The 72,089-nt window shown below is 39.4% G+C and overlaps 1 long non-coding RNA gene across 2 annotated transcripts; it reads right to left on the minus strand.

The window, feature by feature from the left end:
* Positions 1 to 6,259: 6,259 nt before the first annotated feature.
* On the minus strand, positions 6,260 to 29,743 carry LOC125146943 (uncharacterized). 2 transcript variants are annotated; one of them, XR_007144936.1, is made up of 5 exons: positions 29,543 to 29,743; positions 27,788 to 27,882; positions 22,241 to 22,399; positions 8,067 to 8,299; positions 6,260 to 7,332 (listed from the first exon to the last, which is right to left on the minus strand). It is a non-coding gene; the product is annotated as an uncharacterized LOC125146943 (long non-coding RNA). The 2 variants fall into 2 exon arrangements; XR_007144935.1 differs by lacking the exon at positions 22,241 to 22,399.
* Between the last annotated feature and the right edge of the window lie 42,346 nt (positions 29,744 to 72,089).

Consider the following 72,089-nt stretch of genomic DNA (forward strand, 5'->3'; position numbering starts at 1 on the left):
AGCACTATACATTCATATATACACATGCGTGTGTACGTATGTGTGTATATGCACATGTGTATAGGTGTACATGAATACATACATGTGTGGCACACACACACACACACACACACACACGTCACTTTAACCAAGTGTTCAAGGTTAGCCTTGCCCATGATAAGTCATGTGGATATCAAGTGCCCCTGCTACGACGCGTTGGGAAAGGTACTTGATTCTTGTCTTTCTGCCAAAACGCTGACTCCCATCTATTTGTGGAAAAACATCAGACAAATCTCAGAGAGGAGCATTCTATAAAATAGTTCTTTTAATGTGTCAAGGTTCTAAAGATAACTTTAATTTTCTGTTGTAGGTTTGTAGTCATTCTGTAAATCTAAGATTTTCCAACAGATTTATACTAAAATATGCATGGTATCTTTTTTTCCCCAAAATTGAAGGTATGGGGAGGTACTATAATAATTTCTATATACAAGTTTAGATTAGTGGCTCTCATGAGGAATTTAAGATGGATTGGTCTAAACTTTGGAGATGATGAAAAAACTACAAAAATTGTGGTGGAAAATGGCGCAGAGTTAGGCTGCTTTAGAAAAACTCCCGCTGTCGTCGGTCACTTTAGAAAGAACGAAGTCTAGCGTTAAGAGCCTTGGATCCCGCTAAACAGAGTCTAGAAATGGGAGAATTTATGTTATGTATTTTACTTTCCTGATAGTAGGAAGATACTAATATGTTCACTTTATCCATGGAAACATGATGGCTGATGGTTAATAGCTTCTAAACTTCAGGCATCATACTGTGTCAGGTGCCATACCTTTGCTGCGAGTATCCGGGGTAGACAGTGGGAGATCCCATAAACCAATACGGGCAGTAGAGAAGAGTGTGAACACTCACCCAGGGACGATGTTACGTTGACTTAATTACAGGTCAACCCCGAAAAATTCCTGGGAACTTCCAAAGCAGTATCTCAATACAGATTATAGATGGATATGTAGAAACACAGAGTAGACCAAGAAGTTCTGCTAATCATTTTTCCAAGATCACATTCTCCCCTAGTTACCAAGCCCAAGAATCAACAGGAACAACAACAACAACAGAGAGTGGAAAAATGTGGAGGGGTGTGTGTGTTTGGGAGTAGCTCTGATAAATCTTCCCTAGATCCCTTTCTCTCTGTCTCACTCTCTCTGTCTCTGTCTCACACACATGCATGTTTTTTTCTTCCTTTTCTTTTTTCCTTTTTACTACCCCTTACAAGTGAGTGGAGTTGCTAATTATATTTCTTCTGGGGGTGGTAGAGAGATAGCCAGGGAGGCGTTAGGGAAGTAACACCTCAGGCGCTGGGCAGGTACATCCTGCCCAGGGGTGACCATATATATGGCTGCAACAGTAACTACTATGGCTGTTATTATGGCTGGCTCAAACCCAGCCAACTTATGTGCATTGTGTTTTTAACCCCATTTGCAAGGGACAGCTGCCATGACAGTTCTGATAAGGACCCTACTGGGCCCCAAACTCCCCCGTCCTGACCTGTAGGAGGAGACATTTAGGACATCGGAAGCAACCTCATGAAGACCACCCTGCGCCCTAGCACCACTGGCTGCCCCAGCCTGCCCGCTCTCCCACCTTGACTGTACTTGCCCATTTAGTGAAGCTGGGCTGCATAACTGCACTGTTCTGTCCTTGTATTTTCTTGCAAGGAGAACAAGAGCCTTTCGGTGACAGGGGACATCCTCTCAATGAGTGTTTGGGACAATGGAGGGACTTTGCCTTGCAGTGGATGAGTGCTTGCATCCACTACCCCTCTCTAAGCGTCTTTGATTTCAGACCCTTTAATCTAAGAAATTCTCATACTGCCTTTGGCCTGAGATCCACGAAGTTTATTTCCCCTCATTTCCCAACCCCTAACGGCCCATGCAATTAAAGCAGCAAGGACCTTACACTGGCTGGCAGAAATGGTTTTCCACACACTCCATCTGTTTTGGAAACCTCTATGAACTTCCAGACGTTTCTATGCCTTAAAGATTGATATTTGAATAATTGTAATTTTTAAGTGTTTGTGGGTGTGTGTTTGTGTTAATGATCGCAGACTCTGGCCGTGAAAATCTAATATCTTCATTTTTTAGAAAACAATTGTCCTAAATGCTTCTGAAAACATTCTTCCTTTTTGGGAAAAAAAATTTTTTTAAGAAGGATGTCCTGGGTTATATTGATTTCCCCTGCCCAGGCAAGGAGGTAGCCATCTTTCAAGGAGCCCTGGTTTCTTTTCGTGGAGAAGAGTATTAGAGACAAAAATCTTGGGGCTACAGATTTGTTGTTGAGATAGCCGTGCAGGTGGACATTGTAATGTTTTACATTAGCAGTCAAGGTAAAGTAAAGTGGTGTGCGTTAGCCTTTCCCAAGATGAAATTTTCTTTTTCTCCAACAGCCAGTTCACATTTATGTTTCCAATTTAATTCTATTTCTTTCGACCTTATTCTAATTTGAGAGCTAATTTCCTCTTTTATTCCCTCTAATATATCAAGTTACACACTGCCGTATGTTTATACTGGTGCACCGCCCCCCTATACACAGACTTCATAGTATTTATTCATTTCCTTTTTTATTGTTTTATATCTGACTCACGCATCTTAGAAAAGGTACCAAATTGTACAGGTCCAGGTGATCTTTTTCCTTTATGATTGCTCAAATACTAATTGATTAAAACTAAAAATAAGTCTCAGGGCACTGGGTGGTTTAGTTGGTTGAGCATCCAAGTCTTGATTTCAGCACAGATCATGATCCCCCAGGGTCATGGGTTCGAGCCCCATGTCGGGCTCCCCACTGAGTGTGGAGCCTACTTAAGATTCTGTCTCCCTCTCTCTCCCTTCTCTCTCTCTCCCTCTCTCTCCCTCTCCCTCTCTCTCCCTCCCTCTCTCTCTCTTTGCTACCACTCCCACTCATGCACACTCTCTCTCAAATTAAATAAATAAATAAATAAATAAATAAATAAATAAATAAAAATTAAAAATAAGCCTCAACCTCTCTCTAAGCTTTAACATAAACAGCAAACAAAAAAATCATTCACAAATAGAAACCACTTAAAATATCACACCAAATGCCACATGGTCAGGCCAAAACAATGTCTATTATAAAACAATCAAATATACGTCATTGAGATTTTGTTGAAACCAGTCCCTGAAATATTTTCATGGGCATGAGTGTCAGGATTTGCCTTTCTAGCTAGTCAGCTTGAATATTTCACTCCACTACAGTCACCTGGGTAAATATTGATACTTGTTTTTGCTGTATCCTAAGATCCAACATTTTACACTTCCATTAAGAATGGAATAATGTAAATAAAAGAAGAATGGCATAATGTAGGGGCACCTGGGTGGCTCAGTCGGTGAAGCATTCGACTTTGACTCAGGTTATGATCTCAGGGTTCATGAGTTCAAGCCCCGCGTCGGGGTCTGTGCTAACAGCTCGAAGTCTGGAACCTGCTTCAGATTTTGTGTCTCCCTCTCTGTCTGCCCCTCCCTGCTGGTGCGTGCTCTCTCTTTCTCAAAAGTGAATAAACATTATTTTTTTTAAATGGCATAATGTAAAACCGATAAGAATCAATAATAAGAAGAATTATCCAAGTGTTTCAAAGTGTACTAAAAAAATTTAAGTAGAGCAGTTCCTTTGGTCTCGGTATTCTACAAGGTCCGGCTCATGAAAGACAGCATGATACATGGGCCATGACACATCCTGATGGAGCCAGTGTGCCTTGTCCCTGGGCCGAGTGTCTGCAGGGCAAAGGTCAGCTCCCCTCCTCAACTAGCAACATGGCGCTTGGAAGTCTTTCTCACCTGGTCCTGCATTCCATCGCCCCTCCTGAGATCCAGGTTTCCCCTCCTTTCTGGAACCCAGCAGCACAATTTCTATTTTTGTGGGTGATCGTTGATGCTTTTTCCAACTTTCACATTCCTTCTTTTAGTTTGGTCGGGTCTGAGCTCTCTGTGCACCGAGTTCGGCCTGACTGAGCACCTTCAGTCTACAACCTACTTCTGTACCAGATTAAATAATCTTGATACTTCAGAAAAAAATTATGTCATGTTATGTTATGTTATGTCATGTTGTGTCATGTCATGTCATGTCATATCATGTCATGTCATGTCATGTCACCTATAAGTAAACATCCATTGTGTCATTTGAAAAATTTAGGTTTTGGCCAAACATTGGACCATATTCCTCCCACTCTGTTTAGAGATTGTCAAGTTCCCCACTCACTGAGCTAATAAAAATTAATAGCCAGAGAACTGTACTTGGGCTTTCTGGTCTCAGCTTTGCCTTTTTCACTTGTTAAGTGGGATCAAGTTGGGTAGATAGATAGCCGTGGTCAAATTTTGCAGATAGACTGATCAAATGCCTCCAGAAACATCTCTCAGGTTTTCAGGCTTCTCTCCAAATGGCTCGCTCTTGCTTTCACTGACTTCCAACACCTCTTCCAAATGAAGCCATACAGGTGGGAGCGTCTTCCTTCTGGTCTGCAGCATCCCAGACTGACGGGACAGACTGATGGAAAGACACCAAATATAGGCCCTGGATATGAGGCCCAGGAATGGGGCCAGAAGTAATGGGACATGAGGGGGTCCTCAGAGCAGTTATGAAGGAGCACACGAGCATAAAATTGCCCTGGCTCCTTGTGTCTTGTGGAGTTCCTGGTGGTTGTCTCCTGGTGGTCGTCTTCTTGTGACACCACTGCCTTTTTCTCTTCAAGCTTATGTCACCACGCGGGTGGACTTTACAGTGACACATAGGACCCTTTTGTTGTGGGGATAATATTGGTCGGTGCAGGGAAGACAGGCTTTTCGGGGAGCTACAGGCAGAACTACTGTCCAGGTCACCTGACCTTGTCCCTGCTGTCTCCTCCAGATGCAAGTTGGATTCAGGAACTAGCAGGTGCTTGTGTGGCCTTGACCACTGTCTCTTCTGACAAGATCACAGGAAGGAGGTGGGTCAGTACTGTTGGCTGCATTGTTGCACTCTTCTTTCTTGTCTATCAGTGAGTGCCCTGTTGTGTTAAGACTGCGAGGGTCATTGCAACGCACACTGAAAGCTAGGTAGCTGCAGTAAGTCCATTTAAATAAATTAGCTGAATATCTTTATTATAAATCTTTGTTTGTTTGTTTGTTGTTTTCAGGTAAGTACATTCTGGGAGGAATAGCAGGGTGATCCTGATGTCCGCCTCTGTTTTGGATGCTCCCTATGTCAGGAACCGTAAAACTTCAGGAATGTAGCCATCAATTGCTGAACAAAGGCTAATTGTGAGAAAGACACTTTCCACATAGTGTCCAGCAGTTTCCATGTTTCTGAACTTCTTCTGACATCCTGATTCACAAAATAGCATGTGTGTGTTATCCGTAGGAGCACTTCAAATGCTGTCGGTAACTGGCCTCTCCTTAAGGTCCTCTCGGTTCAGCTACCCTGCACGTGCAGGGTCTCGCGGTGAGTGAGATGTGCACTTGAAAGTAGACGCGATGGCCATCTGAGTCTTGGCCCCATGTTCTTTTCACGATCCCAGGGCTTCTCTGGGGATCTCCTAGCACCTCATGCATTTAGTAGTGTAGTAAAGAGGACCAGCTTAAAGAGCCACCATTACTTTTCAAGGAAGTCCCAGTTGGGAGGAGTTCATTGTGATCCCTCCCTCCTTGGGATGCTGAGAGCAAGAAAAGTGCCAGAGGACCGAGTCCTCGATGTGCTGGGGTCTCTGCTCTTGGTAACGGCGTTCAAGTAGCAGCAGTTGCGTGTCTTCCCTTCTTCAGACTCAACCCTGGTATGTAAATTAAACCTCAAAGTGATTGAGGAGACCGTGCTTACATTATTTGAACTTGAATTATGAATGGCCACAAAGTCCTTTAATATTCTGGGGTACAACTCAGAGGATGATCAGAATCTAGCGGTGTCTAACGAAGTTCACTCCCCGCTGGCCAGTGAGCTGGGATTGGCTGACACCCTTCATGGAGCCCTGCTAGTGTGGAAGGGAAGGAGCGAGGTCAGGATTCTGCCTACAAGGAGTGGACACCCTGTGTTAGTCAGGATACATGTTCAGCTGCTAGACAAAGTCCGCATATTAGTGGCTTCAACAGGATAGAATTGTATTTCTCTCCCAACATCTGAGCAGCCTGGACACATGAGAGCTCCAAGGCTCAGATCTTGGGGTCTTAGCGATGTGGTTTTGGGGTGAGGGTGGGGTGGTCAGGAGCCAATGCCCAAGAAAGAATTCTTGAGACATCTTTGGTGCGAAAAGGTGGTTTTATTAAAGCACAGGGACAGGACCCATGGGCAGAAAGAGCTGCACTGGGGTTGTGAGGAGAGACTGATTATATATTGTGGAGTTGGGGAGGTAAAAGAAGGGAGTTTTCCAAAAAGACTTTGATATGCTAAAGATGACTCATAAGATAATGGAGGCCTGGCTGTTGTCAAGCTAAGGTTGTTTCCCCTCTAGTTATTAACATTAGGATGGTAGGGGGTTCCTGGAGAAATGTTATACTTTGTATTTGCCTCAAGTATTTATCAGTGGGCTGCAGATTATGAAGAAATTTAATTTTACCTGCCATTTCCTCCATGTCTTTGTTCCCACATGACTATGGAGGGGAGGGTGATGTTGGGGCTCCAGGAAACTGACTCTTTGGGTTTCTGGAGGTTAGGCTATTGACAAGATTGCCTTTATCTTGTAATTTACTAAGACATTCATAAACTGACAGAGACTCGTGTCCTGCATGGCTGTCATTTCTGTCATTCAGCCATTTGTTTTCTTGCCTGCTTCCTTTGTTCTTGGGCAGCCAGGAGTGACTGAGGAATGTCACACATATCCCATGGGAGTTGGGGGGAGAGTGAGTAGGGGATGCTAGATTGCTTTGCCCTCAGCCTGCCTTTTGCTCCCTCATCATTAGGGACCCAGGCTTACTCCATCATGTCATGGTTTAAGATGAACCCTTCTTCAGTTTATCCCAACTTGTCTCATTCCACTCTGAAGGGACAGTGCACGGGAAAGGGGAAAGGACATTCCATCCCTTGTAGGCACATCGGCCAAGCTTAGCACATGTGATGTCACCAGCCTCCCTCCAGATAACATGTAGTCATTTGGCCACAGCCAGCTGCAAGAGAGGTGGTAGGAAAAATAAACTTGATGGGATACTCTTCCAATTTTACCTGAATCAAACGATTCTAAATACCATTTCCCGTTGGCAGTTTATTTTTGTCGTGAGAATCTCCCCATTACCGCAGTACCACCAAAGGTGGCCTTTGACGTCGAAGGCAGTCTGTTAACTTCATCATCCCCGAAAGGCTTTTCTTTTACAATGTTGGAGGTCAACACTGGAAAAAACAAAGAAAAAAAGAGCAAGATATATAACTGGAGACGGGAAAAGTCTGATTAATTGCCCTCTCCTCTTAGCTCTGTCTATAAAGCGACCAATGAAAAAGTTGTCATGTTTCTTTTTTCCCCTCTGGGGCTATTGAGGACTCCAAGATGAGGCCTTCAGGGTACACCCAAGATTTGGGAAAGGTGGATAAACTGGACAGGAAGTAGATGTTGACCTATAAACAGGAAATAAGGACCTAAAAGGCATGTCACAAGAGCAGGGCCAACTTGGGACAGCCTACCGCAGGATGTTGGATATAAGAACTAGACTCTGAGCTTGAGCAGTACTAAGTTTACCTGAACTACTGAATGGTCTGTGAGTTGGGCAATAGAATATGGAAAGCAGGTGTTGGGCTCCATGATATGGCCCCTGGACCATCCCACCTTTAGAAGAATAAATGGAAACTCACTTGGAGAGAGTTCTCGGCTGGCAAGACGTGGGTCTGCGGCACTGTAGTCAATAAAGCTTTGGCTGACCTGGTGCTGCTTCCCAAGTGATGGTGTCGGAGATCAAGCCAGGTCCACTGCTGTATAATTTTCACCTCCCCCTTCTCCCATCCCTTCCCGATTTAGCACTCTGCCCTCCCCAAGCCCCTGATTGTGCCCTTGCTCATGGATGCAGCAAAAAAGACCTGATCTGCCAAATGCATTAAATTACCAAAAGTCAAGAGTATGGTAGGAGACGTACCCGTTCCCTTCACGTTGTGTTTCAAGAATCCCATGAAAATGACCTGTGAGTAGTTGAATATCCCCCTTGTCTTTTATGTTCTCCTGGAGGACTCCTATTCCTTGTGTTCCAGTGCAGACAGAGCTGTACAGCTGTGTTTATACACACGGGTGCCATTCTTTTCGTTCGTCCCCCCCTGGTGAGTCACTGGATTAGTCCTTGAAAATGAGCAGCCAGCTTCCACTTGAGCGAGCCTGCAGTTGATAAGAACGAGTTGTGCCTTCCTATGGGAGCTGAAGAAATCCCCCAAGGCCTTCCTAATGAGGCCAACAGTCCATGGCCCTCTTCCCATGCAAATGAGGTGACCTCAGTCAAATGTGGCCCGTTCGGGAAATCAGAGGAGAATCTTAAAATCAGCAAAGACCCCAATCCTTCTAGATTTTGTCATTCTCTTCCAGAAGCCTGGGGGATGCTTGGCTCATCCCCCTGTCCTTCTGCACTTGCCAAGGAAAACAGAGCCTCCAGCTCGAGAAGCAAAGCAGCTCAGGCAATTTTATGATAGAGAGAGAGCTTTTCTTCCTTCGTTTCTCTGCCCCTTTTGCTTTCCCTCCTTGTTTCCAGCACTCAGGAACTTGACAAGAAGAATAAAGATTTTGAAAACACATATTATCTTTCTCAAGGATTTTTTTTTTAATTTTTTTACATTTATTTTTGAGAGACAGAGACAGAGCACAAGTGGGGGAGGAGCAGAGAGAGAAGGAGACACAGAATCCTAAGCAGGCTCCAGACTCGCAGCTGTCAGCACAGAGCCTGACACGGGGTCAAACCCACAAACTGTGAAATCATGACCCGAGCTGAAGTTGGACACCCAACCGACTGAGCCACCCAGGCACCTCTCAAGGATACTCTTAAATAGCAACCTTTTTGGATGATAAAGCCTCATCATTGTTCATGGCCACGAGCTTTTGGAAAGTAAAGGAGAAGTTAAAGAAAAGCCTGTTCACTCTTTCTTTCTTTCTTTCTTTCTTTCTTTCTTTCTTTCTTTCTTTCATCAAATTGTGTATGTATCCTTCCTGTTAATTTAGGCCTCCTGTGGGATAGACAAACACCTTCATATCCACATTCTAATTACATTCGGCACGTTCCTTCTCTTTCCTCAGGCTCAATCTTGTGGAGGATAGGATTGTCCTTTGGAAAGGACAGAACAGCTCTACACATTTGCCTATCAGAAACTTCCTTACATGCAGTTTTTCAGACTCATTTTCCCTGATATTCGTATAAGGTGGGAGAGGAAGATCACTCTCTGAATTCCAATGAGAAAGAGGGGCATGCCGAATACACAGATTCCCAGAGGCTGTGAGTGTAACCTAATTAATGAACCTGAGATATTGGGGAAAACTGAGTTGGAAAGTTGCAGAGGTGGAAAAATAATCATGTCTTTGGTTTTCATGCATACCGAAAGGTCAGGTTTGATGAAAGGTGATATTGATCGATACACCTTGGCAGATGCGTGGGCTGACTTGCCACATAATGATTAGAACTAGAAGATGAATTTAAATGGTACCTCTGAAAAATCATTTTAGTTATTGTGTGAATAACATATAGGATTAAGGAGAGGAGAAGTCTGGGAAATGAAACTTTGGAACTTCCTCTCTGCTTTGGTGGGCGAGACGTGCTACACATTAAAATTAATAAGAAAATGAAGACTTGGGGTGCCTGGGTGGCTCAGTTGGTTGAGCGTCTGACCTTGGCTTAGGTTTTGATCCCGCAATTTGTGAGTTTAAGCCCTGTGTCGGGCTCTGTGCTGATAGTTCAGAGCCGGGAGCCTGCTTCGGATTCTGTGTCTCCTCTCTCTGCCCCTCCCCTGCTCGTGCTCTGTCTCTCTCTGTCTCTCAAAAATAAATAACTGTTAAAAAAAAATTTTGTTGGAAAAAAAAAGTAAGAGAATGAAGACTTGAATATTACCCATGATTTTCAGTGTCCCCAACCGTCTTGCAGACTCTTGAATGCATCTCTAACCAACTGAGGACATAAGGATTCATGCTGTAGATGTGGGAAGCAGATTGAAGTCTGAAAGGCTATCAGACTTTCTTGAGGAAAAATTAGTTAACCCATTTGATCTCAAAGCCTGTGCTGCTGTGCTCATTTGTGTTACAAATGTGATTCGTTATTCATCTCAGTTTAACACAAATTGAGACACTGATAGATTTTTCCAAGGAAATAAATGAGTCATGACCAACCTTTTCCTGTATGAGGTTGAATGTGGGGTACATAATCATCATTTGAATAAGATGTTCCTTTAAAAAGCAGTTGGGATGGCATGTCTCAAGGCTGTTTGGATGGCAATTTAGCAGCATGTCTGGCTACAGGATTTTGTCCCTCTCTCCTTCTCAGAAATACTTTCAGAAGTCAGGAAATTAAATCCTTTGAGTCGCAAATACCTGTCCTTCCTTTCTCTACTTAAATGTAGTAAACGAACTCCTAAGTTGTCTGGTAGAATTGTATGATTTGTTGAATTTAAAAAGTGACATACAAAGAATAATATGGAGAGATTCATGGTAAAAGAAACTTATGCTAAAATTTTAGAAGTAGATATACAGTGCTTCCATATTTAAAAAAAACTGCATATTTATTTTTTGAGAGAGACAACTCAAGCAGGGGAGTGGCAAGGAGAGAGGGAGACAGAATTGCAAGCAGGTTTCGCACTGACAGTGCAGAGCCGGATGCGGGGCTTGAACCCGTGAACCGTGAGATCATGACCTGAGCCGAAACCAAGAGTCAGACACTTACCTAACTGAGCCACCCAGATGCCCCAGATATAAAGTACTTTGAAATTTTATTGTGTGTACGTGTGTGTGTATTCATTCCTAGTTATGATGATTATAATAAATCACTTCTAGTGAGAATTCTAAAAAAAAGGAAAGAATATGGTGAAACGATTTTTATTTCCTTAAAACAAGACAATTTCATGATGGGAAATTTGGACACTGTGGAAAAGTTTCAAACAAAAGAGAAATACTGTCTACATTGCCTCTCTATGCACACATTGTATCTTCTGTATTTGTGTTTGCTTCAAAAAGCACATCAAGATAAAATTGTATTTATTTATTTTGTTCTATAAAGACTGTTATACTACCTGAGCATTAGTGCAAAATACATTTGGACGGCAGGTCCGAAATCAGAAAACTTTACCAAAACACTGGAAACTTCCCAAACATGAACATGGCATCATCACACATGTACTGTTCTCGATGGTGGAGTCCGTGAGAGAATCCAACAGAACATTCAGAAAGCAGTGAATGCGTGTGCTATAAACATCAATGCATAGAATTTTTTTTAAAGAAAGAATACAAAGAGAATGGAATCACGTTTGTTACTATTTTTTCAGTGATTCTTCAAGTGGGTCAGGTTAGCTTTTAATTTCCCTGCAGTCTCCTTCCCTCGTAAGTTAAATTAGCCATCTGTCTGCCACACATTTCGTGTGAGAATCACCTAAAAATGTAAAGCTTTTGAGTCACTAAAGACAGAGGTATTAAAAAGCATTCTGATGCCTGTAAGCCGTGTTAATTTTATATTAACTGAAATTAGTGACCTAGATTTTCATGTCTCATTTATGTAGCTTGTAATCTGTTTAGAGCCTTGTATTTTATTATTTTATGAAAATTCTATGATGCTTTAAAATTTTTCTAGTTATAGAAAAAAATGGCAGCTGAAACAAACAGAAGGAACTCCAATAAGTTTCGTAAATACTTGGCAGAACTAACAAGAAGGGAAAAAAATTGACGGTCCTATAATCAGGACCCAGTGGAATGTAGCTGTCTATCTATCAACCTCTCATTTCAATTGTGTCTCCATAGCACATACGAGAAATGAATCGGTTTACATCTTATAACTATAATATAATAATAATGCAAGTGTTTGGCTTCTAGATTTGCAATGTGACCTTGGGCAAAATCCACAAGATGTGCTATAGATCACAGGGGGAGATCTTAACCCTAAAGAAAAGGAAAACATTTAAAATTAATATGCTAGCAACATATGCCACTCACTAGTGACAAATTGATAGGCATAATGTAAAACTAATTCTGAGGAGGGTTAAGAAAGATGTTAGAAGCTCAGTACTGGACAGATCAGGAAAAATATGAAGTGTTAACAGAAAAGGCATGGTCTAGAAATAGTCTCTTTTTTTTAAGCAGATAGGAAGGAAAAAAAGTAACATTCAAACATCACCTCTTTGATATTCTTACTGCTGCTACCTAGGTAAGCGATGGCATCTAGAACACTAAACTCAATGATTTAGATTTTTCCAATCTTTTCCTGTCGTATGTCCGACTAAAATCCTACAAACACATCACAGTATAATTTTAATGTAATATGGAAAAAACGTGTATCAAAATTACTTAACCTCCAAGCCATAGTGGATGCCCATGTGTGAAAGTTAAAAAACGTGTAGAAAAGACTGTGAGATAAGCTTTAGAATTGATGTTTCTTCTTTCCTTTTGAAGACCAAGGTCTCAGCATTGATTCAAGCATTGAGAAAATTACCAAAAATAAGGAAAATACTAAGTAGGACCAAGTCTCAGGCTCCTCATGCAGCCCTGTCTCTTTCAGAAATGTACTCAGCGTGGAAACAAAGATCAGGGTGTCTCACAAGCAGCCTGCTCTAGCCGGATTGGTTAAAACTGTTTACTTTTTTAAGCAAGATACACATATTCAGTCTCTAATATTCTCCTCAGTCTTCCCAATATATATACTTTTCTTTTTGTAAAACGTGGTTCTTTTTATACCAACTGCAGATTATTATGATACGAGAAGTCATCTGAGGGCAATCTTGATGGTACTGTCATTTTCATCAGCTTTGAGTTCACACTTGGCTTCATCTTTGGTTTGCCCTTAACGTTCTCTGAGCCTTTTCATTTCGTATGTAAACATAGTGAGAATCGTCTGCATGGCTCCTGCTTTGAATCTCTTAGATCATGCAGTTGAACATACTTAACGTATTGCCTGGACTGTAATATGCAGAAAACTCAATCCCATTTTCTTCCCCTTTCTTCAAATGTAGACTTCCAATATTCAGATAACCTTTTCCTCCAAATCTTAGTCTAACAGAGATTTATGTGGGGGAAGAGTCATTTACCGTAAGAATTCCTGTTCTCTCTTGATGTTTTTTTAAACTTTTTTTTTTGAGAGGGGGTGGGGAGCATGAATGGGAGAAGGGCAGAGAGAGAGGCAGACATAGAATCTGAAGCAGGCTCCAGGCTCTGAGCTGTCAGCACAGAGCCCGATGCGGGGCTTGAACCCACAAACTGTGAGATCATGACCTGAGCCAAAGTCGGATGCTTAACAGACTGAATCACCCAACCAGGCGCCCCTGTTCTCTGTTGATTCCTAATGACTACATTTTAAGTTCCTAGAACTCTAATCTTCAGATGAGGGAAATGTTCCTGTACCTCCAGATTTTCCAGGCACACCTCTTCTCCTCTCTTTGCATCATTTTCTATCCTGCCTGTCATGGATTCTTTTCTAGGGGGTCTAGAATATATATCACGGTCCTGTCTAGTGCTCAGTGGATTAAAATTTTGGAAGCAAGTTTGAGGCTAGCATGTCATTAGCACTCATGTATGTGTGTTGAATGAACCAACGTGTGACATTAATTGCTTGATGACTTGTTAATAAAAGAAATTCTTCCCTGTTAGTTTCTCCAGCTCACTTTAAGCAGATTACTTCTTCGTTCCTCCAGCTAAACGTCACAGTTTTGACTCTGCCTTTTCTCTGTAATAAAAAGTGTCTTACAGAGTAGTGCTCTGCACAGCAGCAACTCCTCCTCTAGAGATATTATTTTTAATAATAAGCTTGTAAATCTCATTAAAGTATTAAAACCACAAATGATACTTCCCACTTGAAAGCCCTAGGTGACACTCTACTTTTTGTCTTGGTCTTTACCTACTGGGTCTCTCTAGCTGTCACAGATCACAAGACAGGGGAAGTAGGCAGCATTTCTTTGCCAGAAAAAGACCGAAGTAGGCAGTTTCTGGCGGCACGTAAAGCTTTTCCTATCATCATTCTATTTCACAGGAATTAAAAAACCGAGACAAGCAAGCAGCAACTCTGTGAATGACTAATAGTTATTACTGAAAACAAGTGTTTCACATTATTGACCAAGAAGGTAACCAGATGACCAGCACTTTCCGTTGCTTGGACTCATCACGCATCGGAAATTATTGGCCACGAGTTTCACTGCAATACTGCTGCTCAGGGGCCACGGTGTGGCAAAGAAGTCAAATGGAAGGGACTCCACGGTCATTTGAATGCGAGAAGAGGAAAATGTTTTTCTCTTCTTTTAGAAAATAATCACAAAGACCTGCTTAATGTATTTAAAAATAAATTTGACTTAAAATCAATTTCAGGACGCCTGGGTGGCTCAGTCGGTTGAGCATTTGACTTTGGCTCAGGTCATGATCTCACGGTTTGTGGATTCGAGCCCCATGTCGGGCTCTGTGCTGACTGCTCAGGGCCTGGAGCCTGCTTCAGATTCTGTGCCTCCCTCTCTCTCTGCCCCTGTCTCTGTCAAAAATAAATAAACATTAAAACAAAATTAAAAAAAAATCAATTTCCATTTTGGTAAAATTAATTTTTGACATAAACGTGGTTTGGAGTAACATATATCTTATGGTGCTGAAATGCCTTTTTTTTTTTTCTCCATTCTTTTTGTTAACACAAAAGGTATTCCAAGGATGAATTCCACAAGTCAGGTGGCTCATACTTGTATTTAACATTGTCGTGAATTTATTTCTAATGAAACAGAAGATGGGTTATTTTCTTTCTGAGCTCTCTCTATATATTTATAACGTCTATGAAGGGTGGGAGGAAGAGAGGTGGGGAGAAAAAGTAGAAAGAGAAATATATAGAGAACGACTGAGTGACGTTTTCAGAAGCGGAGAGCTCACTACTTCTTCACCTTTTTTATAAACATACATTCTCTTCCCTGAGATATCGATTCATCTTTCTATTTGTTTTAATTACCTCTGCAATGCCAGGTGCTGACCTATCTCCGTCTCATTTTTTATTCCTTTTCATTAGGAGAGTTCTCAAATATATAATAGCTTGCTTGACCAGATGTCCTGATTTACTCAGAAAGGTTTAAATTTAATTCTGTTGCCCCCATGTAATTATTAAAAACAGTCTTCCTTTTGCTTGCCAAAGTGTCCCTATTTGGGCAATAAATTACATGTCACCCCAGTAACAGATGTTCTAGAAGCATATTCCTGGCTCCTTCAGACACTCCTCTAATGAAATACACAGATAAAAATAAAGATCAGACACCAATCTGTAGCCCAGTTTTGTTCTTAGATAGTAGTACCTCTGGCAAATGAGGAAGAGTGCTCCCTCAAGGCCATGACATCCAGCCTGGCAAGGACAGTGTGGCTTCAGTGTGGCTCCCCTCATCTCCTGGGCTGGACACCCTTGGGGGTCAACAACCTGCCCACAGGGTCCTACTACAAACCTTGTATCTACCAGAAATTGATCAATTAGAATACATTATCATTTTAATCTTCAAGGTTTCTGTTATTGTGTCTTATTGTCACAGGGTTGTTGAGCCATGACCAGGTTGTACTTAAGGAATCAGAAGTAGATAAGAGGGGATGATGAAACATTTCCTACATAGAAAATCATGATGGCGGGGGGTGCCTGGGTGGCTCAGTCAGTTAAGCATCTGACTCTTGGTTTCAGCTCAGGTCATGATCTCATGGTTTCATGAGTTCGAGCCCCACATTGGGCTCCAAGCTGACAGTGCGGAGCCTGCTTGGGATTCTCTGTCTCTCTCTCTGTCTCTCTGTCTCTCTGTCTCTCTGTCTCTCTGTCTCTCTCTCTCTCTCTCTCTCTGCCCCTCCCCTACTTGTGCTCTGTCTCTCTCAAAATAAATAAATAAACTCAAATAAATAAATAAAATCATGATAGGGAGAATGGTGTTAGGGGGTAACTTATTAAAGAATCTTAACTGAGAACTGACAGATGGAGGGTCTAAGGATTTGCAAACTCTGTTGTATGTGAAATTATTTAGTGGCCATTCACTAGGGGATAAATAAGAAATTATAAGGAAATGATCAAAACCTCTGAATAATTTTGTTGAACAAGTATTTTAAATACTCTCTTAGAGTATGTTGACTTAAATATTTAAAACTTATTTAAAGGCAATACGAGGAAGACATAGCAATCTGTATAGATTCCAGAAAAAAAGGAAGTGACTTTTAATAAACTTTTGATAGGAGATAATTTATTATACTGATTTAAAACATCTATTTTGAACTAGTATCCACTTACATCATTAGTTGGAAAAAAATAGTTATTGAAAAAGACAAAGTCTTTCTAATACCATAATTCTGAAGCACTTTGTTAGCACAGTGAGTTATGTAACAGAAATTGGGGTGCAGCTATTGAAAGATGACATTCTACTATTTTAGAAAATGTAAAAAGATCAAAGGAAACTACTTAGAACTTTTGTAAAAGAAGTTAACGAAATGAATATTAAACAAATAACAATTTATAGTCCACTAACAACCAGTTAAATGTATAAAAGGAAAAAATACCGTATTCACAAAAGCAACAGTCTGTATGTAATATCTAGAAAGAATATCTATAGGAATGGCATCTATAGCAGATTATTATAAAATATTGGTAAAGAACAATAAAGACCTTAATAAAAGCAGTGGGAACTTGCTGCATTACTTACTGGAAATGATCAATACTGTGTCTACAGGAGCATTGTCTGTAATACAGAAAGAAAGAGAGACAGGGAGGGAGGGAGGGAGGAAGAAAATAACCTATATATTCAACAGTAGTTGAATGGATAAGTAACTTACTTTAGATAATTGGTAAAATGAATGAATTATAGTTTTATAGGAGGACATACAGAAAAATATCCGAAATAATATTCAGGAAACAAAAAGAAAGTTTTAAAAGAACATACATAATACAACATTTAAAAAATTTTTCTAAATGTTTATTTATTTTTGAGAGAGAGACAGAATGCGAGTGGGTTAAGGGCAGAGAGAGAGGGAGGCACAGAATCTGAAGCAGGCTCCAGGCTCCAAGCTGTCAGCACAGAGCCTACGCGGGGCTTGAACTCCTGAGCCATGAGATCATGACCTGAGCCGAAGTCAGACGCTGAACCGACTGAGCCACCCAGGCACCCCCATAATATAACATGTTATATAACATTTTATAAAAGAACATACATAATAAGAACATTTAGACCATGGTACTTTGTACTCTATATAAAAACATTCCAGGACATAATAAATAGCAAATACCTCACTCTGCAGAGGAGCAAAGGTAACAATACTACATCCAGGCTCATTGAGTTCCTGTGTTTTTTGTTTTTTGTTTTTTAAAACAAGCTTTATCAGGTATAATCCACACACCATGCATGCATCATACCCATTTAAGGTGTATGACTCAGCTGTTCTCAGTATATTCACAAAGTTGAGCAACCTCACCATATCAAGTGTAGAACATTTCCATCACACCAAAACTAAAGGAAACAGTGGGACTTCGTGGCGGTCCCTTGCAATGTCCCTGAGCACCCCTGGGCCCGAGCGATGGATAATTTACTTTCTGTCTCAGAAGAATTCCTCCTTCTGGATGTTCCACATAAGTAGGATCATACAGTTTATGGTCACTGTGACAGGCTTCTTTGACTTAGCATGATGTTTTCTAGTCTCATACCTGGTATATTAGGGTGTATCATTACTCCGTTCCTCCCCCCCTCTTTTTGCTAAATAATATTATTTAATGACTGTACCACATTTTACTTATCCATTCATCTCTTGATAACATCTGGATTGTTTTGACTTTGTGACTGTATTGAGTAATACTGTGAATATGCATACATAATACTTGTGAATATGCATACATAAATTTTTGTGCGGATATTCATTTGTCTTGGGTTCCTGTGGATTTTTAAGGGGTGTGCACATGCAAGTTTCATTTCTATATAAGAGGTAGGCTTAGAGTGCCTGCCTGGGTGGTTGAGCTGGTTAGGCGTCTGACTTTTGGTTTTGGCTCAGGTTGTGATCCCGGGGTCGTGGCATTGAGGTCTGTGCCAGGCTCCACAGTGAGCGTGGAGCCTGCTTGAGATTCTCTCCCTCTCCCTCTCCCTCTCTCTGTCTCTCTCTGTCTCTGTCTCTCTCTGTCTCTCCCTCTGTCTCTCTCTCTCTCTCCCTCTGTCCCTCTTTACTGCTCCACTCTCTCTCCATATATAAAATTTTTTAAAATGTTTGAAAAGATAGGCTTATCTATAATGTTTCAAGAAACGTAAATGCAGTAAGATGTACTCCCAAATTGATGTGTAAAATTGCCACAATTATGGTGCTGTCCCACATTAATCTTAGAGTTATCAAATAAAGTGAATCTGGAGTTCACCCAGAAGAAAAAAAAATTGAAAAGTGAGAAAAAATGATGGGAGAGTTTAAATTAAACTATCAAAAAATATTAGATAACTGCAATAATCAAAGATTATCATACTACTATAAAAATTAACGGAATAGAAAATTTAGAGCAGACATACCACTTCCTACGAGTAGAAGTTTAGTGAAAAAGAAAACTAAATAGTGCTAAGATTATTGGTTTAGTATTTTCAAAATTTAAAGACAGATAGCCAAAGCCACAAAATAACTAAATTTAACTGAATATATATGATATGTGTTTCTATCTATCTATCTATCATCTATCTATCATCTATCTATCTACATATATAGAGAGAGGTGTCTTTTTTTAATAAGAGGAAAAAAGGTGAACAAGAGAGAAGGAAAAGGAATGAGCCACAGACAATGAAACACCAAGGCTTCTCATTGTTTGTTTGTTAAATGAAGTTTTTGTCTGAACCCAATATGAAAATTCCACACCATGAAATTTATAATATTTTTGTTTGACTTAGGAAGACCTCTGCTTTAAACGTTAGTCTTCCAAATTTATTTTTAATCAAGGAAATATTTATGAAAACGCATTAGTGGTTGGAGAATGAGAAGACAAGCCACAGACTGGGGGGAAATATTTGCCAAGATTATGTGATAAAGGAGTGTTATCTAAAATACAGGAAACACCGTTAAAATTCAACAGTAAGCAAATGAGCAGGCAATCCAGTTAAAAAATGGGCCGAAGACCTTAACAGGCAATTCATCAGGAAGGTAGGCACATGACACATAAGCATATGAAAAGATGCTCAACATCCTGTGTCATTAGGGAATTGCAAATTAAAACAACACCACACCTGTTAGAATGCTGAAAACAGGAAATGCAGGCTCAGATGTGGAGCAACAGAAACTTGGGTTCCCTGCTGCCGGAAATGCAAAATGATACAGCCTCTTTGGGAGACAGACTGTCAGTTTCTTACAAAAATAACGTTTTTATCACATGATCAGCAATAGCGTCCCTTGGCATTTACCCAGAGGGGTTGAAAATATGTGTAAAACTGCAGAGTTTCTATTATAGAAGATGAATAAGTACCAGAGAGCTGATATATAGTTTAGTGACCGTAAGAAACAAATACTGTTTTGTATGCTTGAAATTTACTAAGAACATAGGTCTTCGGTGTTTTTATCTCACACGCACTCACACTCACATGGTAACTGTGAAATGATGGGTACATTAGCTTCATTGTGATGATCACTTTATGGTGTATACATATCCCAAAACATCAGGTTGTATACCTTTACATGTACAAAATATTGATTTTTGGTATCAATTATACCAATAAAACTATTTTTAAAAAAGAAAACTTATGTCCATGTAAAGACCTGTGCAGAGATATTTATAGTAGCTTTAATCATGACCAAACTTAGAGCAGAGATGTCTTTCACTAGGTGAATGGTCCAACAAACAGTGGTACATTTGCACAACGGACTGTTGTTCATCACTAAAAAGAAATGAGCCACCAAGCCATAAACATACCTGAAGGAGCCTTGAATGCATATTCCTACATGAAAAAAGACAACCTGAAAGGCTATCTAATATGTGATTCCAACACTCTAACATTCTGGGAAAAGTAAATACTACCGTGACAATAAAATGATCAGTGGTTTCTAGGAGTTAGGGAATAAAGAGGGGTGGGTACACAGAGATCAGAGGATTTTAGGGCAGTGAATGATTGTTTATGGTATTCTCATGATAGATACATGTCACCCATTTGTGAAAAATCATAGCATGTGCAACACCAAGACTGTGGAGTTGGGTCAATAATGATGACTCAATGTAGGTTTATTGCAATGAATGTACCACTTCCCTGCAGGATATTCATAGATGGTAGGCTATGGGTATTTGGGGCAAGGGGTATATGGGAATCCTACTTTCTGCTCAATTATATTATGAAGCTAAAAAAATTCTGTAAAATATGGTTAATTTTTTAAATTAGGATTAAAAAATAATAATTCATATTTTCTAGAGTATTATATCTAATGGCTATATTTTCTTTATAGTGATTTTGACTTCATACCAATTCTTTAAGATATGTTTTAAAAGCATGTCCCAGTTATTAAGAGATGAGATATTTTAATTTTAGACAGTAGCTATCTTGAAATTTTAATTGTCCACAAATTTCAAGAATATTTTGACTTCAAACTTTTAAAAAAATTTTTTTTAATTTTTATTTTATTTTTGAGAGAGAGAGAGAGACAGAGTGGGAGCAGGGGAGGAGCAGAGAGAGAGAGGGAGACACAGAATCTGAAACAGGTTCCAGGCTCTGAGCTGTCAGCACAGAACCCGATGCAGGGATGAAACCCACGAACTGTGAGATCATGACCTTAGCCAAAGTCAAACGCTTAACTGACTGAGCCACCCAGGTGCCCCAACTTCAAAGTTTTATAGTAAATTTTGTAAAATTATACATGGTTATGCAGTGGAAAACTCCTTTGTATGTAAGAAAATTTTAAATTTTAAACATAGGCTTTTTGTCTCAATGGAAGCCACTGTAAACAAAGTGGCTTCGAAAACCATGGAAGAAAATCTCCTATGCTTTTTATATAGAAAATAAAAATGAGGACTCATAAGAACTAGAAATTATTTCATCACAAAATGGCAAGATAGAAAACAAATTTGTTTAGGAAGTACTGTGTATTATCAAGAATACTGCTGACCCTCACTCCCTGAAAACAGGATGACATAATTGACTGTTCTGTGGATAACTACAGCACATTTATTTATCTTTGCATGTTCTTCAAAAGCTTCTGCCATTTTCTTTTTAAGTCCGGGTTCAAAATCCTTTTAAGTGTCTCTTTTCACTTAGTGTCTGTTCTAAATTTAAGGAAAATACTTTAAAACTTTTTTTTTTCATCCTTCTCCATTCAATTCTGTTGGCTAAATGAGCAGATAATAGTATTTCTTAGGTTTGTACAATTTCCTTACACATCCTTCTAGAACCAGCTTCTGGCTACCCAGATTTTGTTCCCATCATGTGTATATACGGTATCAACCATTTTCTCCTTACAGAAGAAATGCCCCAGCTGTGTTCTTTGTTTTGTTTGTTTGTTTGTTTGTTTATTTATTTATTTAGAGAGCACACATGTGTCCTGTGTGGATGAGTGGGGAAGGGGGGCAGGGAGAGAGGGAGAGAGAACCCCAAGCAGGCTCTGTGCTGTCAGTGCAGAGCCCAACACTGGGCTCCAACTCATGAACCCTGAGATCATGACCTGAGCCAAAACCAAGAGTGGAAACTTACCTGACTGAGCTACCCAGGTGTCCCCCAAGTTGTGTTCTTTGATTTCAAATTTGGGAATGGTGAATCCCTGAGCCTGGGTGGTTCAGTCACTTAAGCATCTGACTCTTGATCTCGGCTCAGGTCATGAACTCACAGTTCGTGAGTTCCAGCCCTGAGTCAGGCTCTGTGCTGACAGTGTGGAACCTGCTTGGGACTCTCTCTCTCTTCCTCTCTCTACCCCTCCACTGCTCGAACTCTCTCTCTCTCTCAAAAAAAAAAAACAATTTAAATTACACATTTAAACATTTTTAAATTTAGGAATGGTGAAATTAATCCAATATGCTTTTACTTTACTAAACTCATTGGGAACTTTCATATACTAATATATTGTGTGATTCTTGAAGCTGAACTGCTGTATGCTGTGCTTCCTGACCACTTTTATTTTACAGAAGAAATTTAAACATTTAAAAAAAAACTTTTGATTTTGAAATAATTATGGACTCACACGAAGTTGAACAGATAGTATGGAGAGACCCCCGTACTCGTCCCCCAGTGTCTCCCCGTGGTTACGTCTGACATGATTATCGTGCAGTGTCAAGGTCAGGAGATCGACATCAGCACAGTCTGTCATTCCGTGTCAGTTCATGACATACATCGATTCCACCTGTCACAGCATTCAAGGTACAGAATGAGTCGATCACTGCACAGAGCTCCCTCAAGATACCCTTTTCAAGTTATATCTTCACCACCTTACACCCACTCTTCCTAAACCCTGACAAACACTAATCTGCCCAACATCTTTATAATTTTATCATTTCAAGGGTATTGTGTAAGTGGATACACACAGTATATGATCTTTTAACACTGGCTACTTTTCACTCCTCACAATGCTTTTGAGAGTCATCCAAATTGGTGCACATATCAATGGTCTGTCCCTTTTTATTGCTGAGGATAATTCCATGGTATGGATCTACAACTGCTCGTAAAACTTTACCTTTTGAGGAATATGTATGTGCTTTCATTTTTTTGGCTCTTACAGATAAGCTCTTAGGAACATCCAGGCACAGGTTTCTGTGTAGACATACTTTTCATTTTTCTTGAATAAATGTCCACGGGTGCAGGCTGCTGGATTCTGTGGTAAGTGTATGCTTGCTTTTTAAAGAAAATGTCAATATTTTCCAGGCTGGCTCTTCCATTTTATATTCCCAGCAGCTACGTATGACTCTGTTTTTCCACATCCTTGCTGGAAAAACTTGGTAGTTTTTGTGTTGTCCATATTTTTTAATTTTAGCAACCCTTATAGGTATGTAAGGATATCTCACGGTGGTCTTTAACTGCATTTCCCTAATGGCTAGTGACGTTGAATATTTGTATTATATGCTTAATCTGTACCTGAATATTTTCTTTATAGAAATATCTCTTTATTGTTTTTGCCGTTTTCTAATTGGATTATTTGTGGTTTTTTACTGTAGAATTTATAGAGTTTTTTATTTATTCTAGATATGGGTCCTTTGACAGATGCATGGTTTGCAACTATTTTCTCAGAATCTATAACTTATATTTTTATCCTCTTGAACAGTCTTGCAGAATACATTTTTGTTTTAATTTTGATATAGTTCTTTTTAGCATGTTCTCGCCTATGGACCATGTGTTTGAGTTTTTGTCTAAGAAACCATCACCAAACTCTTATCTCAAAAGATTTTCTCTGACGTTATAATCTAAATTTTTTTAATGTTTTATTTATTTATTTATTTATTTATTTATTTATTTATTGAGAGAGAGAGAGAGAGAGAGAGAGAGACAGGGGAGGGACAGAGAGAGAGGGGGGCACAGAATACAAAGCAGGCTCCAGGCTCTGAGCTGTCAGCACAGAGCCTGACGCAGGGCCCGAACCCACAAACTGTGAAGTCATGAACTGAGCCGAAGTCAGAAGCTCAACCGACTGAGCTACCCGGACACCCCATCCAATGTTGTAATCTAAACGTTACACAGTTCTGAATTTTACAGTTAAGCTTACAATGACTTTTGAGTGAATTTTTGTATAAGTTGTGAAGTTTGGTAAAGGTTTATTATTTGTTTGTTTGTATATTGGTTTATATGATTTTTAAAAAAATTTTTGCCTACGGATATCTAATGCTCCAGCACCATTTGGCTCAAAGGTCTTCCTTTCTCCACTGAATTGCTTTTCCACATTTGTAAGGAAATCAGTCACCTGGTTGTAGTTGTATGAGGTCTGTTTCTGAGTTGTCACCTCGATTTCATGCATCTGTGTGTCTACCCCTTGGCCAGTACTTCACACACAAGTCACTATAGCTACGTGGGATGCCTTGAAACCTCTTAGAGTTATTCCTTCCACTTGTTTCTCTTTTTTCAAAATTATTTTAGCTATTCTCGTTTATCTTCCCAAACAAATTTTGTCTACATCTATGAAAATTGTTCCTATAGTTTTCACAGGAATGGCATGAAATATGTATAATACAAAAATATAGTTTCCATGTTAATTACATATTTCCATTCATATTTATATAAAATATATGTATGTGTTTATGTTACACACACACACACACACGTTTGGTAAGAAGTAAAATCTTAAGTGTGTGAATCTTCCAATCCATGAACATGTCGTGTCTCTTCATTTATTTAGACCTTTTATTTATTTCATCGTTTACAAGTTAGCATATAGGTCCTTTACATGTTTCGATGGATTTACACCTGAGTGTTTAATTTTTGTTGACGTATTGTAAATGGTAGATGGCATTTCATTTTATATTAATTTTGGTTTTTCCCCACATTCCATATTTCGGTATTTCCTTTTTATTTTCACCACCTCTTTCAGTCATGTTTCTGCTTGCTTATTGAAGCATCATTATGGCAGGCACTTTTAACTTCTTGTCAGATGATCTAGCATCCATGTTGTCTTCATGTTGGCATCTGTTGATTGTCCTTTGTCATTTAAGTGGAGGTGTGTCTGGTTCATGGTGTGATGTGTGACTTCTGATTGAAACGCGGACACTTTGTGTACAATGTTATGAGACCATGGACCTTATCCAAATATTGTGTGTTTGCAGGCCTCCTCTGACACTTAGCAGTGGAAGAGGTGTGTTGTCTTCTTTTTGCCCAGGGGAAGTGGAAGTCTGGGTCCCCGGATGGGTCTCCAGGGACCCTGGGGGTAAGGGCTGCTTCTGAGTACTGCTCCGTGGGCATGGAGGTGCCCAACCTACCCATCAGGGGAGGGCACCTTATTTCCATCCCCAACATGGCTTTTAATGCCAGGACAACAACATGGCAGCCTTATTGCTGTTGATGGCTGGTGAAGGCCCAGTTTCAGTAGGTTTCCTGAGATACCGCCATGCAGGAAGTGATGGGAGAGGCTCACTAGACTCAGGTAGAGGTTGAGGTCAGACTTCCACCTGCTCTCCACTAACACCATCTTGGGATGGGGCTCAGCAGGCGTGACAGACCGGGCTCCTCATGCTGCCTTCCTCAACACTCTGGGGATGGAGATGCCGGTCATGACCCTGCCAGCGCATAAGTCTAGGTCATGACCCTGCCAGAGTACAAGTCTGGGTTTTCCACTTAGCCTTTGCTGGAGGAATATGGGGGTGGGGGAGCTCTACACTGTTTGTTTGAAGTAGAGTGACTGTTGTCTAAATGTTTTCTGTTTTGTCAGGCCTTTCCTTGGTGCTGGCTAGAGAGAGCAAGCTTTTCTTGGGAGTTTTCTTGGTCTGTGCCTCATGATGTTTCTGGATTGCTAGTTTCTCCTATTCCCCATCTGGAATATATATGGCCTAAATATTATCCTGAACATTACCCTGTTCATAACTATATTCCTGGAAAAATGAAGAAGTTTGTGACTCTTTCAAAAAACTTAGGTATGTCTGAATGATTCAGTTGATTAAACGTCCGACTCTTGATTTTAGCTCAGGTCATGATCCCAGGGTTTGGGGTCCAGCCCTGTGTTGCGCTCCATGCTGGTGGGTGCAGAGCCTTGTTTGAATTCTCTCTCCCTCTGCCCCTCCCCAGCTCATGCTCTCTCACTCTCTCTCTCTCAAAATAAATAAATAAATAAATAAAACAAAAAACCCACAAAAACAAAAACAAGACCTTGAAGGTTAGGAGGAAAATTCTTGTCAAAAGCAGATTACTAGGGGAAACACAGGATTTGGGAGGCAGTGAAACTAGTCTGTATGATGCTACATTAGCAGACACATGCCATTATACGTTGGCCAAAACCCTTAGAATGTACGCCCCCGAGAGGAGGACCCTAGTGGAGACGATGGACTTGGGGTGACGGTGACATGTCAGTGTAGCTTCATCAGTGTTTCCACGGAGGATGGTGCCAGCTTGCGAGGCTGCACCCGTGTTGGGGCAGGAGTGTAGGCGACATTTCTGTATCCCCCACTCCATTTGTCTGTGAACCTAAAACTGCTCGAAAAAATAAAGTCTATTAAAGGTAAGGGGGCGGGATGGGAAAGCTTATTACATAAGTTGACATTCCAGAAAAATGTAACTACAAAACCTTTATTTTCTTTCCTGCAAGTCCCTAGAGTGATCTTGGATTTGAGAGAATGAGTTAAGCATTCATTGGGCTTAATTTGTTTTTGAATGGGATTCCATTTTAAGGAAACTAAGTTTCCCAATTGCGGTAGTAATGAATCATCATCTCACGTTTATAGTTATTGGAAGAGTTACCGTGTCAGCCAAACAGAGCCATCTGGACAAGTCTTTCCTATCACATTAAGTAGCTTTTGAGGAAATGTTTATGGAAATCAAGTGTATAACTACCCCCCCCCCCGGTCTCTTTTGAGGAATATTTTCCTGGCAGAGAGGCACATCTATATGGTCTTTCAAATGACTCTGAATTGTAGTTAGCATTTGTGCAAGAAATATTTTGCTAAACTAAATCTTCAAGCTGGAAACCTCAACAGGGATGTACATTTCCCTTCGGGCTTGGTGACTTCTGTTTTCTGGCAGTGTCCCATAAAGCTCTATCACTAATTGCTCTCGACAGCGCAAATAGATGGGACTGCAAGGTAGCACCTGGAAACTGCGAGGAAGACAGTATAATAACTAGTGTGCACGTCCTGCTACAACCAGAGTAGTCACAGTTCTGTGGGGATTCGATCTTCAATTTGCTTGAAAAAGCAAAAACAGAAACAAACCAAAAACAACACATGCTAGTAGTCATAGTCACCTTTGAATATCCTGTAAATCATCTGTGAAGTTAAGCGTGCAGAAGGGAAGTGTGTGTGCCGAGGTGTGAACACCACAGCCATCTGCCATTCGGAGAACTCTCTGGGATGACAGTGAAGGCCAGAGGAATGGGTGATTTTCTTTGTTCTCTCTTACTGTTAAATGATATATAACCTAGTGAACTGTCATAACTACTTTCGGATTCAAGGATTAAGGGAGATAATGGATCAACTTCTTAGGGACTGGTTAAGTCTTGAAATCATCCTGATGATGCCATAGATATATTTTGGATTCTGGACACAGACCAGATGTCAAAATGAGAGAAAGTTCAGGGCACCTGGGTGGCTCAGTCCCTTATGTGTCTGACTCTTGATTTTGGCTCAGGCCACATTCTCATGGTTCGTGAGTTTGAGCCCCAAATGGGTCTGTGTGCTGACAGTGCCTGCTTGGGATTCTCTCTTTCTCTCTCTCTCAAAATAAATTAAGTTAAAAAAAATAAGAGAAAGTGAGAATTCCTTTCAGTGTCTCAAACATTGTCTCAGCCCTTTCTAAACTAGAGACACATATTTTAATGGAAGTGACTTCTTTATTGATGTCTCTAGTCAAGCATAAATACATTAGTTCATTAATTGGCTGATTGATTAATTAATATTTATGTATTTCCATATGCGTCTAAGGCATATTAATTTATCTCAGGAAAGTACGTCTGAATACGAGCAACATTTTCTAGTATAATCTGGTTATCTGGTCAGTATTTTCTCTGTCAATCTGTTTACCTATGTAAAACATATTTACAAGTTCTTGGCCACAAAACTTTCTACCTAGATGCATAGGTTTATAAGGATTTATAAGAACTTACTTTTAAACTTTGCATAAGACACAGATCCATTGTTTCAACCATGCTTTGACACAGGTGCATCTCAGGATATTTCTGCTCAGATCTAGCCCCAAAACCTGTAAGAAAGTTATGTAAATATCATATTACACATTACATGGCGTGACCTGTTTCAAGGTAGGAATATGACACTTTTTGAGATTTCTTTATCACTTTCAGAATTATTCTGATAATTTAATGTATCCCCTAGTCAGTTTTACAAATGCTAAACACTTAAACCCTGCTTTCTGACATTCACATAATTAATTTTAGGCCAGTGGGTCACATGCCTTCCTTTTATTCTCTGAGAAACTGGAGCTTACCTCTAGAATGATGCATTGCAAGGAACCTAATAAAATTGATGATAATGCATTCACTGGCAAGTTTCATAAAGTGTGACAGGCACATCTTTATGAACAAAATGAAACTATTGCTGAAAAGCATTTTGTATACCCCCAAAGTTGTGTGGCCTCTGTACATTCATAGGAGGAAAAATAAAGTGTAGCTTTTTAAAGTATTAATTAATATTTCAAGTTTAGGGCCATGAAACACCCCAGAAGCAGCTGATTACTTTCTCTTTTAAGTCCTTTGCCTTTGTTCAGGTAGTCTCACAAATAGTCAATTAACAGAGTACACATTTATTATATGCTAACTGTCTGCCCAGAATAACCTAATTAGAAGACAGTGGGCAGAAAAGATATGTCAAAACCACATTTGGAGAAATATTAGCAAAATGGTAGGTATTTCCTTGTTAGGTTTTGAAATAATTAGTTATTAAAGTCATTTTCACCTCACCCGGATCTGCTAGTTCTGTTCTAAAATGCCTCAACATTGTGCTTGTTTTAAAAGTCAAATAAACAATATTTATAATAAAAAGACAATAGCTGAGCCAAAGTGCTTTTTTAAAGAAGTTGCTGGCAGGATCCTTCTCACTGAACGGAAGTTTTGTGTTTATACTTGTTAGCAATTGTACCTTCATTCCTTGGTCTGTTATTATTGGTTACCTTTTTGTGACGACTGAAGAGATGTTTTCTCCAAATATTATTCTTATATGATTTATTCTTGTTGGTAGGTTTTAACAACAACATTTATGTGTGCACTGTACTACGTATTTTACCTAAGGGCTCCATAGATGTTATCTCATTTAATTGTTGAAGTAATCCTTTGAGATTTTGAACTTCCAGAGCTTAATGTTAGAAATGAAAAAATTAAGCTGTGGGCAAAGCGATAAAGGCTTATTAAAGTCACACTACTACCAATTTGGTGAAACTAGAATTTGAACTCAGGACGGTAGGAGTCCAGAGCCTGTGATCTTAACTAGTCACAAAGGTGTTTTTTTTTTTTTTAAATGTGTACTTTCCTTTAGAGAGTCGTTGAAGTAAAAGCAATGATCTTACCTAACTATTGCTTAACAGATATTCTATGAAGATACTTCATGACCTTCTATAAAGATAGGACTAAAATAAGATTCGTGGAAATTCCTCTAAATTCCTTGGCCTTGAGCCAACTCAAGTCTCAGAAAGAATGTGAATGGTTCAGTCTGTGCGTTATAACTGAGATCCAGAAATAGCTTTGAAACTTAGTAAGAATGAAGGAAGTTCATTCTCTATCAGACAATGGGAAATATTGAGATTCCAATGAGCCATATGGAAATAGAAAATCATGCAATTTTTTTTGGTTTATTTTAAGATATAAACATGTTTCCAAAAACACAAAGTATGTTTCTGCTTATTCACTTACCATTATTCGGTGATCTGGCTGAGGCTCTTCACAGAGTCGAAATATCGGGACTTATTTTTCTTGTGAAAAAGGAAAAGGACGCTCCAGTAGAAAAGCCATGCAGGGTCCCTAGTGCAGGGAAATGATATGAAGATGGCCCGAGAAAGTCACTGGGGAAGTACTCAGTATAGAAACCTACTTCTGCAACTCTTGAGCAAGAGACACTGAGGCCAACAAATAAACTCTCGTCCGCATCCTGGCATTATGGGAATTTATTCAGTCCGCTTCCTGGACATCACTTGACTTAAACATAAGCAACAGACCTTACCACTTGTGGTTTTCAGACCCTTCCGAGCAGAAAGGGAAGCGGAAGCCAAGCTGTGGTGTTATGATGCTGGTTGACTTTGAAATTACTTCTGAAATAAAACTAGCTTTTGATGAAGACCGAATCTGATGTTAGTGCACAGGAAATGAAGAAACAGCAAGTCCATTGACAAAGAAGTATGATTTAAAGTCAGAACACTTACACTTATGGTTGCAGAGATTAGGAGAGTTAATTGCCTTACAAACTTGATTAAACGCACAGAAGGGAAGAGCCTAGTGTTGAACGAAGAATTTAAGAGACAGCTAAAGTATTTACTGGAAAATTCCTGTGTTCTTTTGTTTGACATGTCGGCAAGGTGGGAGATTGCCATGACTTTAAATCAGAAAAAAGAGCGCAAGGAACAGAGAAAAAGCAAAAATGAAAAAAATATATATACATCAACCTTTGTTCTGAGCATTTCCTCCTCTCTAGAAAATGTCAACTTTTATGTACATATCATTCAAGCTCAAATAAAAAAAAATTACCTAAAGCTACATATCATTCTTTTTTGTTTGTTTTGCTTTGTTTTTTTTTTGTTTTTTGTTTTTAATTTACTTTTTTAAATTTACATCCAAGGTAGTTAGCATATAGTGCAACAATGATTTCAGGAGTAGATTCCTTAATGCCCCTTTCCCATTTAGCCCATCCCCCCTCCCACAACCCCTCCAGTAACCCTCTGTTTGTTCTCCATATTTCTGAGTCTCTTCTGTTTTGTCCCCCTCCCTGTTTTTATATTATTTTTGCTTCCCTTCCCTTATGTCCATCTGTTTTGTCTCTTAAAGTCCTCATATGAGTGAAGTCATATGATTTTTGTCTTTCTCTGACTAGTTTCGCTTAGCATAATACCCTCCAGTTCCATCCACATAGTTGCAAATGGCAAGATTTCATTCTTTTTGATTGCCGAGTAATACTCCATTGTATATATACACCACATCTTCTTTATCCATTCATCCATCGATGGACCTTTGGGCTCTTTCCATGCTTTGGCTATTGTTGATAGTGCTGCTATAAATATGGGGGTGCATGTGTCCCGTTGAAACAGCACACCTGTATCCCTTGGATAAATACCTAGTAGTGCGATTGCTGGGTCATAAGGTAGTCCTCTTTTTAATTTTTTGAGGACCCTCCATACTGTTTTCCAGAGTGACTGCACCAGTTTGCATTCCCACCAGCAGTGCGAAAGAGATCCTCTTTCTCCACATCCTTGCCAACCTCTATTGTTGCCTGAGTTGTTAAGATTAGCCATTCTGACAGGTGTGAGGTGGTATCTCATTGTGGTTTTGATTTGTATTTCCCTGATGAGTGATGTTGAGCATTTTTTCATATGTCAGTTGGCCATCTGGATGTCTTCTTTGGAGAAGTGTCTATTCATGTCTTTTGCCCATTTCTTCACAGGATTATTTGTTTCTTGGGTGTTGAGTTTGGTAAGTTTTTTATAGATTTTGGATACTAACCCTTTATCTGATACGTCGTTTGCAAATATCTTCTCCCATTCTGTTGGTTGCCTTTTAGTTTTGGTGACTGTTTCCTTCACTGTGCAGAAGCTTTTTATTTTGATGAGGTCCCAGTAGTTCATTTTTGCTTTTGTTTCCCTTGTCTCCAGAGATGTGTTGAGTAAGAAGTTGCTGCAGCCAAGATCAGAGAGGTTTTTGCCTGCTTTCTTCTCGAGGATTTTGATGGTTTCCTGTCTTACATTGAGGCCTTTCATCCATTTTGAGTTTATTTTTGTGTATGGTATAATAAAATGGTCCAGGTTCATTCTTCTGCATGTCGCTGTCCAGTTTTTCCAGCACCACTTGCTGAAGAGACTGTCTTTATTCCATTGGATATTCTTTCCTGCTTTGTCAAAGATCAGTTGGCCATATGTTAGTGCGTCCATTTCTGGGTTCTCTCTTCTGTTCTATTGATCTGAGTGTCTGTTTTTGTGCCAGTAGCATACTGTCTTGATGATTACAGCTTGTAATACAGCTTGAAGTCCGTAAAGCTACGTATGATTCTAATGAAAATTTGTAATGTGAATGAGTCCTGTTTGGAAGCACTTTATATCATCACAGCTTCCATAAATGCTGAAAATCATCTTTCTCTAACAGCTATGGCAAGACAAAGTGTATATATTAATCAAAGCATTCTTTGTTTTTCCATACCGCAGAATGAGAACACAAAATTATATTCTAATATTAAGTTCTGTGTATTGATCCCTAACCACATTAATGCTGTTATCCAATCTTTATTTAAAGCACACTGTGAGCAAAACCTGTCCTAAAGAGAGAGTAGGCACACCTCTGACATTAAATTTTCAAACATCCAGAGCCATTCAAGAATACAGTACTTCCATTTAGTACAATATGGCTTTTGCAAACCTGTTTAGAATTTTACATTTGTCTCGTGTTTTTTCAACTTTATTTTGGATTTTCCACCACGCACCATATTCTCTCTGTATGTAACCAGGGAGCTGGGAGTTTGCAGACCTGAGTTATCACATCCTTATCAGGTGCACAACACAATGGCTTCTCTGCGTTTGTAACAGATTAAGTATGCTAAAGAGTAGGTAGTATACAGTAGTCGCTCGATAAAGTTTTGTAGAACTTGGCAAAGATCTGTATGTCAACTTTACACTAAGGATTAAAATGCATTAATTTAGGACCTTCTCAGTTCCTTATGGGATTGATTCTTCAGACCACATGGAAGAGAATCGCAGGATGATTCCGCCCAAGCATATTTCCTTTGTATGTCATTTCTCTTCATTCGACAGTTTGAAGAGAAGCAGAAACCAATTCCATATTTTCTTAATTAAGATTTTCCTGAGAAATCAGGACACACTCCTAGTCCTCTCTCACATAAGGACACTCATAGGGAACTGGTTGCCAGATCCAAAGATTTGGGTCATATTTCCTGTTAGCTATATACTTGCTGACCCAGCCTAATTAGTAGTGGACTGGAAGGTGGTCCTACACAAGAAACATATGTCCACATCCTAATCCCTGGAAACTGTGAATGGGACCCTACTTGTAACAAAGGGTCTCTGTAAATAAGTTTAATGATTCTGAGGTGAAATTATCCTGGATTATCCTCTTGGGTCCTAAATCCACTAGCAAATGCCCTTACAAGAGACAGGAGAGAAGGTATGGGACAGAGAAGAAGGTCATGAGAAGATGGAAACATAGACTGGAATTTTTCAGTCACAAGCTCAGGGACACCAGGAGACCCTGGAAGCCGGGAGATGCAAGAGATCCTTCCCTAGAGTCTTGAGAGGGAGCGTGGCCCTGCCAACACCTTGATTTTCTGCTTGTGGTTTTCAGAGCTGTGATAGAATACATTTATCTTCAGTCATCAAGTTAGTGGTCGTTAAAGCAGTTGTAGGAAACTGATACGTTGTTCTGCCTCAGTAGTGATGACTTAACAACAAGCAAGGTTCTATGGAAGCTGTCATATGCTCGTGCTAATACTTCTTTTTTACTTCCTGCCCACATTCCCATCAAAGGGATTCCCTGTTTCTGGAGATTTTACACCCCCCCCCCCCACACACACAAAAGCACCACACATGCACGCATGCTCACACCAGAAGTAAAGTCCCACAGCAATGGAAGAGGTTGAGAAGGCATCTGTAGTCTAAAATGTGGACGTGACTGCATCATCTCTGATCCATTTGATATGGACCACTTATGGCAACTTATGGAAGACACCTTGTGCTCTGTTAAATCTGTACGCTCACCTATGAATGAAACATGGATTCTTGGTACCCTAAAGTAAGCCGCTTCATGCATTTCTGCTTGGAAAGGAAGTACAGCATCATTAATGCCATACAAAACCACATGATGATAAATAACACTCGAAACTATAAAAGGTGGGAAGGAGAATGTGTTCCCGTATTTTCTCTGGATCATCAGCTACTTTCAAGATGGTTGAGAGGGTTGCTGTGAAGTTTTGTGTGAGCCTGATAAAATATATTTTGGCACCCAGATTATATTCTTAAATTGGATACAATTGGATCTCTTATTTTTCCTTTTAATGCTGTGTGAAGGTTCATCCAGAATCAGCTTGGCTACAGCTGGAAGCAATTAGAATATGCAGGAAGAATTAAAACCCTAGGAAATTGTTTTTATCTCTAATAGATTGCAGCAGAGCCAAATTATGAATTGGTCACAAGAGAAAACGTGTCATGGTGGCTCATAAATTACTGACTGAAACTGCTTTAGTTTGGGAAATAGACCTCATTAGTTTTAGATTTTACCTTGTGATTTTCCCAAGGAGCCAAATATATTATTCCTACTAAAGTGAAGCTCTTGATATGGTTTCGTTCAGTAAAAATATGATATTATTCTTATATTATTTTATATGATTTCGGTCATAACTCAAAACGGAAGATAAAAGGAAAGCAAAGTGTCCCACAGTATGCCTTCTTATCATGGAGTCATGGTTACAGGCACGTTCATAGAAAATGGGAAATCAGTCAGTTGCTCAGCCTGGCTCTCCACTTCTGTCTCCAGGGACCGGATGCCTGTATTTTAGCTCTTTAGGAAAAAGAGCTACTGATATCCAGTCAGCCTATTAGCTTGTAAGTTTCTAGAAGACTTTTTTTTCCCAAATAGGAGCTAACAAACCCTTAGGACTTCTCAGAACTTTGATGCTTGTCTAGTACAATTTCTTCATCCAAAAAAAATGAAGAAACGAGAGAGCTGGAGGGCTGAATTAATATCTTCAAATTCAAGTTCCAACATAGAATCTACCTTATTGAAATCAGTGTTAAGCTATAACTTTGTCATGAGTTAGAGTATAGTAGCCTTTCCCACAGCTGTGAATACAGGTGAATTTTCAAAAGGAAATTCTCTTTGTGAAACATATGTGAGAGCAAAATATTTGAAAGAAGAGCAAAAGTCAACAAGCAAAATAATGCTAAGTTGTAGAAAAATGTCTTGGTAAATCAACAGACCTTTATTTATCTATTTATTTATTTTGCCATCTATTTTCCTGGTACGACATTACTTTCTGAGGCTCTCCAAATAATAAGACTGTTCCTGTCTTTCAAAAACATAAAACATCAAACCAAACAATACATACTGATGAACAAACTGTTTTATAAACAGGCAGATAGAAGATGTTATGACTGAAAAATGAAATATCGGTCATTCCATCCCAGGGAGAATCAGGAAGGCGGTTTAGAGTTTGGAAGCTATATCTAGTCCAGAAGAATAGGAGTTAGCTAAAGAAAAATAGAAGAACATTCTTGGCAAATATATAAAAAACAAATCCACTGAAGTACGAAACAGTATCAAGTTTGCAGGAAACCACAAATAAGTTTGTATCCACTGGAGTGAAATCAGGGAAGAATGATAGAAGATGCCTCTACAGAGATAGTTGCTGTAAGCATGGTTCTTGCATGCTATTCTAGGAAGTGTGGTCTTTTGGACTATAGGTGATGGATGGCACTGAATGTCTACAGTAAGGTAGTAACGCTGTCAGTTTTAAATTTTAAATAGTTCATTCTAACGGTAGTAATCAAGATGAAATCAAAGGAAGAGAAGGAGTGTCACATAAACCTAAACGCTGGGTCCGAAGAAAGGGGCTTAAATCAAGGAGACAAAAAATCAGAAATAAGTCATGTATTAAGTTGCAAACGATTTAGTGGGCATGATAGCAAGAGAGAAAGGGGGAAATCTTGATTAACTGTCTTTTTCTGATGCAAATTCAAGTATTTTTATTCAGAAAAAAAAGTTATTCCATAGCATGCTTTTTGTTTTGTTTATTGAAGTATATAGTTGACACACAGTGTTACATTAGTTGCACGTGTACAACTTAATGATTCAGCACATCCATACGGCATGCTGTGCTCACCACAGGGGTAGCGACCACCGCCCCTCCCCATGCAGCACTGTTACCGTGTCACTGACTGTGTTCCTCATGCTGTGCCTTTTATTCTCGTGGCTTATGCATTCCCTAAGTGGAAGCGCATGCCTCCCAGTGCTCTTCATCCATTTTGTCCATTCTCCTACCCTCCTCCGCCCTGGCAGCTGCCAGTATGTTCTCTGTATTTACGGGTCTGTTTCTGCTTTTTGTCTGATTATTTATTTATAAGTGAAATTATGTGATATTTGGCTTTCTTTGTCTGGCTTATTTCATGTAGCATAATTCCCTCTAGCTCTGTCCATGTTGTCGCAAATGGCAAGATGTCATTCATTTTTATGGCTGAGTGATATTTCATTTTGTATGTGTACATAGGTGTGTGTGTGTGTGTGTGTGTGTGTGTGTGTGTGTGTGTTACATCTTCTTTATCTATTGATGGATACTTAAGATGCTTGTATCTTGGCTATTGTAAGTAACATTGCAATACACATAGGGGTGCATGTATCCTTTGGAATTAGTGTTTTCATTTTCTTTTGAGAAAATACCTAGTGGTAGAATTATTGGATCATATGGTATTTCTTTTTTTTTTTTTTTTAACTTTTTGAGGACTCTCTACACTGTTTTCCACAGTGGCTGCACCAGTTTACATTCCCACCACCAGTGCACACACTTTCCTTTTTCTGCACATCCTCACCAACACTTGCAACTTCTTGTCCTTTTAGCTATTCTGACAGGTGCAAGGTGATAGCTCATTGTGGTTTGGATTTGCATTTCCCTACTGATGAGTGATGTGGAGCATTTTTTCTTGTGTCTCTTGGCCATCTGGATGTCTTCCTTGGAAAAATGTCTACTCAGTTTCTCTGTCCATTTAAATCAGATTATTTGGGGGGTTTGGTGTTCTGTGGTAGGAGTTCTTTATGTATTTTGGATGCTTAGCTCTTTACCTGATGCATCATTTGCGAATATTTTCTCCCATTCAGTGGGCTGTCTTTTCATCTTGTTGCTGGCGTCATTCACTCTATAAACCTTTTTATTTTGATGAAGTCCCAATAGTTCATTTTTGCTGTTGTTTCTCTTGCCTGAGGAGGCATTTCAAGAAGCGTGTTGCTGACGGAGACCTTCAAGAGGTAGTGCCTGTTTTTCTTCAGGGAGTTTTATGATTTCAGGTCTCAGAGTTAGTTCTTCAATCCACTTACGGTTTATTTTTGTGTGTGGTGCGAGAAAGTGGCCCAGTTTCATCCTTCTGTATGTCACTGTCCAGTTTTTCCAACACCGTTTGTTGAAGAGACTGTCTTTTCCTCCACTGAATATCCTTGCCTCCTTTGTTACACGTTAATTGGCCCCATAAGGGTGGGTTTATTTCTGGGCTCTTTATTTTCTTCCACTGGCCTATGTGTCTCTTTCTGGGCCAGTACCTTACTGTTCCGAGTACCGCAGCTTTGTAGTATATCTTGAAATCTGGGATTGTGATACCTCCAGCCTTGTTCTTTCTCAAGACAAGATTGCTTTGGCTATTTGGTTTTTTTTTTTTTTTTTTGTGGTTCCACAGAGATTTTAGTATTGCTGGTTCTGCTTTTGTGAGAATGCTATTGCCATCTTTTTTTTTTTCTACCTTGAATGCTCAGTGCTGCCTTCAGCCGAGCTCTAGTACTCATGAGAGGGTATGTGCACGACACAGGAGATGGTGAGCTCATTATTAGACATATTGGATTTGAGCCGTTCATGTGATATCCATATTGAGATGGTTGGCAGGACTGAAGTGTCTATCACATGGTGGAGGGACGTACATCCAGAGGTTGGGAATTCAGTCAGGGATGGAGATGCAGACTTGGTGGTCACCAGCATGCAAGTAGCAGTAAAAATAATTAGAGAAATGGGATGACTCAAGAGGTAGAACGAGATGAGGACTGAATACAGTCAGAATTCCGGTGAATGCCAAAGGCTGGTGGGAAGACAGAGAAACCAGGATAGAGGCAGGAGGCAGAGAGAAACACTGAGAATAAGAAAGCGTTGGAGAATGAGAGGTGTTTAAAGAGAGAGAAGGCTCACAGAAATCGATGGAGGCACATTCCTGGAAAGTGGCGTGTGTCACCGAGGCAGCGTCACCATGTAGAACCCACTGGATCTGACAAAAGAAGGTTCTTGTTCTTGTTGACTGCTGAAGAGAACGTTCATTGTGATAAAGCATACAGAAAACATATTGTTGGAAAATAAGTGAGGACTTTTCATTCACAAATGAAGGACCACGCATTTCTGGGCCTGCTGGAAACCCAAATGAAAAAGGCATTAAGTAATTAAAAAAAAAATTTTTTTTAATGTTTATTTATTTTTGAGACAGAGACAGAGCATGAACAGGGGAGGGTCAGAGAGAGAAGGAGGCACAGAATCTGAAGCAGGCTCCAGGCTCTGACCTGTCAGCACAGAGCCCGACGCGGGGCTCGAACTCACGGACCGTGAGATCGTGACCTGAGCCGAAGTCGGACACTTAACCGACTGAGCCACCCAGGCGCCCCACGTAATTTTTTTTTAATGTGAGACCACGAAGGCAAAGGAAAAGCGAGATGATACAGTATACTACAGTGTTGACTTCTGAGTATGGAGACCACGTACAGGAATAGTAACCGACTGTATGTGAAAAAGCCAGAACATGACAGCCTAAAGGATGCCAGTAAAAAAAAAAACATGCTCATTTGTGCTGAAGAACCGTGCAACGTTTCACGAATTGGAGGTGCCAGTAACCTCTGAGTGTGCAAGTAACGCTGAATATGTGGGGGTGCTGAAAGCGAAACTTTGGTTCAAAGTTTGTCTTCACTAGTAGGTGGCTGCCCAGGTGTTTTCCCTTAGCCCCAGCAAACAGGCAGCTGTCCTACCCTGAGCTCTGCAGTAGAAAATGGGTGATTCTCTGGAGGTGTTATGTCCCGGAGACTCTGATTGGAGACACTTGGAACAACTGATGTCAAAGATGAGGCGCCCGTGGGAGCCCTGGGGTAAGGCGATTGCTGGTGCACTGAGTGCTGACAGTCGTGCCTTAACACTGCCGGCCTCCCACAACCTTGGCCCCTCTGCTCTTACTCTGTGGGCAAGTGTTTGGGGGGTTACTTTCTGGGGAAACCGCCCTGAAGAAGTCTAGAAAACCACTGATGTTATTTAAAAGAATTTGCATACCACCCCAAATAAACAGATGTGAGGCTCATGATTCAAGAAGCCATTTAGATAGATAGGTGGGTGGGTGGGTGGGTGGGTGGATGGATGGATGGATGGACGGATGGATGGATGGTGGATGAATAGATAGGCTTCGCATCACAATTTTAAGGCCTACTTCTTAATTTGAACTTTAATTTGATTGGCTTTCTCTGTACTAATGTGGATACAATGGATAGAACTCATGTAGCCATCTTAATCTACTTTGGGGAAGCCACATGCCAATACAAGTTAGAGGAATGTAGTCATGGACTACTTTTATGGTAAAGAAAAGCTTCTTTCTTGGTTAAGCCCATGCCATTTTTTTTTATTTTTTGCTACTCATAAAAAAGCCTCATTCTGATATACATTTCCCCCAAATAATATCACAAAACTAATATTTTTAATAGTTCAAATAAGATTAAATATAGTCAGATTCTCTAGTGCCGTACCTTCTTTAATATGTTATTTTCAGTCTCACGGAGATAGTCATTTTCCAATATAAAAGAAACTGTTAACAAAGCTGCAGCATTCATTGAGAACATAGACCGGTCTTTTGTGCAGATGAACTGTTTTTTCCACTTATAAACAATATGTAGCATAAAGATGTAGACATCAATCAATGATGATTTAAAACTACTTTTTTTCCCCCAAAAAAACAACTCATATTCTGTTTGTGTGTGTGTACACACATGTATTTGTGTAAAGTGACCCCTAATCACAGCATAAAATGAAGAAGAAAAGAGTCACAAATTTTTTATATGTAAGACTAATCATCCATTTTTTGTTTGTTTTTTAAGAAATCACCAATATCACACACGGGACAGCTACATTAGTGATTGAACCTGGCTCCCAGTTGTGCAAATCACGTAACAAATAAACATCAGACAAAAGGACTCTTAATGGTGACTGGACTAAGTAAGAGGAGCCCGATCGCACAGCGGTTTAGACACGGGGATCTCATGTCAAGTAGTCTGGCTTCAAGTCTCAGCAATGCCAATTAGCTCTGACTTACTCCTGTCTTAACCCCTGTAAGCCCATTTTCAAATGTGTGAAATGGGGATAATACTAGTAATCACCACGAGCTTGGTTGTCTGGATTACAAGAGGTGATTCGCGTAACTAGGTTAGCACAGCGCCTGGAATAGGACGCTAATCTCTGTTGTGGTGGTGGTGGTTTGCCCGGCAGACGTTTGCGTGGATGCTTCGTGGTCTGGATTAGAAAGATCGGCAGTGGGGGCTAATACTTTCAGAAGTATGTAGCTAAAGCCCGTGAACATTAGTGTCTGAGCTGCTGAGCCTCACAAAATCCCAGAAACTTATGTGACATGTTCCTAACAGAGTCTGTCATCTTCTCAAGGGTGAATTGCAAGAAGAAAAAGCCTCTTAAGGGCCAGTGGATATAGGCAGGGGAGGGGCAGTAAAAATACAACGTGAAGACTACTGTTGGGAGCCGCTTTCCTCTCAAGGATGAGGGAGGGCGGCCTGGGGCCGTGACTCAGTCTCAGGTGCATTGCCCAATGGAGGAGCTCAAGGAGGGCCTTCGTATGGGTTTCTGAGAGAGGCTGAAGAGCTCAGCTTGAATCAGTCTGTCAACGAACACCTTCGTAGCACCTTCGAATTGGCCTCTGCACAATTCGGATGCAGTTTGGGGAACAGATCTGCACGGCCATGGTTCCAGGACATGAATAGCAAGGCACCGGTCAGCTATATGTGAGCAGTGCAGGGCACCACCAGCCACTGTCCACTGCTGTGGATGGCCTTCCTCTTCTTCCCTTTCTGCTTTATACTTTTTTTTTTAATTTTTAATGTCTGTTTTTTAGTGTTTATTTATTTTTGAGAGAGAGATAAGGACAGAACACAAGTGGGGAAGGGGCAGACAGAGCAGGAGACACAGCATCCGAAGCAGGCTCCAGGTTCAGAGCCATCAGCACAGAGCCCGATGCAGGGCTCGAACTCACGAACCATGAAATCATGACCTGATCTGAAGTCGGATGCTCAAGCCACTGAGCCACCCAGGCGCCTCTCCTGCTTTATAAATGTAAGCACAGCATCATTTACCACTGAAAACACATGGTAAATGCATTAGGGGAATATCTCAAAATGAACAAAGGATTAGTCTTAACATGAGCGTTGTGAGTGACCCTTATGAATTTGCTAATCATTTTCCCTTCTGTAGATATTAGCAATGTCTTTTATGTACATTTGCATTGACATATGCTTACACGGAACTCATTTGTGTTGTCTGCATTTATAAACAATTACCTCCTGACAGACCACCTAAATAATTGAGCAGTCTCACTCCAGAGAATGCAAAGCAACCTATTTACACGTGCTCTCGCATGCCACCGACATACACCTGAGAAAGAAAAACAGACCAGCTCAAAATCGTGACTCAGGAATCTAATTGTCAGTCTATTTCTGCTGCTGTAAATTGAGATTTATCTGGGCACCTTGCCATATTTTTATTCAGTCTTCTGTCTCTGTATTCAGTTCTGGTTTTCCACTTCTTCCATGCGATGATCTTGATTTGGTTATAACTCTGAACACACTTGCATATGTTTCATTGTTTCAGGAAATAATATGCTGTTTTTCTCTGGGGAGTGCTTGTAAGAAGCAATAATTTAAATAGTGGTTTGTTCTAATAGTAACTGGGCACCAGGAATGCTGACCATGCTGACCAAAAACTTAGAGAAAACAAAAGCACTTCAATATTTTCTTTTGATAGAATCATGAATAAGGCCTCCCTGATTATTTATGTAATAGATATTTATTAAGAATTCAATAAATCGTTAGGCTCTGGAGATTCTGCTGTGAGCAAGATAGTGTTTATAATCTTATGCCATTATCCAAGGGTTCCTGATGAAGAGTATATTCGACAAAAATGTTTTGTTTCCCACTGAAGGACAGCATACAGTTGTGTCCGATCCTGCTGTGGTACAAAGTGACTGAAAGCACATGGGGGAGGCATTAAGCCGAGTAAGGCGTCAAAGATGTTTTTGTGGAGGAGGAGATGGCTGAGATGTGTTCCAAAGCTGACTAAGAAATGCAGAACGGAAGAGGAGGTGGACGGCCCCAGGAGAGGGCCAGAGCTGAGGTGGGGCACGATCCCCACCACGGCTGGTACAAGAAGGTGAGGGCCATGCTGCAGAGGGAGTGTGTGGGCAAAAGAAGGTTGGTCAACTCCTTCTTAAGTGGACCCACCTGGGTGGCACCCATGGCCACAGTCAAGCTGAGAATCTCTTTCCGACGTCCACGTGGGCCTGTATCCTTGTGTAAGTATCAACATCAGAATCTTTCCCTGCTGGAAGACCTGTAAAGGAAGGTGGTCAGTCAAACTTAGAAGCTTGTTTGGGGAGAGCCACCTGGATGGCTCAGTCGGTTAAGCATCCGACTTCAGCTCGGGTCATGATCTCACGGTCCGTGAGTTCGAGCCCCGCATCATGTTCTGTGCTGACAGCTCGGAGCTTGGAGCCTGCTTCGGATTCTGTGTCTCCCTCTCTCTCTGCTCCTCCCCCACTCACGCTCTCTCTCTCTCTGTCAAAAATAAATAAAGCTTAAAAAATTAAAAAAAAAAAAGAGAAGCTTGTTTGGGGATAAGCGAGAATCAGAGTCAAGAGATGTAGAATGGATTCACATATTGCGGGTATGATCGTAATATGACTTGATCCACTACTCTTACAATGCCAGTGCGGGGCGGGGGGCGGGGGCAGCGGTGATCACATTTCATAAGCTAATGCTTTTTTGTTTGTTTGTTTGTTTTCCCCTTGTGAGTTTTTGGAAGGGCTTGAGTATTTTACTATCCATTTTTACTCATGAATGGCAGTGCACAAAGTATTTTGTATACCATCTCCCACCATACAGTATTATAGGCAGTATGTGGCTGGGCTAAGATTTGATGTTTTCAAGAGCTGTGTCACTTGTGTGCTTCAGTGATCAACACATTTTCGTCATCAGCAGCACATCCTTTATTTCAATAAAGGTAGAATTTGACTTGAGTTTGAACCTGATTCTGTGTGGGGCCTTCTATAAAGGATTTTAGCTCTTTGAACCCCAAATTCCTGTCCAGCAAAAAGACAGAGAAATTTATTGATCAGTGTATCTGCCTGTCTAGCTATCTATCTATACACACACACACACACACACACACACACACATGTTACATGTTTTCATTTTTAGTATGTATTAGAGTACAAATCTTAACAATTATCTGTTATATTATGCAATAATAAGTTCAATTACAAATAACTCATTGAAGTTCTTCAAACCCATTCTGTCCCCTTTCAAGTTATTTTGCATCTATCCTCTTTGATCCACTAAGTCTTGCTTTCTATCTTTCAAACATGATATCATCCGCTGTTTTCTGAGTCTTTGGGGAAGGCTTCATTGAAAACCCTGGTAGGATGGCATGCTGACAATAGGGGAGTAAACTCTATATGGTCCAATACACGCACCTGTCCAGAGTGCCCAAGGGCATGACAATTTTCTCCCCAGGGAAAAAGGCGGGTGGTGTGTTACTGACTTCTCCTAGAGGATAAAGAGGACTTCTAATTTATTTGAGTACATCTTGTTTTAAAGGGTCTTAAAGTTCCCTGTAAATATGGCCACAGCGATTCTCAAATCCGCAAAATAAGCTAGTCATTGCCCTCTGGAAGATCCGCCATATTTGCAGATGACTCCCATTATAGCCATTAAGGGGAGTTCAGGATGGGGGAGCACTTCCCAGAAATGGGGCTCAGTTCAGCAAACAAAGGAGTAAGAGAAAATCTGGAAGCGGGCCATCCCCCTGTGAGCCTCGGTAGCCATTTGCAAGCCAGTTTTTCATGGTTATATCCCTATAATCAAGCAATATGTGAGATATCATATCTTTGTTAGAGCACGAGGACCAGTGGTCTCTCCCCAAGCTTAAATAGAAAGCATTTTATGTCATCTTTAGATTGTTTAAGTATTTTATTGAAAAGGAAGTGACTTTCATCTTCAAGTTTATTGCTATAGCACCCACTTCATGGTAGTTACCTTCAGGGGAAAAGTGGAGGGCAGAAAAAGTGACTTGCATCTTCTATATCATCCTATATGATTTGAGAGGTATTTTTTTTTTCCAAAGTGTGTCCGTACGATGTTTTGATATCCTTGTTAGTTTTCTGAAGTTATTACATTTATTCACTTTTTAGTCATCTGAAAATGAGCCCAGAGATTTGGGAGATGAATTTCTAAGAAAAACATTAAGTTGTTTGAAGTCTGCGAATGAACCCGGCATTGAGGAATTCACCTGTAAAGGAAGGCCTCTCTGTATGCCTCTGCCTTTGGCCATATACCTAATAGGAAAGATCTGTCCTTCCCATTTATACGTCCATCTTCCACAAAAGTGGACAAGTTAATTCTATTTATGAGTGCTTGCCCCTGAAGAAGAAAATGTTCTCTTGTATTTATTTTGTGACAGAGTAAAAAAATTTTAAGAAGAATATAATTTACTGTGATTTGTCTAAGACATGTGCAATGCTAAATACACATCAACTGGAGGGAAGCCTGAGGGGTCATGTGGATATCAAGCCTCCATTGGACCTCATCATTACTGGCATTAAATACAATTTTATCATCATGATAAATTTATGTTCCCATGGGTGTATATCACTCCTTTCCTCATTTCTTTGCTCTCTACACACTGCTTAAGAAAAGTTTGACTCATTCTTATTTTTCATTTTTCTTGAAAGATTTCACCTGATGCATTCAGGTAGGCAATTTTAGTTAAACATGAAGATTCTTCTCTCACTTTTCCTTTTCATCAATTGCCATGTTATTTCTTTTTTTTTAATGTTTATTTATTTTGAGAGAGAGAGAGAGAGAAAAAAGAGAGATAATGGGCAGGGGAAGGGCAGAGAGAGAGAGAATCCCAAGCAGGCTGTGTGCTGTAGGCTTGGAGCCCAATGGAGGGCTCACTCTGAGGACCGTGAGATCACGACCTGAGCCAAAATCAAGAGTTGGTTACTTAACCAACTGAGCCACCCAGGCACCCCGCCATGTTATTTCTTGATTAGTATGTAAAGTCACTTCACAAACCTTGAACTCTTTGAATTAGCAGGACCTTAATGGTTGTCTTGCCAAATGACCACATTGTTTACACCTGATGAGAACCTAAGGTCCCAGGGATTTAAGTTGCCCCAGGTCACATGGCTAGTCCTTAGATTGAATTATTATTAATAACTAGAGTTTAGAAACAAGGATTTCTGTCCCCAGTTCAGTTATTGCACTCTGTAGGTTCCGTTCCTCTCCCTGAGCAAGCCTAGCAGTGCAAGAGTTTTGTGAAGGTCATGTGCTCAATTCATTGCAAGTTTTTTTAATCTATAATTTAATGGCTGTGTGACCATTAAGTCAGTTAAGAGTCCATCCATTCATTAGAACCTAAACAACTAGAAGAAAACTCGCACCCTAGAAAAGGGTGCCACCCACGTTTTTTCCCATCAATGAGTATACTTCAGTCCACGAATGCACTCTCACGTATAAATTCCTCACCGTGACAATGACTGCTGAGCTCTGGATGTGTGAGCTGCTTCAGGGAAGAGACCGTGTCTCCCAACTTCAGGTCAGACCTGTGCTTTCCCTCAGCACATCTTGGAGTGCATGAATCACCTAACAACAGAAGCTGGTGCTAGGGACTGCTACAGTTGGACCGTAAAGTGGAGTGTTTGCTGCAGAAGAGACTGTAAAGGCCAATTCTTCCTTTTAATGCCCCCCAACATCTTGAGTTAGCCAAGATCACCGCAGAGCTAAGACTTAGAAAAAAGGTCAGCTGTGGTTGTTCTGTGACCAATGCATTTGTTTAAACCCTGACCTTGCTTTGGTCTCTTTCAGAGACGCTACTTGCTGACGTGCTATCGGATAATCTCCCTCCCTTAGAATCAATCGTGTTCTTCCTACACCTCATCTCAGAAGGACAAACACCTCACTAGCTGCTGTAGGCTTTTCAGGTGCCGTGGCTGCTGCTGTGGTTTTATTTGAACTTTGCCTTCAGTGAACCTTGAAAGCAGTTCTTTGATGTGCCCTCCTTGCCTTCCTGAGGTCGACACAAGGAAAAGTTCTATTCTTTCTCTCTAGATCATTCTGAACTTTACCCACTCTTCCGATCTGCTCTATCCCAAGTAAAATCAATGCCATGAGAGTCCCAACTATGACCAAAGGAAGTCTTCTAACCCATGTTCTGTATTAAACCAATCTGTTCTCCTTGTGTGCCCACATTCTGAAACTGTTCATTTCGTGAAAGCAAAATCTCATATATGAAGAGGAAAAACCAATCTGTATTTGCTCCAACTACATACACAAGTGACAAATCACAACAGGACTATCACTAACTGCAAAAAAAAAAAAAACCTTCAGTTCTTAGTGTTGTGAATAACACAAACCACTTTTATACCCTTTATGAATGATTCCAGGATGCTGAGGGCAATTATAAGTGTCAATACAGAACAAATGTGGAAAAATGAGGCGCCTTTCCCTTTAAAAGAACTGTACAGAATAGTCTTCTTCAACTACACAAACTCTGTGTCCAGTTTCTTTTTTTTAAATTTTTTTAAGTTTATTTATTTTTCACAGAGAGAGAGAGAGAGAGAGAGAGAGAGAGAGAGCATGAATGGGGGAGGGTCAGAGAGACGGAGACACAGAATCCAAAGCGGGCTCCAGGCTCTGGCCCTCAGCACAGAGCCCGACATGGGGCTCGAACTCACAGACTGCGAGATCATGACCTGAGCCAAAGTTGGACGCTCAACCAACTGAGTCACCCAGGTGCCCCATGTGTCCAGTTTCTAAGTGGGCTTTAGTATATTTGGGGTCTCCTTTTCCTTACTGAAGAATTTTCTAAGTTCTCAATGTTAAAACAAAAGGCAAAATTTTGCATAAACTGGGGTTTTGAAGCTATGTCGAAGTAGCAAACACAAGAATTTCAATTAAGTTTAGCACAGTAGAAGTTTTTGTTACTCAGGCTACGGTCACCATGGGGGCAAGAGACTGCCTAAGGGTTCTGTCCTCTGTGCAGTGTCTCAACAGGCCATCAGGCTTTGCACCTACTATGTCCAGTGTAACACACACTTCCATCATTACCACGTCAGAAGAAGAGATGGTTGAAGGGTTGCACACCAGCCCTTGAATGCTTCAGGCCACAATGACCATAATGACCATGCCATTTCCTCTCACAGCCCCCGTGGTCCAATTCATCACGTCTCTGTCTACCGGCAAGGGGACTAGGAATTGTAATGATTTCACAGTGAGAAGAACTGACTGTAGATTAGCATGATAGATCCTGATTACATCATAAAGTAGTGATTGAAAATGGCTAAGTGGAAATCACAAATCCATAGTTTAGCATTTTGTTCTAGCCTTACACTGTGTTCTAAAACCTACATAACCAGTGGTATCTGCCCACAGTTTCTGGCATACCTTCAGGTTGCTTGTAAACTTCTCCTTTAAATGGAAGATTATCATTATAAATTTGTACACAGAGTATGGTGGGGATTGGGTAAGATGATGACCAACAAATAAGGGTATAAATGCAAATGCTGAGAAGTATTAGTTATAATTGGTATTCCTGATTTCAGTGGCAAGTAATTTAATCTCTCTACATCATAGTTTTAAAAATATTTGGTATGTTATTTGTCTCACATTCTAAGTCTTAGGAGTTTATGATCAAGTTCACCAGTCTCTTGAATGTTCATTGACAGCACACCTTTATTACATCTGAAAAATATATTTAATAGTTTAGAATTCAGTGTCCGGCCCATTGTTTAATATTATTTTTCAAGCTGAGAAGCAAAGCTAGTAAAATTTTGCCACCACAGAGAACCGTTTTGTGCAGAATTGGTGAGAGAGCAAAATATATGTTTTTAATATAGCCCTTATCTGAGACTTATCTATTGTATAGCATCGGGTGTGTTGTGCTTTTGATGATTGCATTAGCAATACCTTGGGAAAATGGGACCATGCATCAAAAATGTCCCTGACTTCCTTTCCAGAGTGCCTATTTAGGTATGTCTAGATGAGAGATTGAACACAGTATACCAGATACTTAAAGAACTTATATAAACTTATTATAAATTTGGGAATGCCAGTAAATTAATGCAATAAGCTAAAATACCAATGGTGTTTTTATAAAATAAAAATGATAAAATGGTAAAACAAAAAATCTTAATAATGCCTGGGTTTCACATCGCTTTATTGGGGATTCTTGCCTAGTAACTGGGAAAACAAATTCTTCTAGATTTAGTTTGAGTATAATATTTTTGCAGTAAAATGTATAGGATATACCTGCCACACACATTTTTAATAAAATGTGTGGTTTTTTTTTTAAAGAAATTCCTATTCCCTAAACCATATATATATATATGTTTTCTGGTATACTGTTTATGTGAGATAAGTTTTTCTAGCAGTAACATAAGCCTGTATTGCAAAAGTCATGAGGGTGAATTTTGCTTTGAGTCTGTTTCTGTTTCCAATTCCACTATAATACTAAAAAATGTATAGGTAAGTCATAGTCATTTTTCTAATGTTCACAGGATGTTTTTCTGTTTTTATACATGCAACATGCATGTCTCGACCACTGTTCAAATGTGCTACCTCTTTAGCCCAGGTTCAATAATGAGAAAGAAATACACTTTTTAAAATTATAATCTTTTAAACATAACATTAAAAAAAAGCATTATAAATAATGTTAATAATCAGACTAAGCCTAAGAGGATGGTATTATCTTGGTAGTACTTGGGACATTGTCTTCATATTTGCCAATGCACAAACATGAGTTTATAAACAGCACCACCAGACCCCAACTTTACAAGAGACTGATGCATAAATCAGAATGTTGTTTGTTCATTTTACAGTTATGTTGGGGTGATCTAGTGGATATTTCTAGTGTTCCTTTGTGACAACATGAGTGATAGGCAAGATTTAGGGTTTTCCCTTGGTATTTCTTATTTAAACGAGAAAGCAAAATGAATCAACCACAAGATATTTTAAATGTAGCTGCTATGGAAATTCAAAGTCAGACAGTAGTTTATATAGAATGGAATTAGAGCAACTATTTGAAGGAGGTATGTCTAATTGATCTATTTCTTTTTAACAAGTTGAAATAGAGAGAGTATTCATGCCCATGATGGAAAAAAATAAATACTGATAAGCAAAGAAGTCACTTGTTTTTTCATCTGTAGATAACCACAGATGCTATTTTGATAATAAATTGTGCACACATACACATGCACACGTACACATAGAACATATGTACATATATATCCGTGTACTTTCTCTCTCTCTTGTTTTATTTTTTAAGTTTATTTATTTATTTTGAGAGAGAGAGCAGGGGAGGGGCAGAGAGAGCGAAAGAGAGAGAATCCCAAGCAGGCTCCTCACTGTCAGTGCAGAGCCCAACACGGGTTTCGAAATCATGAACTGTGAGATCATGACCGGAGTTGAAATCAGGAGTCGGACCCTTAGTCGACTGAGCCACCCTCTGTCATATCTCTGGTTTTAAAAATCAAAGCAGCCATATCTCTGGTTTTAAAAATCAAAGAATTATATCATACACATTTATATATAAATTGCTTTTTACTCTATCCTATTGTCCACAGGAATAATGGACATCTGTGTTGTATGGGTCTCATTCTGCTGGTGGTGATACCACTGGTTCTAAACGCCTGAGGTACTTGCCAGAGCTCACAGTACTTGTGATGAGCCGCCACAGGTATTTCCCCCACCAGACCCACTTTTGAGGCTGGATCTGCCCTTGTGGTACTTATGACTGTAGGATGCACCTCAATCACAAGCATCAGGTCATGTTGGAAAATACAGACTTATTACTCACGTGTCTTGGAGGGTCCACCATGCCCAAGGGTCACGCAACAAGGCTGCTGCAGGTGGTGGCAGAAAGAGAGACTGCACACCTGGGGCTTTGCCCTTTAGTGGGGTCTGCAGTGGGATGTTTAGGATCCCCAGGGTTTGCTCTTTATTGGCTAATTAAAAACATAAGAATGGGCTTTAGGGTGCAGGAGAGGAAAACCAGGGTTACCCCAGTGGTCAGTTATCTAGGCTCCCTTACAGTTTCTACAGGGGGAACTTGGGAACTTACCGGGTGGGAGTGGCCTGATTTCTCATCTAGTTTTGCTGGTACCCATGTCATCTAGGAGGCAGTGTGTTTTTTCCAGATGGTTGTCTTTTATTTTAATGTATTATTTATTTTTTGAGCGAGAATGTGCATAAGCAGGGGAGGGGCAGAGAGAGGGGGACAGAAGATCCAAACTGGGGGCTCTGTGCTGACAGGCTGACAGCAGCAAGCCCGAGGTGGGACTCCAACTCATGAACCTTGAGATCATGCCCTGAACCAAAGTCCAATGCTCAGCTGAGCCCCCCCCCCCCCCCCCCCCGCCGCAGGTGCTCCCACGTGGATGTCTTTGAAATGGATGTCTCAACAATGAAAAGCTGAACGTCAGGTGCTTGCATGGCATCTATAACAAATTTTACTAAGTGCAGTCCCTGATGGGGATGAAGCACAGTATAATTTAAAATGTTCTATGATGGAATGTTAACAATATTTACTGTGTTTTTACAATTATAAACAACTCTTCATTGAACACATTAATACGTAAGTCCTTTCCTTCTTGTATGATTATTTCCTTAGGATACATTTCTGGAAGGAGCTATCTGTCTAAAAGTCCGTTCTTATTTAAGATTCTAGAAGTATTGACCAAGAATTCTCTGGTAAAGCTGTAAAATGACGCTCCCACCAGTATATAAAATTTTGTTTTACCACACTCTCTTATACACAAATTATTAGTGCTATCACTTTTAATTTAAAAAGTGAAAATCATTTGTATAACTTTCATCTATGTGTCACTTATTTCTAGTAAGGTTGGATGCTCTTTTTTTTTCTTTTTCTTTTGTTTTTTGAAGTATAAGTAACATACAGTGCTATATTCGTTTTATGTGTGTAACAGTGATTCAATAGTACTGTAAATTACTGAGTGCTTATCACAGTAAGTGACACTGTCTGTCACCAAGCAACCTTATTATCGTCATATTCACTATATTTCCTATGATGTACTTTTTATTCCCATGACTTATTTATTTGTAACCGGAAGTCACAGCTTTCAGTCCTCTTTACCTATTTCACCCATCCCCACCACGTCCATTCTGGCAACCACTGGTTTGTTCTCTGTATCTAAGGGTCTGTTTTTATGTTTGTATCTTTTTTTCTTTGTTTCTTCATTTGTTTTGTTTCTTAAATTCCTCATATGAGCGAGATCATATGGTGTTTGTCCTTCGCCGTCTGGCTTATTTCACTTAGCATAATACATTCTAGTTCCATCCATGTTGTTGCAAATGGTAAGATCTCATTTTTTTTGTTTTTCATGGCTGAGTAAGTTTCCATTGTGTGTATCTGTGCATCTTTGTGTGTGTGTGTGTGTGTGTGTGTGTGTGTGTGTGTGTGTGTGTGTATACTTCTTCTTTATCCATTCATCTGTCACTGGACACTCAGGCTCCTTGTATATCTTGGCTGTTGTAAATAATGCTACAGTAAACACCAGGGTGCATATGTCTTCTCAAATTATTGCTTTTGTTTTCTTTGGGTAGATGCCCAATAGTGGAATTACTGTATTATATGATGTTTCTATTTTTAGGTTTTTGAGGAACCTCCATACTGTTCTCCTTAGCGACTATACCTATAAACTTGCATTCCCACCAACAGTACACAAGGGTTCCTTTTTGTCCGCATGTTTGCCAACACTTGTTATTTCTTGTCTTTTTGATCCTGGCCATTCTGACCGGTGTAAAGTGGTATCTCACTTGGTTTTTATTTGTATTTCCATGATAACAAGTGATGTTGAGTATCTTCTCATGTGTCTGTTGGCCATCTGGATGTCTTCTTTAGGAAAGTGTCCATTCATGTCCTCTGCCCATTTTTAATTGGATTAGGTTTGTGTGTGTGTGTGTGTGTGTGTGTGTGTCTGTGTGTGTGTGTGTGTGTGTGTTGAGTTGTATAAATTCTCTCTATATTTTGGATATTAACCCCTTATTGGATATATCATTTGTAAATAACTTATTCCATTCAGTAGGAATGTTTTGTTTTGTTTTGTTTTGTTTTGTTTTGTTTTGTTGCCTTTGCTTTGCAAAAGCTTATTACTTTCGTGTAGTCCCAATAGTTTATTTTTGCTTTGGTTTCCCTTGCCTGAGGAGATACATCTAGAAAAATGTTCCTGTAGCCACTGTCAGAGAAATCACTCTTTCTTCTCTTCTGGAATTTTTATGCTTTCAGGTCTCATGTTTATGTCTTTAATTCATTTTATTTTAGTTTCATTCTTTTGCATGTTGCTGTCCAGTTTTCCCAACACCTTTTATTGAAGAGATATTCTTTTTACCCTTTGTGTTTCTTTGCATCCTTTGTAATAAATTTAATTGACCTTTTTATTTCTGGGCTCTGTGTTCCATTGATTTATGTGTCTATTTTTGTGCCAGTACCATACTGTTGTGACTACTATAGCTTTGTAGTATATCTTAAAATCTGAGATTGTGATACCTCCAGACTTGTTCTTTTCTTTCTGAAGATTGCTTTGGCTATTCAGGGTCGTTTGTAGTTCTGTACAAATTTTAGTATTATTTCTGGCTCTTTGAAAAATGCTGCTAGTATTTTTTTTATAGGGATTGCTTTAAATGTGTACATTGTTTTGGGTAATATAAACATTTTAACATTGTTAGTTTTTCCAATTCATGAGCATGGAATATCTTCCCATTTTTTGGTGTCATCTTCATTTTGTTATTTTTGGTTCAATTGTAAATAGGATTATTAATTTCTCTTTCTGCTACTTCATTATTAGTATATAGAAATGCAAAAGATTGCTCTATATTAATTTTGTATCCTGCAACCTTACTGAACTCACTTGTGAGTTCTAATAGTTTTTTGGTGGAGACTTTAGGGTTTTCTCTATATAGTATCATGTCATCTGCAGTTAGTGACAGTTTTACTTCTTCCTTACCAATCTGGATGCCTTTTATTTCTTTGTCTTGTCTGATTGCTGCAGCAAGGACTTCCAGTACTATATTGAATAAAAGTGGTGAGAACAGACATCCTTGTCTTGTTTCTAATCTTAGAGAAAAAGCTCTCAATTTTTCACCATTGAGTATGGTGTTCACTGTGGGTTTTTCATATATGACTTTTATTATGTTGAAATACTTTCCTTCTAAACCCACGCTATTGAGAGTTGTTATCATGAAATGATATTGTACTTCATCAAATACTGTTTCTACATCCACTGAGATGATCACGTTTTTTATTTTTACTCTTGTTTATGTGATGTATCAGGTTGATTGATTTCTAAATATTGAGCCATACTTACATCTGTGGAATAAATCTCACTTGATCATAGTGAATGTTAAAAATGTATTGCTGATTTTGGTTTGCTAACATTTTATTGGGGATTTTTGCATCTATGTTCATCAGAGATATTGGTAGTTTTCTTTTTTGTTGTATTTTTTTTTTGGGGGGGGGGTTGTTATCAGGTTAATGCTGGTCTCATAGAATGAATTTGGAAGCTTTTTTCCTCTTCTGTTTTTTGGAATAGTTTGAGAAGAATACATCTTAACTCCTCTTTAAATGTTGGGAATAATTCATGTGTGAAGCCATCTGGTCCTAAACTTTTGTATTGGGAGTTTTTAATTACTGATGCAATTTCATTGCAAGTAATTGGTCTGTTCAAATTTTTTATTCCTTCCTGATTCAATTTTAGAACACTATATGTTTCTAGGAATTTATTCATTTTTCTACGTTGTCTAATTTGTTGGCATATAATTTTTCAAAAATTCTCTTATAACCCTTTGTATTTCTGTGGTGTCAGTCATTATTTCTCCTCCTTGGATCTGATTTTACTTGTTTGAGTTCTGTCTCTTTCCTTCTTGATGAACCTGGGTAAAGGTTTACCCATTTTGTTTATCTTTTTAAAGAATCAGCCCTTGGTTTCATTCATCTGTTCTATTGTGTCTCTATTTCATTTATTTTTGTGCTAATCAGTATTATTTCCTTCCTTGTGCTGGTTTTGGGCTTTGCTTGTTCTCCTCTTTCTATCTCCTTTAGGTGTAAAGTTAGGTTATTTATTTGATATTTTTGTTACTTTGTGTCTCAACGTAGGCCTGTATTGGTGTAGACCCCTGTCCTCAAACAGCTTTTCCTGCATCCCAAAGACTTTGGATTGTTGTGTTTTCATTTCCATTTGTCTCCATGTCCATTTGTTAATTTCCTCTTTAATTTCTTGATTGACCTACTTATTGTTTAGTAACATGTTATTTAACCTCCATGCGTTTGCATTCTTTTGCAATTTTTTTCTTGTAGTTAATTTCTATTTTCAGACTCTTATGGTCAGGAAAGATGCATATACGGTTTCAGTCTTTTTCAATTTATTGCAACTTGTTTTGAAGCCTAACGTGTATTTATCCTGGAAAATGTTCTGTGTGCACTCGAAAATAATGTGTATTCTGCTGTTTTTGTATGGAATGTTCTGAATATATGTTAGATCCGTCTAGTGTAATGTGTCATCCTAAGCCACTGTTTTCTTGTAAATTTTTGTCTGGATTATTTATTCATTGATGTATATGGGGTATTAAAGTCTCCTACCATTATTGTATCAGTGTCAATTTCTCCCTTTATTATGCTTAATAGTTGCTTTATGTATTTAGGTGCTCTCTTGTTGGGTACATAGATATTTATAATTACTATATTCTCTTATTGGATTTTGCTCATTATCGTTATGTAGGTCATTTTTTGTCTCTTGCAACACTGTCTTAAATTCTGTTTTGTCCTATATGAGTATTACTACCCCGCCTTTCTTTTTGTTTTGTGTGTTTGCTTGATTTTTCTTTTATTTGAATGTTAAATATTTTCCATCCCTTCACTTTCAGTCTGCAGGTGTCTTTAGGTCTGAAGTGAGTCTCTTGTAGGCAGCATATAGATGGGTCTTGCTTTTTTATCCATTTAGGCACCCCATGTATTTTAATTAGAGCATTTAGTACATTTACATTTAAATCAATTATTGTTAGGCATGTACTTGTTGCAATTTTGTTACTTCTCTATGGTTGTCTTTGTAGTTCTGCTCTATTCCTTTCTTCTCTTGCCCTTTTCCCTTGTGGATTATTATTATGTTTTTTATTTATGAAGTTTGGATTCCTGTACTATTTATTATGTATGTGTATATATTATAGGTTTTTGATTTGTAGTTACCATTGAGTTTATATATAACATCTTATCATATAGAAGTTTATATTAAGTTGTTGGCTGCTGAAGTTTGAACACATTCTAAAAGCTTTAAATTTTTACTCCCTCCTTTTTTTTATGGATCTGATGTCATAATTTACAGTTTTTCATTTTTAAATCTCTTGGTTGACTTGTGTAGGTTTAATTGATTTTACTGCTTTTGGGATTTAAACTGTATACAATTTATAAGTGATTAATCTACTGTCTCTATTCTATGTTTGCATTTACCTGTGAAATTTTTTTCTTTTGTAATTTTCTTACCCCTAGTTATGGCTTTTTTTTTCCAACCAAAGAATTCTCTTTAGCATTTCTTGTAAGGCTGGATTAGTGGTGATGAAATCCTGTAACTTTTATTTTTCTGGGAAACACTTTACCTCACTTCTATTCTGAATGAAAACCTTGAATATTCTTGGTTGCAGGTTTTTTTTTCTTTTCAGTACTTTGAACATATGATGCCTCTCCCTTTTGGCCTGCAAAGTTTCTGCTAAAAAATCACCTGACAGCCTTATGGAGTTTCCTTTAAATATAATTGCTTGCTTTTCTCTTGCTGCTTTAAAAATTCTTTCCTTCTCACTACCTTTTTGCCATTTTAATACTATGTGGTGTGGGCTTCTTTGGGTTGATTTTGTTGGGGATCTCTGTGACTCCTGGATCTGGAAGACTATTTTGTTTTCCAGATTAAGGAGAGATTTAGGATATTACTTCTTCAAATAAATTTTCTCCTCCTTCTCTCTCTCTAGTCCTTCTGGGACTCCTACACTGTCAGTATTACTACAGTTGATGATGCCACTAAGTTCCCATAACTGATTCTCATTTCTTACTATGTTTTTTGGTTTTTGCCGTTTGGCTTGGTTGCTTTCCATTAGCCTGTCTTCCAGGTCCCTGGTCTATTCTGTCTCCTCTGATCTGCTACTGATTCTCTCTAGTGTATTTTTATTTCAGTTATGGAGTTTTTCATCTCTAACTGGTTTGTTTTTATATTTTCTATCTCTGCTGAATATCTCACTGAGATCCTCTCCTCTTGTCTCCAGTCTAGTGAGTATCTTTGTGACCATTACTTTGAATTCTTTATCAGGCATATTCATTTCATTCAGCTGTAATTTTGTCCTGGTTTTTCATTTGGAATATATGCCTCTGTCTCCTCATTTTGTCTGACTCTCTGTGTTTGTTACTATGTATTAGGGAAGTCAACTATGTCTCCTGCTCTTGAACGCAGTGGCCCCATGAAGAAGAGTTAGTGCCCTGCAGTGGGGTGTCCCCTGTTCACCAGGAACAGGTACTGCAACATTGCCTCCTGTGTGCATTGCATGTGCCCTGCTGTGGCCAAGCTGTGTTGCCTTTGGCCCAGTTGGCTGCATTGGCCCACTTTGCCTCTTGTGGGTGTAACAGGCAGGACTTTGTCCCTGTGCTGTTAAGGGGCCTAGCTAACGTCACCAGGAGCTTGTTGTTGGACAGCACCAGCAGTCAGACCGATGCCTGCCCTCAGTCGGTCTGCTGGGGCTGTGTTCCACTAGTAGACAAGGCACTCTCCCTGTGCTGCCTCTGAGAGGCTTCCATTGGTTGGTGGAGCTGGCATCAGACCAGATGCCTGTCCTTGGTCCATCAGCCAGGGCTACAGCTGCTCTTATAGCGGTGTGCTGTCCCTGTGTAGCCAGCTATAAGGTTCGGCTCTGGGACTGCAGGCGCAGTGACATGTGTGGTTATCTTTCCCTCTCCCCAGGTCAGGAGTCACTTTGGAGTGGTCCCAGTCCTTGATGGGGTTGCTTGTAGGGTGGCTCAGGGAAGAAACTGCTTTGGAGGGATGCCTGCTGCATGGGGTGGGTTGGATGGGGCAGATTCACAGAGGAACACAGGGGCGGGGTACACAGTGCTAGAATATAGTTGGAGGGTGTTCACACTGGTTCTTGCAAGTGTCTGACTATGCTGCAGCAGGGAAATAGAAATGGTGACTACCAGCACTTTGTTCTTGGAGGATTCTCCCAAAGATCCCTGCCCACCACCCCCCTCAGGGATTTGTAAAGAAATCTCTTTCACATATACCCCAGGTGCTTTTCAAACTACTGTGTCTATACTTTGTCTCTACAGGGTTGTTTATTATGCCATCTCTTTAAGCAGGGTGATTCAGTTTCCTCTTGCCTTTTGACTCTCCCAGAGCTAAGCCCACTGATCTTTAAAGTTCGCAGAAGTAAGCCTTGCTGATTGTAAAACCTTGCAAAGCTATGCCCCATTGATTTTCAAAGCCAGAAATTATGGGGAATCATCGCACCAGTGCAGGTCCCCCATGTGTGGCATTCCTGGTGTGGGGTCTAATGTCCTCATACCTCCGTGTGGTGTCCCTCCTGTTTGTGGATATTCTAGCACGATATTTGGCTTCCAATCACATCTCAACCCCTCTCACTCTTACTGATGTGGCCTCCTCTCTGTGATTAACTGTGGAAAATCTGTCCTGCAGGGTTTAAGTTGTTTTCAGAGTTTGTTGTAGAGATGTAGCTATTATCTTGATGTGTCTGTGGGACAAGGTGAGCTCACGATCCTTCCATGATGCCATCTTCCTGACATCCCTGATTTTTGTTTTCATTTTTAATAGCCCATTTTTATTTTGTTCCATAAAATTATTACCCACAACATATAGTAGATACTTTGTAAACACTGGTTTGCTAACTCTTCTTCAGTTTTTGCAAAGAAATAAAGATGAATTCAATACAATAGCTAACAAAATTCCAGTGAGGTTTTCTGAGGGAACTTTAAAAAGTGATTTTGAACTTTGAACATGAGAACAACATTTTGTAAATACTTGGAACAATTTTAATGACAGTATTTGTATCACAACTACTGATCACTGGGAAAGAATATTTATTTATTAAATGATGTCATGGACACTAAGCAGGATCCAATTCATACTATATACAATAATAAACTCTAGATGGATTAAAGCCCTAATTGTGAAAGATAAAGGTATTAAGTTAATGAAGAAAATCTAGGATGATATTCTCTTGACCTTGGTAAGAAATTACACATTAATTAAGACCCTAACAGTAAAAACAAAAAAAACATTCAAATTGATAAATCTTTCTTTATTAAAATTAAGAAATTCTCTTCAGCAAAAGATACCACAAAGTTATTAGAGAGATACATTCAATGAAAGTATTTGCAACATTTAAACTTCCCTTAAATTGTACTCTCTAGATTAAAACTGCTCTACTCCAATGACTTAGAGAGGACCCAATAGAGAAAGAAACAAAATCAGTGTTTAAGAAATTCACAAAAAGAGATTTGGAAATGACCAGAGAGTGCATGATGAGATTTTCAATCTCATTAACCATTAGAAAAACACAAATTACAACAAATATGTAGCACTCACATTCTCTAGAATAGAAAATTGACAAAATCAGTATCAAATGTTGACCAGAATATGGAGTCCTAGGAAACTGCATATACAGCTGGTAGCAATTTAAAGTTCTAACCACCTTGTAAGTCAATCATGTAGTAGGTAAGTGAAATAAACATGTGTATAGTTTATAATTCAGCCATTATACCTCAGGTTATATCCTAAAGATGCTCTGTCTCAGATTCATATGATAGCATGTACAAGGTGATGCTTTCTAGTATTTGTTCTGATGCTAAGCTATTGGAAGCATTGATAGGAGACCGGATAATGGAATATGCTTGAATATTGAGAAAAGTTGATGGAGACTTACATCAGGCAATATAGGTATGAATTTAAAACATTGGGTGGATTAAGAAAAAGAAAGCAGACTGAGATTTATAGCACGAAATACGACTTGTAGAATCATTTAAGTAGGCATCTGGAGATAGAATAATCTCACACGTATTTCAGAATAAATTATCTTATTTGGGTAAGGACACATGTAATTACATTAAAATGATGCCTACAGTAGGGAGAATAAGTAAAGATGCAGGAGAAATTAATCATAGACTAAACTGAAGAAAGGCTTGGAAAGAATGAGGACTGAGTGAGATGAGGTATAGTTTAGGATACAAGCCTAAGCACGTATATCACAATAACAATAACAATAACAATAACAATAACAATAACAATAACAATAACACAATAACAATCGAGAGGGTTGAGACAGAAGATAAGGAAAAACAAAAACAAAAACTTTGTCACTTGAACTTCTTGTACTTTTTGGCTCTGTTGATTAAAATGAGTTAAGGCATAGCCTCCTCCCTCTGGCCCTCAAGGCTGTCCAGTCTCAGTCATTGATCTACGATGTCTCACTTTCTGTATTAACCATGATTCTTTATTTTCTAATTATAACTTCCTCCTTCTGCTAGGAACTACACATGACATAACTGGGAAAAATCTGGCTTGGTTTATGTGTTGGCCCTTCCCTGATCAGTCTTTCTATGAACAAAATAAATCACACCCTGTGTACTGAGCTCAGCCTGTGGTTCGAAAGCTCATCCAGGTGTACCAGGATAGACTGTTTCACCAAAAATACAAGGAGGTGAGGAGAAGTGTACTTTCTCATCCAGAAGTACATCGTGGTACACAGCATTAGGCAGGTATAGGGAAGTGTTGAAGGGATGTGGGCAGGGCAAGAATAGCATTTGCTAGAAATTACCCATTGAAAAACTCACTTGTACTGCAATTATTTCCGCTCTGCCCTGCAACCAATTTTTTTCAGACACTGGTTGGTTACAATTTCTAAATAAAATAAAATCAAAAGCCTTAAAATAACAAAGCATTACCAATACCCTGAATCAGAACTTATTTTGCATTAAGTTGCTTCCTATCAGGTTTAACACTGGCCATGGCAGTAGCAAGATAGGCTGCTATAAATCCTTGAGATCCAGTCACCTTTTGTCATGTGCCTTGTGATAATCAGTGTATGGGTCAAGGTTCTCAAGAAAAAAAAAAAAAACAAACAAAAAAAAAACAAATAGGAGATCTGCAGTGAGTAAGCTGTAGCCCAGGAGAGCCAGTGCTGTGGTCTTGGTCCATGTTTGAAGCTCTGAGGACCTGGAGAGCTCATGTGTGAGTTCCAGTCCAAAAGCCAGGAGGCTCAAGACCTTTTAAGACCTAGTGCTTCAGTTCAAGTCCAAACGCAGGTCTTAGAGCCGGAATAGAGCAGCTCTAAGAATCAAGCTGAAGAGATTCTCTTTTATTCAAAGAAAGGTCAATCTTTTTGTTATATTCATGTCTTCAACTGATTAGATGAGACCTACCCACATTAGAAAGGACATTCTCCCTTACTCAGTCTATGGATTCAAATATAAAGCCCATCCAAAAGTGTCCTGATAGACATACCCAGAATAATGTTTGACAAAATATCTGGGTAACCTGTGTTTCAGTCAAGTTAGCACATGAAATTAACCATCACACAAGATCAGTTAACCGTATCAGTTTATTAAATGGTTTCCGTGCCTATTAGTTTGAAGAATCTAGAATAAACAGGTGGTAGTCATGGCTTTAGACTTAAGAGGAAGTCTGATTTTGTCTGTCCCCTTAGAGTGTTCTGATCCAAGGGAGCCTAAAATTCCGGGATAAGCACAAATTTCAGAGTGGGTCACTAAGAATTATGACAAGAAATGGTGCATTTAGTTCCTCCCCTTGGTTTCTTCACCCATGAATGCTAACTATGAGGTGGAAAGCACCATTGTTCACCTCCCTTCCATGGGGCATGATCACCAAGATGCCACTTCAACTGTGCCTCTAAGGGCTTTCCAACATCTTATCATGTTGGAATCTTCTGGGTAGTGTGGTATATGGTATAGCTAGTGGATTTCATCATTATTTAAATACTGTCACACTTCCTTTGCTGAAACATGTTATAGGAGGTCCTATAATGATAATTCTGATAATCAACTCGCCACAGGTAGATGTCTTAGAAAATGGTACAACATCTGGAGCTTAATGTCAGTTTATGTTCCTAACGTTTGGACATTCAGCAATGACACTAGCTACTTCAGACTTGGTTGGAGGGAGCCGTGATACTGGACCGTGCCCTGCCTCCATCCGTGTCCCTACAACTACCTCATCTATCAGCCCAGCAGTGAAAATAATGGGGCCAAAGGCAGAGACTGGCTGAACTCCGCCAGACCAGTCATCTTATCATCTTATCAAGTAGTTGTTCAATACCTTCTCTGCTCTGGATGTTTTTTGGTAGGCATTATGTGAGAAATAAAGATTAACACACTTTTTTCCACTCCTGTAGATCCAATCATAGGCTTCTTTCCCAGATGACTTTGTCTTCAGTCTTCTAATCTTGCTCCTTCTTGGACCCTGAATAACGAGTGAAGCCAGTAGATATGCATTTGTCTGTAGAGTATCTTGATCCAGGCCATTGGTCTCTTCCACCGAGTTGATGATTGGGTGTATTCCTCAAAGCTCTGCCACTGTGAGACTTGTCACTGTCCCCCACTGGCCAAGAGTTGCCTCTAGATTCCAACTCTCTAGTGGTTTTGGATTGTCCTGCCTACAAAGATGGTGTCTTCACTGGTCAGAATAAAATCCCTCAGGTGTAGAATCACAGATATTTATTTTCAGTAAGCATGATAGGCTTATAGGGGTAACTGCCAAGGCGATATCAGCAGGGTACTGGTAGCCTCTGCGTAAGCAGGAAAAATGATCGTACTTGTCTCTAATTTCTTTCCTTAATCTTTCTTACTCTCCAGCAATCTATGAATTTGATGTGAAATATCTGTACCCCCTCAGTCGCTGTCTTCATGATCTGTTCAGTGTAATAATGGCCTCCCTGCATTTAATTGCCCTTCTTTAAAAATGCTAAATACTTGTTTTTCTTCTTTAATGCCACTTAACATATTTAATCTGACTCTGGGTATTTTTCAACTATATCATAACAGCCCCCAGATACTTACATGCATTGCAAGTAAACTGCAAGGTTTTTTGAACCCGAAGATAATTTCTTACTCACCCCTGCATCTCATATATCTAAAAGAGTACCTGGTGGAAAGTAGGTACCCATTAAGTAAACATTTGCTGAATTATGTTAAATTGAACATTCCTATATTTGTGTTCCCTCAAGCAACAATGACAATGTTAAGAGCAGACAATGAATTATCTGTTGGATTGAGTTGCATTAAGAATCCCAAGTTCTACTTTTCCTTCTTGGACTTTGGGTTAACTTTTGATTCTCTTTTAGATTCTCATATCCACATAAAACAAGTCCAAAAAGTTGTTTATCTTGAAGTTTTACCACTGTTCAATAAAAGCCGATGTAAGAAATATTAAAGTGGGTGGAAAGTTGATGTGCTATTGATTGGTTGTGCAATTGGATAAACACAGTGATATGGAATGTTTAGTGACACAGCCAAAAAGATTCAGAGTGGAGTAGGGGATCCAGCCTCATTCTCTTTTGAAGTTATTACTGTCTGTTACCTCCATGACCCCAAGTCCAACACTGATAGTACATTTTTTAATATGTAGGCTTAAAATCCTTTTTTCAGAGAGTATTTGCAAATTGGATCCTGGATTTTTATTATTTAACAGCCTGCTCCTCTTACAGTCAACAGCCACCCCATCCCAAACCAACCTGCTTTCCAGGTAGCAGAGGTATTTCCTTAGGATGTCAAGCATGCAGAAGGACTGGTGACTTACTTGGTTGTCTTCTGTGGAAACCGAGCCCCACGGCAGGCATGCCGCTGTCATCCAAAGTTGAGAATCTACAGTATCAACTCAGTATTAACTGCCAGTTGGATGCGGAAAACACCCTAAGAATACTCAGCTTTGCATGCAAGATTGTCGCTTGTCAAATAATTGTAAGATATGAGGCACTGTCGTGAAAATGGGATAACTTGCTGTCCCTGAGTCATACTAGCCCGTGATTATTTGCCTCTGACCTGGTGGGTTACACCACGGGACTTCACCACTTGCGTTCAGTTTGATGCTTCATTTTTTCTTCCCCATTTTTGTTTCAAAGATCGTTCTATTTTTATTCTTATGTTAGTACTTTCACTGTACATCTTGTTTCTTAGCTTTACCTGCCTCCCGCCCCCAATCTGTTCATCTACACACATTCGTGGTGATGTCCCTTTTCTCACATGCAGGGAGAAGCCTGAAGCACTTCACCCCAAAGCTGCCCCCACAACTGAAACAATACGTGTGTGATCTTCAAGGCAATTCTGCAGATATGGCAGCTCAATTGTGCCTTTTCTTCCTACATATTTGGAAATAAATTTTTTTATGTTTATTTATTTTAGAGAGAGAGAGCAAGCAGGCGAGGGGCAGAGAGAGAGGGAGACACAGAATCTGAAGCAGGCTCCAGGCTCTGAACTGTTAGCACAGAGCCTTGTGTGGGGCTTGAACCCCTGAACCGTGAGATTGTGACCTGAGCCAAAGTCGACGCTTAACCGACTTAGCCACCCAGGCGCCCCCATATTTGGAAATAGAAGCTTAAGATTAAACAATTTACCTAATGTTGCAAAATATTTTAATAGCACGGTCAGGATCAGGATTCAAGTCTTTCCGTTTTCAGCTCCGCTAATGGTTGATTTCTGAGTCTCCAGTGCTTTGCTCAATGCCTGGAAAAATAGGTGTTCAATAAAGTATATATTTTATTAACAAATAAAGGTACATAAAAATGAAATAAAGCTCAGAACCCTTCATCAATTGTTTATGTTTTGTTTTTCATTTTGCAAATACTATATTCACCACAGAATGTAATTTAATATACTTAGAGTAAAAGGAGAAATAGCAAAGTGGTTTAGACCAGTCATCTCCAGAGTGAATTGCTTATATATCTGGAGGTGTTCAAGCATACAGTTATGGCACAGGGGAAATACATCAGGGTTTTAGATATGATTTTTGTTAAAACAATGCCCTGTATTGTTTTAAAAGTCAAAGAGTTCAAAAAGTTTTAATGAAAATGTCAGTAATCTTCACCTCCTGTCCATCCTTCGTCTCTGTTGCCAAGTAAGCCATCTATGTTCTTCTTAGTTATTTTTCTTGCCATTTAATTCCATATTTCTATTTGTATTTGCTTTTTAACTCGTCCTCTTAAATTCCATATTTGTACATTTTAAAATTGTCCATAAAATGATAGTAGGATAGGACATGTGTATGTAATTTATAAATATCTACATATCGAAGGCACCTACAAAACTGTGGTCTAGACTAGAAGCGTGAACCTCTATCTACAGCGATCAGGTAGATGATCGTCCAGGGGCCTGAGCAGAGCAGAAAGAACATTTATGTTTTGGAAATATGCTCTAGAAAAAGGCCACATTTCCTCTGCAAGTATAGTCTAAAGGGTCTTGGGAAAATGGTATTAGGGTCTACGGGAATCTTTCACAACATGCCTTGTGACCATCTATAATTGAACAGAAACAAGATAAATGTAGAGTAGACACTAGGGTTTGAAATCAAATCTCTAGGAAGTGCACTTGTCTTTAAGCCAAATGCTCATCACTATCATTTCTCACCCAAAGGCTTTCTTTTGTACTGAATCTAGTCTCCTTCACAAACTCGGGCAGTGTGAGTTAATGTCATGAGTGAGACTTGGCACAAGTCATGAAGCCACAGGGGAACAGGCAATTATTAATGGCATAAATACTCATAAATTTATTTCTTAAACATGGAACGCCTGCAGCCTTGTTTTTTCCCCAGGCCGCTGAACTAGAATCAATTTATCATGTGTAGCTTTCTGGTATACAATTTTATTTCAAATGGTTTGCACTGAAAAGAACACCTCCCTTTTTGAAGGCATTTTTATCTCTCTCTTATCTAATTGTCAAAGAATATTCTTGTATCATTATATCTCACTTCAAAAACATCATATGATAATTATTCTTAACAGAAATTTATCTTAAAGCCTTATTCCAGCTTGATCTATAGATTCGCTGAAATCCCAATCATAATTCAAGTAAGTTACTTGGTGACTCAGTTTGTGGACAAACTGATTCTACTCTACTTAGAGTAAACTCTTGTGCCGTGTAAGCCAGCGTCACCAGACGCTTGCAGACTTCATGGTGTTGTCTTGTTTGAGACAGGACATGACTGTCACAGTGGGGCATCAGCACATGGCACATGGCACTTATTGACAGAGTAAGAACTCCAGTATCTGGTGACAATCTTGAAGCCATTGGTTACCAGCTGCCTTAAAACATTTCATATCCTCCAAAGATTTGTAATTAAGAGCAAGGAGTCAAATAATCACCAAGAAAATAAAACACAGTATGTTGTCTATTTTTATTTTCTTTCCTAACTATCATTTGTGTTTTGGCTATTTTCCAGAGGTGATGTTTCCTGGCAATGAGTATAGCAGAAGCTTGAGAGATACGAGTTGGATTTTCTACTGCTACCTGTGAGTAACTCCTGAACATATTTTCTGCGTTTAGGTATCTGGGTTTCTTATTCATTCAGATGTTACAGAGAAATCTTACTAGGGCCTCCTGAGATGTAGATGGAAATGTAAGTCAGACAGTGTTTGCCCTCAAGAGCTGACGGCATAGTGAGGATGATGAGAAAGGTAAGCACATGTGAACAACAGTGTGCACGTGCTGTTCCAAGGCAGGTGAAAAGTGAGATTGGCAGACAGAGTATCTAAATCTCTCGGAGTGACCAGGTCTGGGATTCCAAAAGGAGTAGACATTGCTCTTGGGCTGTGAAGGATGAAAACAAGGTTTACAGTCATAAAAGCAGGTGGGTTTCCAGAAAGAAAGAGTAGCTTGGGATATGTAATAGTGCCCGCCTGCCATTTGTTGAACATCCATTATGTGCCAAGCAAGGACTTTCTACAAACGAGTTTTGATCTTATTAAGATCATGATTGTGATTTCCATTTCACTGAACAGTTTCATGAGTCAGAGACGGCATGCCACTTGGCCAAAGTCATGCTTCTAAGAGTGGCTGAGATTAGATTTGAACAGAGGTACATCCAACTGGCTCTGAGCTTACATGTTTCCAAAACACCACAATGCATCTCTCTCTACACAAGTGTCAATTTCTCTTCCAGCTGAAAACTCTAACCTTTTAAATTTCCAACATGTGGAAACGTCGGGAAGAGTGACAGTGCACAGGCATGGATCACTGTGATCATCATTGAATGCTGTACTCTTTCTGTATTGCAACACTTTATTTATGCCACAGCTGCGGGATTTAAAGCACCATTCTGGGAGTCTGGAGGTTTATGCCATTGGCTGCATTTTAAATAGACACAAAAAAGGTTCTATGAGGAGCCTTCTCAGTGAATGTTTTTATGGTTATATGCGTACGTGTATCTATCTCTCTAGTTAATGTAGTATTCGTCTAGCATTCAGAATGAGGGGCATTAAAACTCTTGTATCTTCCATGAAGTTACCAATTCAAATGAGCCCTTTCATGATTCCCAGCTAGGTGATGAAATGTCTGAGATGTTTACAACCGGCTTTGGTTCTTGTTCTGCCCGAGCTGATTACTTCCTCGTTGGGCAGTAATGATACTATTTTGGTAAACAGCATACCTTCTGGATGTGGAATTACCTGGGTATTAATCCCAGTTCTGCCATTAAAATATGTAACCCAAGACAAGTAAATCAGCCCCAAAAGCCTGATATGTAAAGTGGGGATTTATATTTGTTTCACTGGACTGTTGTGAGAATTAAGTATAGATAGATCCAGTATGTAAACTCTCAAACATTTAGTGTGTTTTACCATAAAAAAAAATAGGTATTGCTAACGATTATTATGGGAATAATTGCAGTATGTAAATTATCCCTCTCCATCAATAGCTGGGTTATTTCCTGTTAACACAAGTTCAGTTATTCAACCAAATATTTACCAGAAAGTCAGCACTGTGTTAAAATTCAAAAAATTTTATCATAAAAATAGCATTTTCATTGGTTGAAGGAACTTGAGATCTAGAGTAAAGTTCGTTGTGTCAGACACCACACAAAGCAAGGAGAGAGCAAGGAAAAAATAAATATGAAAGCTCATCACACTGTTTGGAATATATCTTCATGGGGGTTGAGATTTGGCCAGTAATTCTCCTTTTTTAGTGGGGTCTTTGTCTGGTTTTGGAATCAAGGTAATGCTGGATTCATACAATGAGTTTGGAAGTTTTCCTTCCATTTCTAGTTTTTTGGAAGTTTGAACAGACTAGGTATCAACTCTCCTTTAAATGTTTGGTAGAATTCCCCTGGGAAGCCATCTGGCCCTGGACTCTTATTTGTTGGGAGATTTTTGATTACCGATTAAATTTCTTTGCTGGTTATGGGTCTGTTCAAATTTTCTATTTCTTCCTCTTTCACTTTGGGTGGTTTGTGAGTCTCTAGGAATTTGTCCACTTCTTCCAGATTGCCCGGTTTGGTGGTATATAATTTTTCACAGTATTCTCTTATAATTCTTTGTATATCTGTGGTGTTGGTTGTGATCTCTCCTCTTTCATTTGTGATTTTTGTCTTTTTCTGGGTCCTTTCTATTTTCTTTTGGAGAAGTCTTATTAATCAGTTTTATTAATTCTTTCAAAGAACCAACTTTTAGTTTTGCTGGTGTTTTCTCCTGTTTTTTGTTTGCTTCTGTATCGTTTATTTCTGCTCTAATCTTTATTATTTCCCTTCTTCTGCTGGCTTTCCTCTTTATTTGCTGTTCCTTTCTAGCTCCTTTAGGTGTAAGATTAGGTTGTTTACTTGGTACTTTTCTTGCTTCTTGAGATAGGCCTGAACTGTAATGTATGTAATGATCAGGACGGTCTTTGCTAATCCCAAAGGGTTTGGGCTGACCTGTTTTTATTTTCATTTGCTTCCATGTATTTTTAATTTCTTCTTTACTTTTCTGGTTAACCCATTTATTCTTTAGAAGGATGTTCTCTAACCTTCATGTATTTTAGGCCTTTACAAATTTTTTCTTGTCATTGATTTCAAGTTTCATAGTGTTGTGATCTGAAAATATGCATGGTATGGTCTCCATCTTTTTGTAGTCGTTGAGAGCTGATTTGTGACCCAGTATGTGATCTGTTCTGGAGAATGTTCCTTGGATACTCAAAAAGAATGTATATTCTGCTGTTTTAGGATGAAATATTCTGAATATATCTGTTAAGTCCACCCTATCCAGAGTGTCACTGAAAGCCATTGTTTCTTTGTTGATTTTCTGCTTAGATGATCTGTCCATTGTTGTAAGTTGGGTGTTAAAGTTCCCTAGTATCATTGTAGTGCTATCAGTGAGCTTCTATATATTTGTTATTAATTTATTTATATATTTGGGTATTCCAGGTTGGGGGCATAAATATTTATAATTGTTAGATCTTGATAGATAGAGCCCTTAATTATGATGTAATGCCCTTCTTCATCTCTTGTTACAGCCCTTGTTGTAAAATCTGGTTTGTCTAGGGGGCGCCTAGGCGGCTCAGTCATTTAAGCATCTGACTTTGGCTCAGGTCATGATCTTGTGGTTCATGAGATTGAGCCCTACTTTGGGCTCTTGCTGTCAGTGCAGAGCCCAGTTCAGATCCTCTGTCTCCTCCTCTCTCTGCCCCTGCCCCGTCCATGCATTTTCTTTCTCTCTCTCAACAATAAACAAACATTAAAAAAAATAAGTAACATTAAAATAAATGAATAAATAAAATCTAGTTTGTTCGATATAAGTATGGCTACTCTGGCTTTCTTTTGACATCCATTAGCATGATAGATGGTTCTCCATCCCCTCACTTTGAATCTGCAGGTGTCTTTAGGTCTGAAATGAGTCTCCTGTAGGCAGCATATACATCAATCTTGTTGTTTTTCTTGATCCATTATGACACCCTCTGTCTTTTGACTGGAGCATTTAGTCCATTTATATTCAGAGTGATTATTGAAAGATATGAATTTAATGCCACTGTGTTACCTATAGAGTTGGTGTTTCCGGTGATGTTCTCTTGGCCTTTCTAGTCTTTGTTGCTTTTAGTCTTTTTTTTTTCCTCCACTCGAAGTCTCTCCGTTAAAATTTCTTGCAGGGCTGGTTAGTGGTCACAAACTCCTTTAGTTTTTGCTTATCTGGGAAATTCTTTATCTCTCCTTCTCCTTCTATTTTGAATGATAGCCTTGCTGGATAGAATATTTTTGGCTGCATATTTTTCTGATTCGCCACACTGAATCTCTCCTGCTACTCCTTTCTGGCCTGCCACGTTTCTGTGGATAGGTCTGCTGTGAACCTTATCTGTCTTCCCTTGTAGGTTAAGGACTTTTTTTTTTCCCTTGCCACTTTCATGATTCTTTCCTTGTCTGTGTATTTTGTGAACTTGACTATGATATGTCTTGGTGATGGCTGGCTTCTATTGAATTTAATAGGACTTCTTTGTGCCTCTTGGATTTTATGTCTGTGTCTTTCCCCAGATTAGGGAAGTTTTCAGCTATAATTTGCTCACATAAACCTTCTTCCCCTTTTTCTCTCTGTTCATCTTCTGGGACTCCTATGACATGAATGTCCTTACACTTTAATAAATCACTGAATTCCCTAAATCTGCCTTTGTGAATACTGACCTTTGTTTCCCTCTTCTTTTCAGCTTTGTTTTCCATAATTTTATGTCTTATATTGCTACTTTTCCCCTCCCCCACTCATGCTCTGTCTCTCAGAAAAATAAGTAAATGTTAAAAAAAATTATAACTTCATTAATTCTTTTATTTTTATGGTCTACAGTGTGTTAAATAATTTTTATAATGTCTGCAGTAGCATACAAAAACAAAGCAGTAACAACCTAATTTAGGGGTAATGTAGCAAGTAAGTAAAATACCAGCTAGAATACAAGGAGTTACCTGCTCTTATAGTAGTATGCATGTGCTAATACGGGAATGAGAAAACATAGTAGTTTTGGGGATTCACGGGGCTGTAACATTTGAGCTAAGTCATGAAAGATGAATAAGAGACAAGTTCTGGCTTCATGGGTGAGTAGCCTGTGTAGTCACACAGATCCTTGCATTCAGTATCACAGACAGTATTTTCCATTGGAAGCAGGATTTGCTTTTAATGTGGGAAGAAGGTAAGATACCGCATCACATCCTTTCTTAATCATGTTACTTCCATGTATTAGCTAATTGCTTGTGCTGAAAATGAAAATAAAGAAGGATAGGGAAAGATAGGGCAACCGATAATTTATTTTCCTTTTGTTTGTCCTTACTCATCAGTAAGCAGAAAGTACAGTGTCAGTAGAATGGGTGTAAGGTAAAAACAGATGAGACAGAGCCAAGGAAATAGCCAACAAAACAAAAAGATGACCTACAAAATAGGGAAAAAAACTGCAAACCTTGTGTGTTTCGCTAAGTTGGAAAACAAAACAAAACAAAACAAATAGTCTAATTGAAAAATGAGCAAAGGAACTAAATAGACATTTTTCCAAAGACGATACCCAGATGGCCAACAGCTATGAGGAAAGGTGTCCAATGTCAGTAACCATCAGGGCAACGCAAATCAAAACCACAAGATGATTTCACTTCACACATGTCAAGATGGCTAGCACCAAAAAGACAAGGAACAACAAGTGTTGTTGAGAGTGTGGAGAAAGAGGAAGCTTTGTGCACTGCTGGTGGGAATACAAACTGGTGCAGCCACTGTGGAAAATAGTATGGAGGTTCTTCAAAAAGTTAAAAATAAAACCACTGTATGATCCAGCAACTCCGTTCCTGAAGGAAATAAAAACTCTATGTTGAAGAGATATCTGCACCCCCACATTCACTGCAACATTACTTACAATAGCCAAGACATGGAAATAACCTGTGTCTATCAGTAGATGAAAGGATAAAGAAAGAAGTTGTGGTATATTTACACACACACGCGCACACACACACACACACACACACACACACACACACTCACACAGGCTATTACTCATCCATTAAAAACAAAAGGAAATTCTGCCATTTCTGACAACATGGATGGACTCTCTGAGAGTGTTATACTAAGCGAAATAAGTCAGATGGAGAAAGACAAAGACTATATGACCTCACTTATATGTGGAATTAAAAAAAAAACACCCGACCAAACAAAACAAAAACAACAAAACAATCAAACTCAAAGAAAATGAGACAAGATTTTTGGTTACCAGGTATGGGGAAGTGGGGCGGAGTAATTGGATCAAGGGGGTCAAAAGGTGCAAAGCACCAGTTATAAGATAAATACCTCTGGGCATATATTTGTCATGTACAGCATAATGACTATAGTCAATACTGCTCTATGGCATATTTGAAAGTTCCTAAGAGAGTGAGCCCTAAAGTTCTCATCACAAAGAAAAAAATACTATTTTTTTTCCTTTTTTGTATCTGTATGAGGCGCTGGATATTAACTAAACTTATATTCATTTCGTGATATATGTGAGTGGTTATGCGGTGGGACTTTAACTCATATGGTGGTATATGTCAATTGTGTCTCAATAAAATGGGGGGGGAAAGTCTCAGATGACACAGTTGTGTGCAGTCTGTCCACTGTTCTTTCGGGAGTGAAATACAGACGTGTGTTCAAGCTATCGAATACAAATGGTGCAATACCAGTGACCTACATATGAGTTGAATGTTTTCAGATTGGCGTTTCAAAACTGGTATGTTTGTATTTAAGACTGGGATTGAACAACATAAAGAATAAAATGCATGCTAATTTTATTTTTCTTCAGTTAGGACATTAAATAGCAAATAAAAAATACAAAAACAAATAAACAAACAAACAGCCATGTCAAATCCAGACAGACTATTGAAGAAAACAGAAAGTTTTATATTTTAATGCCTTGTCACCACACTTTTTTCCCCTGGGGCCTCCTGTTTTCATTTTTCAGTGGGCCCACGATTTATGCAACCAGCTGTGATGAGGATGTACACTGACTAATGTCCCACACCATCAGCTTGTGAAGTAGGACGTGGGCACATAAATGCTGTGCTTCCTGGAACAAACCACACAGATGGATGAGGCGAGGGTGCAGTTGCCCTGAAGCTCACTGCAAGACTCGCTCTTTTTGCTGGGGATCCTGGAAACTATCTGAAAATTAAACCTCCCT

The sequence above is a fragment of the Prionailurus viverrinus genome, chromosome D1, assembly GCF_022837055.1.
Source record: "Prionailurus viverrinus isolate Anna chromosome D1, UM_Priviv_1.0, whole genome shotgun sequence".
NCBI lineage: Eukaryota > Metazoa > Chordata > Mammalia > Carnivora > Felidae > Prionailurus > Prionailurus viverrinus.